The 72,089-nt window shown below is 39.7% G+C and overlaps 3 protein-coding genes and 1 long non-coding RNA gene across 5 annotated transcripts; 1 reads left to right on the forward strand and 3 right to left on the reverse strand.

Annotated features, from left to right (window-relative positions):
• The first annotated feature begins 5,992 nt into the window (after positions 1 to 5,992).
• On the forward strand, positions 5,993 to 7,151 carry LOC141630327 (uncharacterized). Its single transcript, XM_074443164.1, has 3 exons — positions 5,993 to 6,188; positions 6,487 to 6,729; positions 6,802 to 7,151. The coding sequence occupies exons 1-3, from the start codon at positions 5,993 to 5,995 to the stop codon at positions 7,149 to 7,151; spliced, it is 789 nt and encodes a 262-aa protein (XP_074299265.1).
• A 3,466-nt stretch (positions 7,152 to 10,617) lies between these two features.
• LOC141634196 (uncharacterized) lies at positions 10,618 to 15,099 on the reverse strand. 2 transcript variants are annotated; one of them, XR_012538956.1, is made up of 5 exons: positions 14,857 to 15,099; positions 14,400 to 14,450; positions 12,006 to 12,276; positions 11,774 to 11,872; positions 10,618 to 10,902 (listed from the first exon to the last, which is right to left on the reverse strand). It is a non-coding gene; the product is annotated as an uncharacterized LOC141634196 (long non-coding RNA). The 2 variants fall into 2 exon arrangements; XR_012538955.1 differs by having other exon boundaries at positions 14,388 to 14,450.
• An 8,680-nt stretch (positions 15,100 to 23,779) lies between these two features.
• On the reverse strand, positions 23,780 to 24,567 carry LOC141630328 (uncharacterized). Its single transcript, XM_074443165.1, has 2 exons — positions 24,427 to 24,567; positions 23,780 to 24,193 (listed from the first exon to the last, which is right to left on the reverse strand). The coding sequence occupies exons 1-2, from the start codon at positions 24,565 to 24,567 to the stop codon at positions 23,780 to 23,782; spliced, it is 555 nt and encodes a 184-aa protein (XP_074299266.1).
• Positions 24,568 to 67,714: 43,147 nt separating this feature from the next.
• LOC141630329 (uncharacterized) lies at positions 67,715 to 68,554 on the reverse strand. The gene is made up of 2 exons (XM_074443166.1): positions 68,309 to 68,554; positions 67,715 to 68,044 (listed from the first exon to the last, which is right to left on the reverse strand). The coding sequence occupies exons 1-2, from the start codon at positions 68,552 to 68,554 to the stop codon at positions 67,715 to 67,717; spliced, it is 576 nt and encodes a 191-aa protein (XP_074299267.1).
• Between the last annotated feature and the right edge of the window lie 3,535 nt (positions 68,555 to 72,089).

Below are 72,089 nucleotides of genomic sequence, written 5' to 3' on the forward strand. Positions count from 1 at the left end.
TGCTTTGACCTCCTATGTCCATGGTCGGTTTGGGGAGGTCCCTCTTCATGACGTTTTGTAAGTTTTCCGACTCCACTTATCCTTTTCTCCTTAATTTTCATTTCTTTCCCGATTTTTGGTACAATGAGGGCATTGTACGGTTTGGTTAGGGGAGGTATGCTTCCATATCTATGTTTGCATGTTTTCTTGCATTTCTGTTTACACGTTTATTTATTTCCGCATGCATTGTCGTTCTTAAATTCCAAAATTCACAAAAATTTCAAAAAATTTCACGTTTAATTTGAGTCGGAATGTTTGAACTTTGACGCTACATTGAATCCTTACCTCTGCCTTACATATTCTTGACATTTAGTTGGCATGATAATGTGCATGATCTACGAGTTTTTGTTTCTCTCTTATCTGAACGAATAGACTTGACGCATATATTGGCAAGCAACATTACATTCTGAGGTTAGAGCTCTACAAACTGGTGACATTAATGACCGGTTTCATTTAGGATGTGAGTAGTACTCTCTGTAAAGCATGTAAAATTAATTTGCCTAAGCATGAGTCTAGTCTTCTTAATACCTGTATGCATTCGGTCTGTGGATGGTGACACATGTTAGGAGAGGCAGTTACCTTTATTTCATTCTACCCATGAGCCTCACATAGCAAAATTGCCCTTTTTGTCCTACTAGCTACAAACTATAATCTAACCTACCCTAGCCAAGCTAGTGATGAGTAGCTGTTTGGAATGCTTCACTACAATCTGCTTATATATCTGATTTGAGAAGTTGGTGGAAGAATCGACGGGAAGGAAAAGAAGGAAATGCTGAAAGAAAATGAATGAAAAATGAAAAGAAAAAAAAAGAATGAAAAGCAAAAAAAATTGGAAATATGAAAAAAGAGTTAAAAGAAAGAAAAATCATATGCGAAAGGCGAAAAAATTGTATGGATGATTTTCACTCCCATGGACTATTTATATTTAATGGGGAGTTGACATGTTTATGGTGTATTGTGAGTTGGGTGCATTGAATTTGTACCGTTCTGTATTATTATATTGAGTACGAAGTTGGGATGTAGTTTCATAATTTGGATCCGTGCTGCTAGTTTGGCTACTAACTCCACATATCCAAATTCATATTAGCCCCTTCTTACCCATTACCTCACTTACCCAAATGTAAGTCCTCGGCATGTGTCTTGGTCATTAGTATGGTTGGAATGCGTATGTACGGTTGTAGAGACTTTATTCATGCTAACTGCATGCATGTTCTTATTGGTCGATAGGTGAGTGTCTTTACTTCTTTCTATCTTTCACGTATATACTCACCTGGTGCCTGAATTTGAGTGATGAGCGACCCGTGAGAGTCCGATATCTTTGAGTCTTGCAAGGTCGACGGTTCAGTAAGTTTGAAACATTGATTTAACTCGTTTTCACTTATCATTTGCCACTTAGTTAGTTGCTGCATTAAACAGGTTTTGGTGGATGATTTGTAGCTGATGTGTTGGTCCCGTTCCACTGTTTTTTCTTAGATGTATTCATAGTTTGCTTGGGGACAAGCAAAGGTTCGGTTTGGGGAAATTTGACGCGTGTATTTTATATAAGGTTTTTACCTCCTTTTTACACACATTTCTATACTATTTTACATGGCATCTAGCTACAAATACCCCCGAATAGTCTACTTTGGTTCATTTTGTATAAACTGCAGGAATAGACCGAAGAGAAGATAAATCGAGCCTAAACTCGTTCCATTTGCATGCATTTATGGAGAACAAGGAATCGGAGCTTGGAGTCTATTACTTTGAGGACGCGTGAGCTGGTTTCGGAAGGTGTCTTATTGCCTAAACGTGCTAAAATAGCTCGATCGACTACTTTTCCAGTCGATCGAATGCTTTATATCATGAAGATTACACGATCGAGTAACATATCTACTCGATCGAGAAGGCATTTCAAGGAGTTACTCGATCGAGTGGTTTATAACCACTCGATCGAATGGATTGCTGCTTAATTACTCGAACGAGCGGTTTAGTTCCACTCGATCGAGTGGTTTGCTTTATATTTGTATTTTTCCGCCTATTTTCGTATGGGCTTTTCTAATTAAGCTATGGATTAGGTTTAAGGAGGAGAATTTCGTGTGCTACTAAAAGGAGTAGACTGCGTAACTCTTCCTCATTCACTTCTACTTCATCTTTTTCCACTGCTTCTTTCACTTTACTCTTCTACTACTCTTTTCTACTCGGATTCGGAATTGTAATCGGTATTATTACTCCCTTTATTTCTTAATCGTAATTGATTCTTGAATTCTCCTTTTCTCTTATTGCTTTTATTATTGCCTTATTCGATCCCCCTGTTTTCATTATTAACATGTTTAATTTTCATTATCTATATATTATTGTTGTTGATTGGATAGTAATGTGTAGCTAATTCCCTTTTGCTAAGGCTAGGGAATCCATGATTATGAAGGAATAGTGATTGAATTATTAGGTTAATGCTTGTGTAGTTTTTGATGGTAATCGCTTCTATAATTGTATCTGTCTAATTGAGAGTCGACGCAATTAGGCATTTATTCATAGTAAACCTTGACCTGGACCGAAAGGTTGGAAGGGGTGATACTCGTAGCGAACATTAGGTCACCGTAGTGAGGGCGGAAGCTAATCTATTTGTGCTTTAGGGCAAATCGAGACCGGAAGGAGACATTCACTGCCCCCTAGACTATATTTGCATTGACCTGAGACCTAGATTGCTTGACTGAAGGATCTTGGTGAACCGACTGTCTTAGCTGCTTTTCCTTTATCTGCTTACTCTTTATTCTCTCCCTTTTTCTCTTTCTCTTTCTCATTAGTTTAGAACAACCCAATTAAAACCCCCTAAATTGGTTACCGTGACGAACTTTGACAAAGTTGACATTTTCCCGTCTCCCTGTGGAGATCGACGCGACTTCCCTAGCTATATTAGTTAGAGCCAGTTGGTTATTTTTGATAGGTAGACGGCTGCCTTGTTAATCTGCGGTTGCATCATAGGTTTTCATAAATGAAATCACAAATTTTTTGGGAAGATCCACTCTAGCTATCTTGTCTATAAAAGCCGAGTCGGGGTAGCTATCAGGGGCGACCTCTTCCATGCTCGTTGGTACTCCAGGTATATTTTTTCAATTTTCTCATGTAATCTCTTAATTTCCTGGACTACTGCCATCATGATAGCCACTCAAGTTTCATCAGACTTGTCTTTGTCATCATTGGGGATATCATCCTCATCTAGATTGATTACTCCTACTTTGTTTTTTGTGAAACTTGGGCTTTCAAAATTGGAATTTTAAACGTGTTTGATGATTGATGAAAATGGGGTTCCTAGCTGGAATTTTGAGCCTGGTCCCCGGACTTTGTCTAGTTTCTGCTTCAAGGCTGACTTAAACCTCACCCACCGTAGGACTTCAGCCTCGATCAGAGCCATTTTCTCTTTCAGACTTTCCATTTCTGGTAGTCCATGCTTAGTAGTGTTCAATTGTGCTTCCAAACTGGTTCCAACATTTTTTGTTAGTTTTAATATTTTTGTGAAAAAGGAAAAAAATAATTTAAAGAGCTAGATGCCCCACGGTGGGTGCCAATTGTTTCTGGTGGATTTTGCGCAGGGCTGAATCTGACTAGGGTTAAGTATTCGTCGGGTTCATTAGTTCTACTTTATTTAATTTGTATGCAGGGCAGGGTAGAATGAACATAAAGAAAGCAAACAAAATAAATAACAAGACAACAAGATTTATACGTGGAAAACCATTGAATGGGAAAAATCCACGGGCACCAAGTTAGAAGAGGATTTCACAATGATTTGAGAGAGTATGAGTATGATGATCATAATATATTATTTTGCTCTAACTATCGTAATTGAATAGCTGTTGTTGAGCCAAGGTTTATCCTGCCTGATCAGACAAATGTCAGGCGACAACCATCAGGTAAGTCCGGATTGGGGCAACACAGAACCAAGTACCTATCACAGATATTGACAATAACCAGGAGGGAAGAGCAGGTCAGGGATCTATATCCTTCCTGCCTAGAAGAAATACATGTCTAGCATGATCAGATACGGTTGACACACATCAAGCAATGGTCAGTGTATAGGAAGACGGTTCCTACTTTCATGGAAGAATCATTTTACCAACCCAGAAAAAGAGAAGAAGCAGTCAACCAAGCAAGACAAGTGGATAGGCAGTTGCAAGGTCAATACCCACTTCCGGATTAATAGGGCACAAGGCCTATTAATCCGGAATGGTCATATTGAACGTTGGAGAACATGAAAGCTTCCTATAAATAGCTAAAGGAAAGAAGAAACAAGGAGATCAATCACTTACTTATTCACTCTCACTCTATTGTATACATTCTACTCAATTCAGCATTAGTTCTCTCATATTATCAGTAGCTTGACGAACTTATATCCTGTCAACATATATCAATTATAGTAAAATCCCTCTTGGCTTGGTGCTCGTGGTTTTTTCCCTTATTCCCAGAGCTTTTCACGTACAAATCTTTGAGTCTTTTTCTATTTGTTTATTCTTTATGTACTCATTACACTAGTCAGGCATTATTCATTGAGTTAGATCACCCTGCAAAACACTACCCTGGCAAGATAATACATCTGTGTAAAATCTTGCTAAAATAATTGGCGCCCACCATGGGGCATCTAGCTCAAAAATAACTAAAATCCAATCTCAACAAAACAAATACTTTTCCAAAAATGACTAGTGACAATGTTGAACAACAGTTAGCTGCTGCCAAGCAACAACTACTGGAAATGGAACAGCTAAAACAGAAAATGGCTACTGAAGCTGAAGTCCAGAAGCTGAAGGACTCAGAGTCCAATCTGAAACAAAAGCTGGAGAATAAATCCTCACGATCAAAATTAAAGATTCAGCCTGGAACTCCATTTTCCTCAATCATATGGAATATCAATTCCTCCAACATTGGGACCCCAACCCCATCAAAAACCAAGGCAGGAAATCTTGATTCTGACTCAGATGAGATCCCAAATGAAGAAAGTGGTCCAGATCAAACCAATGTAGCCATAATGATGGCAATGGTCCAAGAGATCTAGAAACTTCATGAGAAATTCGAAAAGATACCTGGAGTACCTACCAGCATCGAGGAGGCCAACTCTGAAAGTTATGCTGACTCTCCCTTTGTGGACAAGATAGACAAGGTAGACCTGCCAAAGAAATTTGTGGTACCATCAATGAGGACCTATGATGGAACTGCAGATCCAAAAAACCATGTAGCCTACTACAAGCAGAGGATGTTGGCAGCCTCTATACCCAGTGAACTATGACAAGTATGCATGTGCAAACGCTTTGGAACAACCCTGATCGGGCCTGCCCTATAATGGTACATAAACCTGCCAAATGCAAGCATCAAATCCTTTGCAGACCTGATAAATTCATTCAACCATCAGTTTGGCAACAATAGGGAACTCGAGAAAAGATCCAGTGACTTGTATGGAATCAAGCAAAAGCACGACGAAACAATCAGAGCATTCTTGACCAGATTCAATAAGGAGAAAGTTTCAATCCCTAGATGTGACGTTGGAAGAGCTGTGGAAGCATTCAGGCAAGGGCTACCACTGTATAATGATTTCCATGATGAGCTGACCGTGAACCTTTGCCACACTTTTGAAGACGTTCAGACAAAGGCACTTGGCTATATCAGGCTAGAAGAAGATAAAAGCTTCAAAGCAGAAACCACAAATAGTGTTTCAGGCTACGAAAGGTCTATCAGGAAAAGCTCCAACCATAGAGGAAGTAGCTCTAGGCCATCTCCCGATACTAGACCTGACAGATCAGAAGTCAACTATGCTCATGAGCAACGAGGTAACTCATATACTTATCCATCTATTCAGGAATATAACTTCTCCGTTGATACTATAAGACTCGTCAAGAGGCTTGATAACATGGGAGACATCGTCAAATGGCCTAAAAAGACGGACAACGCCAACTCCAGGAAAGATACAACCAGATGATGTGAATTCCACATGGACATAGAGCACGCCACAGAGGAATGCCTGGGCCTACGCACACAAGTGGCTTACCTCCTAAACAAAGGATACTTGAAAGATTTAATGCCATCAAAGGTCAAGGACGACAATGGATCAAGAAAGAATTTGGAAAGACCAAAACGTGATCTGCCTCCAGCACCACCAATCTATGAAGTTAAATTCATCAATGGAGGTTCATAAATGTGTGGCCTGACTAGCTCAACTGCAAAGAAAATAGCCAGGGAGTCCAAAATGAAATCTCCTTTTAAACCCAGAAATTTACATCAAATTACTTTTGACGACACTAATATGCAGGGAATTTTAGACTTACATCATGATGGCTTGGTCATCACCATGCAAACTGGTACTGCTCGTGTCCTGAGGATTCCAGTAGATGGTGGCAGCTCAGTTAACCTGATCATGCTTGATGTCCTGAAAGCCATAAAGATTGATAAGGATCAGATAATAAAAAAAGTCAAATGTCTTGGTAGGATTCAGTGGTGAAACCAAGAACACTCTAGGGGAAATCTACCTGCCAACCTACGATGAAGGATTCTCATCAAATGAAAGATATGGAGTCCTAGAGTGCCTCTTATCCTACAACGCAATCCTGGGCAGGCCTTGGATCCAAAACTTCGGAGCTATTCCAACAGAATGGGGAATAGCAACAATCAAAGGTGAACAAAAATCCACCAAGGAATGTTACACAGAGTCATTAAAACTTTCCAAGCCAGGTAAGTCACTCGCCTAACAATTACAATACCCTGTCAGGAGCACTTATGTGGCACAGACTCAAATGGAAATAGATCAGGTAATCCTAGACCCTGAGTATCCTGACAGGTATGTAGTAGTAGGATCTGATGTTCCTAATAATGTTAGGCCAGAACTGGTAAGCTTTCTTAAAAGTAAATCTACTTGTTTTTCCTGGTCACATTTTGATATGACTGGCATAGATGCTAATGTGATTATCCATAAGCTCAATATTGACACTTCATGCAAGCCTGTACAGCAGAAGAGGAGGAAATTTGCCCCTAAACGCAATGCAATCATTAATGAAGAGGTGGGCAAACTCCTGGACATGGGAATGATCAGGGAAGTAATGTACATTGAATGGCTCGCTAATGTGGTTGCGGTACGAAAGAAAAATGGCAAATAGGGAGAGTTTGTGTAGACCACACAGACCTAAACAAAGCCTGCCCAAAAGATCCATTTCCGCTCCCTCACATTGATCCAATGGTGGATACTACAGCTGAACATGAACTGCTGACATTCATGGATGCCTCAAGTGGATTCAACCAAATCAAAATGCATCCAGCTGATCAAGAGAACACTGCATTCATCACAGAAAGAGGCATATATTGCTATACTGCAATGCCCTTTGGCCTGAAGAATGCAGGGGCAACCTATCAACGCCTGGTAAATATGATGTTTAAAGATCAAATTGGTGACATAATGGAAGTCTACATAGATGACATGGTGCTCAAATCAAAAAAGGATAAAGATCATCTGAAGGACCTGGAGGTAGCATTCAAAATTCTGGAGGAATTCAACATGAAACTCAACCCCTCCAAATGCCACTTTGGAGTCTCGTCAGGCAAGTTCCTATGATACATGGTGACAAAGAGAGGAATCGAATCCAGCCCAGAACAAATAAAAGCCATCCTAGAACTAGAGTCACCTAAATCAGTCAAGGATATCCAAAGGTTTACGGGAAGAGTTGCAGCCCTGAACAGATTGATATCGAAGTCATCTGAAAGATGTTAGTCATTCTAAAATCTGCTCAGGAAGAAAAAATCATTCTAGTGGATGCCTGAACACAAAACAGGCCTTCTAGGAATTAAAAACCTACCTGGCCACTCCACCATTACTGGCTAAACCAAACAAAGGAGAACCCCTGACAGTTTACCTATCAGTCACTGAAACAGCAGTAAGTGTAGTCCTGGTCAAGGAAGTTGAAGGCCAACAGCACTCCATCTATTATGTAAGTAAAAGCCTCCTGGATGCAGAAACAAGCTATGGATTACTTGAAAAATATGTACTTGCATTAATTGTATCCTGCACAAAACTCAGACCTTACTTTGAGAGTCACCCAATAATTGTCAGGACCAATTTACAAATCAAATCCGTCATAAGAAAACCTGAACTATAAGGCGGAAAGGCAAAATGGTCAGTCCAACTTAGTACCTATGATGTCACCTTTAAACCTAGGACAGCAATAAAATCCCAAGCCTTAGCAGACTTTGTGGCTGATTTCAGTCCTAACCTAGACAAGACCTGATAAAAGAGGTCAATTGACTAGACACCCAAAAATCAGACCAGGACTGGATCCTACACGTTGATGGAGCAACCAATATGAGAGGAACTGGTTTAGGGTTAGTACTAAAATCACACAGGGGGATATAATAGCCCAAGCTGTTAGTTGTGAATTTAAAGCAACAAACAATGAGGCTGAATATGAAGCCCTGATAGTTGGACTCAAGGTATCTATAGATCTTGGCGTACAAAATCTCAAGGTAAAAACTAACTAACTTTTAATTTCAAATAAAGTCAAAGGAACCTATACCGCAAAGGGTTCAAAAATGATTTTATACTTGGAATATGTTAAAAATCTTTGCACAAAGTTCCGTTCATTTGACATTGATCAAATACCGAGAGACTTAAACACCCAGGCTGATGCCCTAGCCAGCCTGGGATCAAATTTTAACCCTATTGTATTTCGACAAAATACCCATTGTTCACCTGCTTGAACCGACCATTACCAAGCATGATCAAACTTTTCCCTTCATTGAGGACAAAAACTCCTGGACTAAACCATACTATGATTGGTTTTTGCAGGGGATATTACCTCATTACAGGCATGAAGCAAGAGCCCTTAAAATTAAAGTTTCCACTTACACCATCATCAATAACACATTGTTTAAAAAGTCTCAAGCTGGACCATACCTGCGATGCTTAGAACCACACGAGGCCAAACAAGTCATTGAGGACATACATGACGGATACTGTGGAAATCTCGAAGGAGGCAGAAGCTTGGCAAGAAAAATTCTGAGGACAGGCTACTTCTAGCCAACCTTAAGGGCTGATTCCCTGGCTTATAGCTCGAAATGTGAAGCATGTCAGCTTCACTCCCAGTTCATTCATCAACCCCCTGGCCATTCATGAAGTGGAGGATGGACACTGTAGGCAAGTTGCCACAAGCTCCTGGGCAAAAAGCCTACATGTTAGCTATGACCGATTACTTTTCAAATTGGATAGAAGCTGACTCATACAGGCAAATCAAAGAGAAGGACGTCATATCATTTATCAAGACAAGTTGATTAACATTACTGTCGTTTGACGGTGGTGATCAATTGATCCCTTAAGGTCACACCTATAGGACAATTCCCTTAATAGACAAGTTGATTAATTGTATATCGATACAAGTTGATTAATTCCTTAAATTGAACAATTCGTTTTGTGAGTGAGAATATTTATATCTTATTGTAATTTGATTAAATAAGATTTATTTTAGTAATTAAAAGATTTTATTACTAAAATTCGTTATTGTTTGTGAAACAATTAAATTAAGAATGATTGATTGATTATAATTGCAAAATGTTGTGAATTATAATTATATGACCTATTTTATTTATGTGATCAAGAATTACTAGATAATTTGTCATATGTAATTTAATTAATGTATATAATGATATTTATTTGATAAATATGCATTAAATTAATTAATAACATGTTACATGCTACATGTGACATATTGTGTGACAAATGACAAATTGACAAAATAAAATGGAAGTCCATTTTATCTATAATGACCGAAATATTGGAGGGATTATAGGTTAGTGGGTGTTTTATTTAATTGATTTATAAAACACAATCATAACCTATTTTGGAGTACCCTTACATCTACAATTATTGTGAAGAACAAAAGAAAAAGTAAGAAGGCCATGCATTGGCCTTCCTTCCCCCGCACCACCGGCTCCCCCTTTTCTCATATAGAGAAATTGTTCTCTATATTCTTCCTTCCATATAATTTCATATCATTCTTATTATTTTACTCCCACTTCTCTCTAAAAATAAGTTTTTAGAATATATTAAATTTGTTCATCCATATTCTAATATTACTACATATTATTACTAGTGTAGTAATACAAATTTATTAGAATTACACTACTACAAAAAAGATCAAAGAGAACGGTCTCTAAGCGTTCTTAAAGGTATTTTGAACCGGCCTGTGGCCAGGCGTTCTCTTTTATCTAAGAGAACGGTTAATATATAGTCAACCCGGTCTCGTTGTTACAACATTTAGAACGGTTGTGCTTAAGAACGTTTCTTTGATATAACAAAGTAACGGTTGTGCTTTATAACCGATCTCGTTGATAAACCGCGCTCGTTGATAATTTTCCGGGTTATTTGGCGCCTTTGTTTTAAATTTTCAACGAGAACGGTAAATGTTACAACCGTCCTGTTTGTTAATTTCAAATAGAACAGTTTTTACAACGAACCGTTCTCTTTGATCCTCGCATTTTTTTTTAAAAAAATATTTTTGTTTTTATCAGTAACCCCTACACGATTGAATCGTATAACTCAAAAGAATTAAACCGCACTACAATTGAAATTCCAGCATGTTTTACGCAACAAAGTTCTTCAAATTTAATATTAATTCATAAGGAAAAATCCATGAAAAATATACAAACAAGCTAGGATATAAATATCAAAATACGTAAAACATAGATAATCGTCATCACTTAGTCGCATCTAAGTACAAAAATAATGAAAACATCAAGAAACTCTAATAATCGTCTTCATTCACCATTACTTCTAGGCTTAAAATTGAGTGTGAATTCGGCCCAAATATTCCGCACCTCGTCAATTTGCTCAACCGTATATGTCTTTGGGGCGTTAAGCATGAACTACATAAATAAGACATCCAAGTAGTTAATACACTATATATGACGTGTAAAGTAAAACAAGTAGTAAGATAGAAATGAGAAAAAACAAAAGAAATGAAAATGAGTAAGAATTTATTATCATTTTAAGTCGAGTAAGAATTTGAGTTGAGCCAATTTTATAATAAGTAAGATTTAAGTTGAATTATTATTGAATTGGACATGAATAATTCGGATCAATCTTCATAAAAATATGGTGTTAGAACCGTGAATCCATTATGCAAAATAAGCATTGGGAAGGACATTATGATAAAATTAAAATATTTAAACGTGAAACAAACCAATTCAGATTGATGTTAACTCCAAAGGGATTAGCATTAACTTCTATTGAAACAAAGAAGATAATTTAGCTAACATCATCGAGATGGACACAACACACAATGAATTCTACTCACTAATTTTGTTTAAAACAATTTAGCTACCGATTTTTGTTCCGCCATTATTTTTCGAAAAAAGTCGAGTTGTAAACGATTGAACTCGTTTAAGTGACAAGTTCTCTGTTCTCACTACTTAGTACTTGACTTGGGAATACAAGCAAATGCAATAGACACAAAAAGATGGAGTGCAATATTTGGTTTTTGAGGTCAAAAATACTGAAATTCTGATGAAAGTTCCTGAAAAGGCGGGGCGTTGGATATGTAATGGCAGTCTAAAATCTGTATTTTTCTTATACACAAGTTCTGTAAGTACGTAGTCTGGGAATATATGCTTCTCTCTAAATATTCGAAAACATGGTTCCGACTGTAGTCACTGGTTATAGACACAAAAAGATGTAGTCACTGTACACAAGGCTGGGCGTTTGAACTGAAGAATGAAGAATAAAAAAAAAACTTACATTTGGGGTAATATTAATATATCTTCCTTTAATAAGCTCCAACATATATCGGCAAACATAATATCCGCATAACACACTCCCAAGAGGCTGCATAGGACACTAAATAAAAATCCATAATGAGATAGGGGATCTGAGTCCATAGTAATATTTTTTTTTTCGGTTTTCAGAATTCGAGAAAACAAAGTTAGAACAACAAGAATGATTGTTTCTATTTCACTATGGATATACGTACCTTAATTAATTTCCATGTAAGTGGTTTTGCGTCAAAGCCGGCTAGTGGATCGATGGAGTTTATACCTTGGATTAAAATTATTCTTTTCTAAATGGATTTTAACTTCCGAGAAACTCATATATTTAATATTCAGGCACATATCACAAGGGCATGGCATATGAGACGCGTCTTTCACATTATTTCTAACGAATTCATAAAACTCAGCTAAACCGGCATCATATTTAGGATCACCTCTTTTCCCATCTATCATCCACGTACGATCCATATTGATCTATATAATAGAAAAAATCAACAAATATTACAAGGAGAAAAATAAGCAACAAGAATGTTTTGTACCGGAAACAAAATAAATAAATCCATATACACCAACTCAATAAAAAAATCAAAATCCCATGATTCAAAGGACATATTAAAACGACACTCCTATAACAAATTTGCAGCCATGTAAAACTTTGAGTTAACCAAATTTGAGTCATGTAAAAATTTTCTTTCGGGACTGAATTCATCAGCATGATTCACCAGTCAAGCAGAAATCACCCAAGCAAGCACAAGATTCAATCAGTTAAACAAGTTACATAAGTCACTGTTTTCATTAAGGTTTCAAAAATATCAAGAACTTGAAATTGATGGAAATAAAAAAAAAAAACTCGAAAATGACAGAAAAGGCTGCAGGCTTAGTCTGCTAGTCAGCTATGATAAAACCTAAAGCGACCAAAGTGTCAAATTGACAGCTATAATAGAACACAATTAATTACTAGACAGCTGTGGAAAATTGATTGCAACAAATAGTTTGCTTCATCTTCATTTATGGTCGTATGGAAATCACAGTATAAGTAAGGTCACGCTATTTCCTACTTGGCAACTTGACCTGACCCCGAGTCGATTAATTTACAAGGTCTTACATGGGAACTTGTATCAAACCTGGAAGGTTCTATTGTTGTTCCACAATTGATACAAGAGCTCGTAAATGTCACTGTTACTTGGAGTAGTCTCTCTTTCTAAGTGTTGGCTGTGCACCCATAAGGAGCACTTGGTATACTTATCAACGTACGATCGAGATCGGCTGCTTGTTTGCGATACTAGAGTAAAACTCTTAAGGTTTTGACACAACTACAGATGCCTGCTTATAAGAAGTATTTCAATTCGTCCTACTGTAATCTGACAAAGGTATTGGTTTTGGTAATGACATTCTTTTTCCTATGTACCAAAGGAAAATCAGACCGTGAAAACAGTAATCAATATTGAGAATAATTAGCAAATATATTGACACACTCGGACTCGTTTCATTCTAGTGAATGTTAGCAGCACAAGAACCCAGAAGACCACAAGAAGTTTATCTAAAAACCAAAGTCCCAATTCTAGTGAATGTTAGCTACGATTAGCATTACAGATAACCAAGGTTTGCGATGCACAGTTGACCTCCCATCATACCCACCTTTCCTAAGCAGATAAACCTCTAAACGAAAAGACGTAGGCAAACAACAAGTACATAACCCATGTTAGGTATAAAATGTAGTGGAACAAATCACAGCATCATGGATCCAAAATAAATGTTCATTTATTTGACATTCCATTCCCAAGGAAAACTGGGAAAGCCACCAAAAAAAGATCATTCTACGACACATTTAAGGCTGTTTATGTGAAGTTATCGAGTTTACTGTGCTTAAGATGGTTGCCTTATTAGCAGCAAACTGTACAGAAGTTGGAACAAATGACTTAAGTAGGCAGCCTAGCCAATTCCTTTAAGGCTGTTTTCAGTATACAGACCAACACGCTTATTGGTTTTTTTCTAAGCCTAGCTACTGTGTATGAATATAAGTTATAACACCCTGAATTAGAATTAACACTTTTGCTATAATGCAGTAGATATACAGCACACTGATAGACCATGGTTCATGCAACATCAGCATAGTAGTTGTTTAAACCTAGAAACGTACTCCGTGGGTCTCATCTGGTTTTTTTACGTTTTTATTCATTTGTATGGAGTAGTTTAATCAACGTAAAGAACCAGTTGAGAAGAGGACGTATGAATGACTCTGGTAGGCAAGATGAAAGCTCCACAGTATCCAATTCACAGTACCAAACAAGACAGCAATACGGCAAAATGTCATAGTTTCTCGGAAATTCTTTAATATATAAAAAATCCGTGTTTTTCGAATTAAGCTACAAATAATCACATCTAATAACCAAAATCAAGGCAATTTTCAACCTAAAACCATACTGTCTCTTAGAGAAGCTAAGCCGAAAGCCCTCTCTGCCATGAAAAACTAACAGCTACTGAAACATTATAGACAGAACTATGCAATATACTTGTCAACAACACAGAAGATCAACACTGAATCGAAAAAATCAGCCGACAATGAATAGAACAAATCAGCTTACAGTTGTGAACACCTGAAGCTTGAGAAATCAGCCGACAATGAATCTATCGTCTAATCGAATGAACTGCACAAATCAAAAAAACAGTTTCCTGATGATCACTCCATGGATTAATTGTGATAAAATAAGAAAGCATAAACATCATTTTTGGATGAATGGAAGAAATAATAAAAGGAGAGGTGTGATAATGAACGATTGTAATTGAAGAGTTGCAACATTTGAAAAAAAATCCAGTAAACCCTTTCTCACCATCAACCTAACCGTATCCCTACCCCAAACCGTGAATTAAGTGAACCATTAAATTGTTATCGCTACCCTAACATCACCAAATATTAACCCTAACATGACCACAAATTGAATTCATTATACATGACCACAAATTGAATTCATTAAAGTAGCAATTTAATGAATTAAGTGAAAAATATCATGACTACTTAAACTAATAATAAAAAGTAGTGAAAAGTGGTCTTACCAGCACCAAGAACGATCAGCAACGAGAAAGCGAGCGACGAGGGACAACTACGTGGTGGCCGGAGTACGAGCGAGACGGACAATAGTGGCGAGACCGTGCTAGATAGGGAAAACAGATGGTCAGTGTTTGAAAGAAGCAATGGAACTGTTTATTTGAGAAAGCAATGGTGTTTGAAAGAAGTAAGGAACAGTTTTGGAATTTGGAACGGGATTAACAATAAGAACGGTGATTAGGTTCCACCGTCTTCTTTGTTTTTACAATTAGAACGGTTGTAGCTAGTAACCGGTCTCTAAACTCTTTTAAGACGGTTGGTCAACTTTAACCGGTCTCTTTGTTAATTTAAGAGAACGGTTAAAAAAGCAACCGTTCTCTTTTGGAGTCATATATGCGCGCCATATCTAAAAAAAACTAACACACCGGTTCCGCTATCAACCGTTCTCTAAGGGGCGTTCTCGTAGCCTTAAATTGTAGTAGTGTTATTAAGGGATTCTCATTTACTAATCTAGTTAATTAGTATATAAGATTTAAGGGTTTTGTTTTGGGTGCAACAAGAGGAGGATCTCAATACTTGGGATTTTGGAGGATCGTCCATAATACTTAAGCTGAAGAACAAATAAGGAAGGTGTCCTTATTTGTGCCCTTATTTTCGAACCAAAAATAATGTAAGAACCATGGTTTTCTTGTTTTATTTCTTATTTACTTATGCATGCACTAGATATTTTGAACTCATATTAAAATTTTAATTAGTTCACCATTAGAAAAGTTCAATAATAGGTATATGAACCTAACAGTGAGGCAGTAATCCCAGCAGAAATCCATGTACCCATCACCAGATGCAGCTTGAATACTATTGAGGAAAACCAGCCATTGATGCAAGACAGCCTGACCTCGGCTGAAGAGCTCAGAGATGCAACCAAGATCAGGATAACATCCTACCAACAGACGGTGGCCAGAAGCTTCAATAAAAAGGTAAACATCAGAGTATTAAGAGAAAGGGACCTAGTCCTACGAAAGGTCTTTCCAAATACAAAGGAGAAGAATATAGGCAAGCTTGCCCCTCCATGAGAAGGTCCCTACCTGATCGATTCAATAGTAGGTAAGGGAGCTTACAGACTTTAAACCCTGGACGGAGAAATGATCTGCAGATCTTGGAATGTCTCTCACTTAAATATATTTCATGTATAAGCCCTTTGTTTTATTTTTTGCCTAAACCAGGTAAGGCTATCAAACCTATCTATCTCTTACCTGACATGCTTTTATGTGTAAATGTCCTGAATAAAATAATCCATGTTTTTTACTATGTGATTTCTTGCTACTTAAAATTTCCTGACAACCTGAACTTCCCAATTATTTATTCAATATACATCTCAGTCATTATAATGAATCCTGAAAACTTGTTTACACTTTTTCTGCAACTATTTAGCATAATATACTTGCCTGCTTAAACATATATTCAGGATTGAGGGCCACTCCACCCAATCTGAATAACATCTCAGAAATGCCTCACAAACTATGACAAATAGAGATCACTAAAATCTCAACATTTTGTCACATCCAAAAATACATAAAAAACTTAGCTCAGTATAAAAGACAGGTAAGATGGTGAAATAAATCCGGACTACTTGTCTTAAGCCCTCCTGATAGGTTGAGGGCCATAAGCCCTCATGACAGGCAACTTCCCCTCCTTCTCAAAAAGCCCTCCAGACAGGCTAAGGGCCTTTAGCCCCTAAACAGGCTGAGGGCCATAAGCCCTCCTGACAGGCGTCATCTTCACAGGTACAAAACATCAAACCAGGTACATAGAGGAAATCAAAAAAGGTGCTTTAAATTGCATACTTATTCATAGCACGTGAAGATCAAAATCAAAGTTTTTTCCAGGGAACATCCCCCTCTAGATAAGCCAAAAACTTATCCTATACAAAATCATTAACCTGCCTTGGAGGCAGTGGCAGAACCAATTCCTTCATCAGCAATCTCTTCCTCATTATCATCCTCATCAGCCTCACCTCCGCCATAATCACTCATGTCCTTAGTAGGAGGAGAGTCAACCTCATCATCAGCATGCAGTTTGTGGAGATCAGGGTAGGCGGCATTAAGATTAGCCATCTCTTGCTCAGGGTTCCAGTATGGCCTGACCTAAACAGGCTCTTTCATAGCATCAACCCGACCTTTGGCGAAGAAGTATAGGGCAACATCCTTATAACTGCTCTGCATCGTGTCCCTCTCAATAGCCAAAACCTCATTTGCCTTCAGAAGATACTGCATAGCCTGCTTTTCAGCTTTGAACTCATCCTGGATAACAGCAAGTTTGTCTTGGGCGGATTTCACTGCATTCTGAGCAGACCCCAGCTTGGACGTTTCAACAACCAATTTTACTTTACCTGCTTTGTTATCCTTCTTCAAAGCTTCATTTTCCTCTATCTGTGCCTCCAAGTCAGTATTTAAAGGTTTAGCATCCTTCTTCAAACACTGCACCTCCCAGTCCAGGACATTATTCTTGGCATTAAAGGATTTTAATTCACAAGCACCCCTCAACATGTTATTCACATTATGCAATGAAATCACGAGCAGGTAAGAAAGAGCATGACTAAAAATTGAAAAATAAGACTAAGGACCAAGAAAAAGGAGATATACCTCCTGCAGCATGGACACCAAGTTGGCAGCACAATCTATTGAATGATACATGGCAGCCACAGCCTGGGCGGACGATTCCTCAGCCTGGTTCATGGAGTAACGATCATCAACTAAGAAGGAATGAGCTTGGATCTGCTCCTTTGCAAACTGTACATCACCAAGCCTGGCCCTAACTTCCCTAACCTCGGTTATACCTTCACCAACAGCCCCAACCCCTTCAGAAACCTTTTCCTACCTTTTCCTTTTGCTAGCCTCCCTGGATTCGTCAGGATCACCCACAACCTACGAAGGGGACACAAGTTGAGCCTAATGAGTTGGAACCTGAATTTGAAGAGTACTATCGCTCCCTATAACCTCAGTTCTCCGAGACTTCTTCCCAGTAATCAGGCAAATCCTCGTCTTCACTATAGACAAGCCAAAACCAGTAATCCTTGCAGAAGCCCTGGTAGCTACACGACGAAATCCTATATCGGCAATACTAACGTATGGTCAAGCATAAATATCAACACAAGAGAATGAATCTTACTTCCATATGTTGAGGCCCCTGAAGCCTTAGCACCCTTATATATCTTGTAAATACTTAGTTTAGCTTTCTTAAAATAAGGCAGAGGCTTTTGGCCAAGGTAAGCAGGCCAAGCCATCACCTCCTCTGACAGGGCCATAAAGTCTACAATACGATCGGCCGACCCTTCAGCATCAGAATCACAAGCCCAATCAACTACTAAGGCACAATACAAGTAAGTTTGTATTAAATTTTTTATATAAATCATTATGCTGTAAATTGTATTCAGGGAAATACTTACCACCCTCCACGGCTGGATAACTGAGATAGTCCATGTTTTAGCAAGATTTTACATGAATATATTGTCTTACTAGGGGAATATTTTGCAGGGTGATCTAACTCAATAAAAAATGCCTGACTAGTTTAATAAGTAAGTAATGAGTAAGCAATAGAAAAGGAGACAAAGATTTATACGTGGAAAACCCCGAGAATAAGGGAAGAAACCACGGGCACCAAGCAAGAATGGATTTTACTATGATTGATATATGTTGACAAGAGATGAATCTGTCAGGCTACTTATAATGTAAGAGAACATACGCTGAATTGAGTAGAGTGTATATAATAGAGTAAGAGTAAGTGAGTAAATAATTGATTCCCTTGTTTCTTCTTTCTCTTAGCTATTTATTGGAAGCTTTCATGTTCTCCAACATTCAATATGACCGTTTCTGGTTAATAGGCCTTGCGCCTTATTAATACATAAGTGGGTATTGACCTTGAAAGTGCCTATCCACAAGTCTTGCTTGGTTGACCGCTTCTTCTCTTTTTGTGGGTTGGTAAAATGATTCTTCCATGAAATTAGAAATCGTCTTCCTATAACCTGACCATTGCTTGATGTGTTTCAACCATATCTGATCATGTTAGACATGTACTTCTTCTGGGGAGGCAGGATATAGATCCCTGACCTGCTCTTCCCTCTTGGCTGGTGTCAATATCTATGATGGGTACTTGGTTCTGGGTTGCCCTTGTCTGGACTGGCCTGATAGTTGTCGCCAGACATTTATCTGATCAGGCATGATAAATCTTGGCACAACAATTGCCCCTTATCTCCTTACTTCCACTGGTTCTGGCCAGGAATGAGGAGATAAAATATCGGGCCAGGCAAAAATGAGAGACTTACCGGAAAAGAATTTAGAGTTTGAGTTCTATTCAACTTCCTAACGACTATTATCCATTAAATGAGGTAGGTTCATCAAACCCTAGGAGAGTCATGATTGAACTCATCCACTTGTGTTATCCATTAGTCGGATTGCTGCCTATAAATTGATTTGAGCTGTCATTATTCTTTTTTTACTTTCATTTCTCCAATTTTCCATACTTTTCTTCCTATTTCTTTGATTTCTTTGCAAGATAAACTCCGTTTTTCAAAAAACTTCGTATTAATCCCAAAAAATGGCTGGTGGGAGAAAGAGAACTCCTGCACCAAAAATTGTTGAAGTTGAGCAACCTCCGGTGGTGGTTGATGTTCCTGATGTCATTCCTGAGGATGAGGTCATTGAAGTTTCTACTCCTGCGGAAATTCTGGCTATTATGCATAAAGGTGTCAGCTTTGCCCATGTAAAGCCGTTGTCTGCTTCATTTCCTGAGGTCAATAAACTCAAACCTTCTTTTAAACATTATTTGAAGGGTAGAGCTCTCCTTCCTAGTGAGGCCGAGGTTTGGGTTCCGGAAAGTGGTCCAGTCAGCGCCAATTGGTGCAGTCCTGGTTGGTCTTCCATTTTTGAATGGGCGTTTTAGGGAGGTTGTAAGCTTCCTTTTACTCCATTTATGATTGATATTATGAGGGCTATCAAGGTTTCTCCTTTCTAACACATGCCTATGGTTTGGAAAATTGTTCAATTCGTTGAACATTTGTGTGCCAAGCATAACTTGGTGATTACTGTTGAAGATTTCAAAAATGTCTATCAACTGAAGAGTAATACTACTGGGCATTTCAATTTTCACGTCAAGGCGAAGATGGCTCACTTGATAACTAATGTTGATTCAGGCGATGACAAGGGTTGGGCCACGACTTATATATTTGTTAGGGCAGACTCTATTTCCCTTGACCTACACTATCTCAGTTATCCAGCCGTGGAGGGTGGTAAGTATTTCCATGTATTCATTTTAGAACTTAATGATCTATACAAAATTTTTAATTCAAACTTACTTGCATTGTGCCTTAGTTGTTGATTGGGATTGTGATCCTGATGTTGAAGGGTCGGCTGATCGTATTGCAGCCTTCATGGCCATGTCAGAGGAGGAGAGGACTTGGCCTGCTTGCCTTGGCTAAGAGCCTCTTCCTCATTTTAAGAAGGTTAAACTGAGTACTTACAAGACTGCTAATGGTGATAAGGCTTCAGGAGCCTCAACATCTGGAAGTAAGTTTCATTCTCATTTGTTGATATTTATGCTTGAGCATATGTTGGTATTGCTGATATAGGATTTCGCCGTGTAGCTACCAGGGCTTCTACAAGGATTGCTGGTTTTGGCATGTCTGTATTAAAGGCAGGGATTTTCCCAAATTACTGCGGAGAAGTGTCAGAGCAGTGAGGCTAAAAGGAGTGATAGTACTCTTCAAATTCAGGTTCCTACTCATCAGGCTCAACTGGTGTCCCCTCCGTAGGCTGTGGGTGATCTGGACGAATTCAGGCAGACTAGCAAAAAGAAAACGCAGGAAGAGGTTTCTGAAGGGGTTGGGGCTGTTGGTGAAGGTGTAAGCGAGGTTAGGGAAGTTAGGGCCAGGCTTGGTGATGTACAGTTTTCCAAGGAGCAGATCCAAGCTCATTCCTTCTTTGTTGATGATCCTTACTCCATGTACCAGGCTAAGGAATCGTCCGCCCAGGCTGTAGCTGCTATGTATCATTCCAAGGATTGTGCTGCCAAGTTGGTTGCCATGGTGCAAGGGGTATAGCTCCTTTTTCCTGGTCTTTATTCTTCTTTTTTAATTTTTAGTCCTGCTCGTGATTTCGTTGTAGAATGTGAATGATATGTTGAGGGGTGCTTGTGAATTAAAGTCCTCTAATGACAAGAATAATGTCCTGGAGTGGGAGGTGCAATGTTTGAGGAAGGATGCTGAAGCTTTGAAGATTGACTTGGAGGTGCAGAAAGAGGAAAATGAAGCTTTGAAGAAGGAGAACGAGGCAGGCAAAGCAAAATTGATTGTTGAAACTTCCAAGTTGGGGCCTGCTCAGAATACAGTGAAATCCGCCCAGGCCAAACTTGTTGTTATCTTGGTTGAGCTCAAAGCTGAAAAGCAGGCTATGTGGGATCTTCTGAAGGAAAATGAGGAGCTGGCTGTTGAGAGGGGCACGGTGCAGAGCAGGTAGAAAGATGTTGCCCTGTACTTTTTTGGCAAGGGTCGGGTTGATGCTATGAAGGAGCCTGTTGAGGTCAGGCCATACTGGAACTCTGAGCAACAGACGGCTGATCTTAATGTTGCCTACTCTGATCTTCACAAACTGCACGCTGATGATAAGGTTGACTCTCCTTCTACTATGGACAGGAGTGATTCTGGCGGAGATGAAGCTGATGAGGATGATGATGAGGAAGAGATTGCTGATGAAGGAATTGATTCTGCCTCTGCCACTGCCTTTAAGGCAGGTTAATGATTTTGCTTGGGATAAGTTTTTGGCCCATTCAGGTGGGAATGTTCCCTGGACAAAACTTTGACTATTTTAGATGGCTTTTGATCTTCATGTGCTGTTAATGATTATGCAATTTGAAGCGGCTTTTTTATTTTCTCTATGTGCCTGGCTTGATGTTTTTGTACCTGTCAAGATAACGCCTATCAGGAGGGCTTATGACCCTCAGCCTGTTCATGGGCTTATAACCCTCAGCCTGTCTAGAGGGCTTTTTGAGAAGGAGGGGAAGTTGCCTGTTATGAGGGCTTATGGCGCTCAACTTGTCAGGAGGGCTTAGGACAAGTAGTCCAGATTTATTTCACCATCTTACCTGTCTTTTGTACTGAGATCATTTTTTTATGTATATTTGGATGTGACAAAATGTTGAGATTTTTAGTGATCTCTATTTGTCATAGCTTGTGAGGCATTTCTGGAATGTTATTCAGGTTGGGTGGAGTGGCCCTCAGTCCTCAATATTTGTTTAAGCATGCAAATATAGTATGTTAAATAGTTGCAGAAAAAGCATAAAACAAGTTTTCAGGATTCAATGTAATGGTTTGAGATGTATAATAAATAATTGGGAAGTTCAAGCTGTCAGGCAATTTCAAGTAGCAAGAAATCACATGGGAAAAAACATAGAACATTTTATTCAGGATAATAGCACATAGAAGCATGCCAGGTAAGAGATAGGATTGATAGCCATACCTGGTTCAGGCAAAAATAAAAGGACTTATACATGAAATATTTTTAAGTGAGAGATATTCCAGGATCTAGGGATCATTTCTCCGTCAAGGGTCTGAAGTCTGTAGGCTCCCTGTCCTACTATTGAATCAATCAGGTAAGGGCCTTCCCATGCGGGGACAAGTTTTCCTGCATTCTTATCTTTTATATTTGGAAAGCCTTTTCGTAGGACTAGGTCGAGGCCCTAAATACTCTGATGTTAACGTTTTTGTTGTAGCTTCTGGTTATCGTCTGTTGGTAGGATGCTATTATGATCTTGGCTGCATCTCTAAGCTCTTTAGCCAAGGTCAGGCTGTTTTGCATCAATGGCTTGTTTTCCTCAACAGTATTCAGGTTGCATCTGGTGGTGGGTACGTGGATTTCTACTGGGATTACTTCCTCACAGCCATAGACAAGAAAGTAAGGTGTCTGGCCAGTTGATGTCTTAAGTGTAGTTCTGTCAGCCTAGAGGACTAGAGGGAGTTCTTCAACCCATCTGTCGTTTCTTTGCTTTAGTTTCTTTTTCAGGCAGTGAATCACTACCTTGTTACTGGATTCGCCCTGGCCATTGGCTTTTGGATAGCCTGGTGCAGAGGTCACCAGGTTAATGTTCTATTGTGCACAAAACGCCATTGTTCCCTTTCCCACAAATTGTGTACCATTGTCATAAACTATTTCTGAGGGGATGTCAAAATGGCATATGACATTTTTCTTGATAAATGATTGACGTCCTTCTCTTTGATTTGCCTGTATGAGTCATCTTCTATCCATTTTGAAAAGTAATCGGTCATAACTAACATGTAGGCTTTTTGCCTAGGGGGTTATGGTAACTTGCCTACAATGTCCATCCCCCATTTCATGAATGGCCAGGGGGTGAGATGGAATGTAGTAGCTCAGATGGTTGATGAATGAATGGGGAGTGAAGCTGACATGCTTCACACTTCAAGATATAAGCCAAGCAATCAGCCCTTAAGCTTGTCCAGAAGTAGCATGTCCTTAGAACATTGCTTTCCAGGCTCCTACCTCCTTTGTGATTTCCACAGTATCCATCATGTATGTCCTCAATGACTTGTTTGCCTCGTGTGGTACCAGGCATCGCACGTAAGGTCCAGCCTGAGACTTTTTAAATAATTTGTTATTGATGATGGTGTAGGTGGAAGCTTTGATTCGAAGGGCTCTTGCTTCATGCCTATCTTGGGGTAATATCCCCTGCAAGAACCAATCGTAGTATGGTTCGGTTAAGGAGTTTGTGTCCTAAATAATGGGACAAGTTTGATCAGGCTTGGTAATGGCCAGTTCAAGTAGGTGAACAAAGGGTATCTTGTCGAATACAGCAGGGCTGTAGTTTGATCCCAGGCTGGCTAGGGCATCAGCCTAGGTGTTTAAGTCTCTTGGTATCTGATCAATGTCAAATGAAAAGGTTTTTAGCATATTCTAAATATAGAATCATTTTTGAATCCTTTGCAGCGTAGGTTCCTTTGACTTGATTAGAAATTAAAAGTGAGTCAATTTTTATCTTGAGATTTTGCACGACAAGATCTATACATAGCTTGAGTCTAGCTATCAAGGCTTCATAATCAGCTTCATTGATTGTTGCTTTAAATTCAGAACTAACAGCCTGAGCTATTATATCCCCTTGTGGTGATTTTAGTACTAATCTTAAGCCAGTTTCTCTCCTATTGGTTGCTCCATCCACGTGTAGGATCCATTCCTGCTCTGATTTTTGGGTGTCTAGTCGATTGACCTCTTTGATCAGGTCTAGTTCTCGGTTGGGACTGAAGTCAACCATAAGCCTGCTAAGGCCTGGGATTTTATTGTCGTTCTAGGTTCAAAAGTGTCATCATAAGTACTAAGTTGGACTGACCATTTTGCCAATCTGCCTGATAGTTCAGGTTTTCTCAGGACTATTATTGGGTGAATCTCAAAGTAAGGTCTGAGTTTTGTGCAGGATACAATTAATGCAACTACATCTTTTTCAAGTAATCCATACCTTATTTCTAAATCCATGAGGCTTTTATTTACATAATAGACGGGATATTATTGGCCTTCGATTACCTTGACCAAGACTCCACTAACTGCTGTTTCACTGACTGATAGGTAGACTGTCATGGGTTCTTCTTTGTTTGGTTTGGCCAGTAATGGTGGAGTGGCCATGTAAGTTTTTAATTCATGGAAGGCTGTTTCATGTTCAGGCATCTATTGGAATGACTTGTTCTTCCTGAGCAGGTTGTATAATGACTTGTATCTTTCAGATGACCTGGATATAAATCTGTTCAGGGCTGCAACTCTTCCTGTCAATCTCTGGATATCTTTGACTGACTTAGGTGACCCTAGTTCCAGGATGGCTTTTATTTTTTTATGGGCTAGCCTCAATTCCTCTCTTTGTCACCATGTATCCTAGGAATTTGTCTGACGATACTTCAAAGTGGCATTTGGAGGGGTTGAGTTTTATGCTGAATTCCTCAAGGATTTTGAATGCTACTTCCAGGTCTTTCACATGATCTTCAGCCTTTTTTTGATTTGACCGCCATATCATCTATGTAGAATTCCATTAGGTCAGCAATTTGATCTTTGAACATCATATTCACCAGGCGTTGATAGGTTGCCCCTGCATTCTTCAGGCCAAAGGGCATTCTTGTGTAGCAATATATGCCTCTTTCCGTGATGAATGTAGTGTTCTCTTGATCAGCTGGATGTATTTTGATGTTTTTAATCCACTTGAGGGATCCATAAATGTCAGTAGTTCATGTCCAGCAGTAGCATCCACCATTACATCAATGTGAGGGAGTGGGCATAGATCTTTTGGGCAGGCTTTGTTTAGGTATGTGTAGTCTACACAGACTCTCCATTTTCCATTTTTCTTTTGTACCACAACCACATTGGCGAGCTATTCAGGGTACATTACTTACCTGATCATTCCCATGTCCAGGAGTTTGTCCACCTCTTCATTAATGATTGCGTTGCGTTCAGGGACAAATTTCCTCCTCTTCTGCTGTACAGGCATGAAAGAAGTGTCAATATTGAGCTAATGGGTAATCACATTAGCATCTATACTAGTCATATCAAAATGTGACCAGGCAAAACATGTAGATTTAATTTTAAGAAAGCTTACCAATTCTGGTTTAACATTATTAGGAATATCAGATCCTACCAGTACATACCTGTCAGGGTGCTAAGGGTCTAGGATTACCTGATCTGTTTTCATTTGAGTTTGTGCCACATAAGTGCTCCTTACAGGGTACGGTAATTGCTAGGCAAGTGACTTACCTACCTTGGAAGGTTTTAGTGACTCTATGTAACATTCCTGGGCAGATTTTTGTTCACCTTTGATTGTTGCTATTCCCCATTCTGTTGGAATATTGACACACTGGTGGTAGGTTAAGGGAATGGCTCTGACGTTATGGATCCAAGGCTTGCCCAGGATTGCGTTGTAGGATGAGAGGCAGTCTAGGACACCAAATCTTACATATGATGAGATTCCTTCAACGTAGGTTGGCAGGTAGATTTCCCCTAGAGTGTTCTTGGTTTCACCATTGAATCCTACCAGGACATTTGACTTTTTTATGATTTGATCCTCGTCAATCTTCATGGCTTTCAAGACATCAAGCATGATCAGATTGACTAAGGTGCCACTATCTACTAGAATCGTCAGGAGACGAGCAGTACCAATTTGATAGTGATGACCAGGCCATCATGATGTAAGTCCGAAATTCCCTGCATGTCAGTGTCGTTAAAAGTAATTTGAGGTAAATTTCTAGGTTTAAAAGGAGATTTCATTTTGGACTCCCTGGCTATTTTCTTTGCAGCTGAGCTACTCAGGCCACAAATGTCTGAACCTCCATTGATGAATTTGTCTTCATAGATTGGTCATGCTGGAGGCAGATCACGTTTTGGTCTTGCCTGATCCTTTCTTGATCCACTGTCATCCATGTTCTTTGATGGCATTAAATATTTGAAGTACCCTTTCTTTAGGAGGTAAACCACTTGTCTGCGAAGGCCCAGGCATTCCTCTATGGTGTGTCCTATGTCCATGTGGAATTCACACCATCTGGTTGTATCTTTCATGGAGTTGGGGATGTTTGTCTTTTTGAGCCATTTGACGACGTCTCCCATTTTGTCAAGCCTCTTGATAAGTCCTGTATTATCAACGGAGAAGTTATATTCCTGAATAGGTGGATGAGTATAGGAGCTACCTCGTTGTTCATGAGCATAGTTGACTTCTGATCTATCAGGTCTAGTATAGGAAGATAGCCTGGAGCTGCTTCCTCTATGGTTGGAGCTTATCTTGCTAGACCTTTCATAGCCTGCAAAACTGTTTATGGTTTCTGCTTTGAAGCTTTTATTCTCTTCTAGCCTGATATAGCCAAGTGCCTTTGCCTGAACGTCTTCAAAAGTGTGGTAAGGGTTCATGGTCACATCATCGTCGAAATCACTATCCAGTGCTAGCCCTTGCCTAAATGCTTCTACAGCTGTTCCAATGTCACATCTAGGGATTGAAACTTTCTTCTTATATAATATGGTCAAGAATCCTCTTATTGTTTCGTCAGGCTTTTGGTTGATTTGATATACGTCACTGGATCTTTTCTCGAGCTCCCTGCTGCTGGCAAACTTATGTTTGAATGAATTTATCAGGTGTGCAAAAGATCTGATGCTTCCATTTGGCAGGTTTATGTACCACTCTAGGGCAGTCCCGATCAGGGTTGTTCCAAAGCCTTTGCACATGCATACTTGTCGTAGTTCACCAGGTATAGAGGCTGCCAACATCCTCTGCTTGTAGTAGGCTAAATGGTTTTGATGATCTGCAGTTCCATCGTAGGTCCTCATTGATGGTACTACAAACTTCATTGGCAGGTCTACCTTGGCTATCTCGTCCACGAAGGGAGAGTCAGCATATCTTTCAGGGTTAGCTTCCTCGATGATTGTAGGTACTCCAGGGATCTTCTCGAATTTCTCATGGAGTTTCTGGATTTCCGGGACCATTGCCATCATTATGGCTACATTGGTTTGATCTGGACCAGTTTCTTCATTTGCGATTTCTTCTGAGTCAGAATCATGATCTCCTGCCTTGGTTTTTGATGGGGTTGGAGTACCAAAGTTGAAGAAATCGATATTCCTGATGATTGAAGAAAATGGAGTTCCAGGCTGGATCTTTAATTTTGAGCCTGAGGCTTTATTCTCCAGCTTTTGTTTCAGATTGGACTCTGACTCCTTCAACTTCTGGACTTCGGCTTCAGCCTAAGCCATTTTTTGTTTCAGTTGTTCCATTTCCAGTAGTTGTTGCTTGGCAGCAGCCAACTGTTGTTCAACACTGTCACTAGTCATTTTTGGAAAAGTATTTGTTTTGTTTGAGATTGGATTTTAGTTATTTTTGAGCTAGATGCCCCACGGTGGGCGCCAATTGTTTTAGCAAGATTTTACATGGATGTATTGTCTTGCCAGGGAAATATTTTGCAGGGTAATCTAACTCAATAAAAAATGCCTTACTAGTATAATAAATAAGTAAAGAGTAAGTAATAGAAAAAGACACAAAGATTTATATGTGGAAAACCCTGGGAATAAGGGAAAAAACCACGGGCACCAACCTAGGAGGGATTTTACTATGATTGATATATGTTGGCAGGAGATAAATCTGCCATGTTACTTATAATGTGACAGAATGTATGCTGAATTGAGTGGAGTGTATACAATAGAGTAAGGGTAAGTGAGTAAGTAATTGATTCCCTTGTTTCTTCTTTCCTTTAGCTATTTATAGGAAGCTTTCATGTTCTCCAACGTTCAATATGACCGTACCTGGTTAATAGGCCTTGTTCCCTATTAATCCGAAACTGAGTATTGACCTTGCAACTGCCTATCCGCACGCCTTGCTTGGTTGGCAGCTTCTTTTCTTTTTGTGGGTTGGTAAAATGATTCTTCCATGAAAGTAGGAACTGTCTTCCTATACCCTGACTATTGCTTGATGTGTGTCAACCGTATCTGATCATGCTAGACACGTACATCTTCTGGGCAGGCAGGATATAGATCCCTGACCTGATCTTCCCTCCTGGCTGGTGTCAATATCTTTGATGGGTACTTAGTTATGGGTTTCCCCTATGCGGACTGGCCTGATGGTTGTCACCTGACATTTGTCTGATCAGGCAGGATAAATCTTAGCTCAACAGTCCAGGTTAGGGGCAAAAGAGTCTGCCTTGACAAAGATATAAGTCGTGGCCCAACCCTTGTAATCGCCTGAATCAAAATTGGTTATCAAGTGAGCCATCTTCGCCCTGACGCGAAAATTGAAACGCCCTGTAGTATTACTCTTAAGGTGATAGACATTTTTGAAATCTTCAACAGTAATCACGAAGTTATGCTTGGCACACAAATGTTCAATGGATTGAATAATTTTCCAAACCATAGGCATGAGTTGGAAAGGAGTAACCTTGATACCCCTCATAATATCAATTATAAATGGAGTAAAAGGAAGCTTACAACCGCCCAAGAACGCCCATTCAAAAATACAAAACCAGTCAGGACTGCACCAATTTGCCTTGACCGGACCACTTTTCGGAACCCAAACCTCAGCCTCACTAGGAAGGAGACCCCACCCTGCAAATAATGTTCAAAAGAAGGTTAGAGTTGATTGGCCTCAAGAAATGAAGTAGACAACGGCTTTACAGGGGCAAAGCTAACACCTTTATGCATAATAGCCAGAATTTCCGCAGGAGCATAAACTTCAATGACCTCATCCTTGGGAATGACATAAGAAACATCAACCACCACCGGAGGTTGATCAGGCTCAACAGTTTTTAGTGCAACAGTTCTCTTTCTCCCACCAGCCATTTTTTGGGATTAATATGAAGTTTTTTGAGAAATGGAATTTATCTTGCTAAGAAATCAAAGAAAGTGGAAGAAAAGTTTGGAAATTTGGAGAAATGAAAGTAAGGAAAGAGTAATTGACGGCTCAAATCAATTTATAGGCAACAATCAGACTAAATGATAACATAAGTGGTTGAGTTCAATCATGACTCTCCTCGGGTTTGATGAACCTATCTCATTTAATGGATAATTGCTGTTAGGAAGTTGAATATAACTCGCACTCTAAATTCTTTTCCGGTAAGTCTCACATTTTTGCCTTGCCCGATTTTTTATCTCCTCAGTCTTGACCAGAACCAGTGGAAGTAAGGAGATAAAGGGCAATTTTTAAGCCAAGGTTTTTTCTGCCTGATCAGACAAATTTCAGGCGACAATTATCAGGCCAGTCCAGAAAGGGGCAACCCAGAACTAAGTACCCATCACAGATATTGACACCAGTAAAGAGGGAAGTGCAGGTCATGGATCTATATCCTGCCTGCCTAGAAGAAGTACATGTCTAGCATGATAATATATGGTTGACACACATCAAGCAATGGCCAGGGTATAGGAAGACGGTTCCTACTTTCTTGAAAGAATCATTTTACCCACCCAGAATAAGAGAAGAAGCAGTCAACCAAGAAAGACATGCGTATAGGCAGTTGTAAGGTCAATACCCACTTCTGGATTAATAGAGCACAAAGGCTATTAATGAGGAACGGTCATATTGAACGTTGGAGAACATGAAAGCTTCTTATATAGCTAAAGGAAAGAAGAAACAAGGAGATTAATCACTTACTTATTCACTTTCACTCTATTGTATACATTCTACTCAATTTACCATTAGTTCTCTCATATTATCAATAGCCTGACTAACTTATATCCTGTCAACATATATCAATTATAGTAATATCTCTCCTAGCTTGGTACCCGTTGTTTTTTCCCTTATTCCCAGGGTTTTCCGCGTACAAATCTCTGTGTCTTTTTCTATTTGTTTATTCTTTACTTACTTATTACACTAGTCATGCATTATTCATTGAGTTAGATCGCCCTGCAAAACACTCCCCTGGCAAGATAATACATCCGTCTAAAATCTTGCTAAAACAACTGTTAAAGTATTGGATTGTGTTTTCCAACGACCCCTGCTACATACTCCTTATATAGTTCTCCTTAACGGTTGTATAATCTTTATCATTTAGAGCAAATATTCTGCATTAATGGCGTCATTTATTGCCCTCTTGAATGTACTTTATTACCCAATAAATGATCTATCATTATAGCCAAATCTTCACCATAATTCCTCTTTTAATCACCAAATTAATGTTGTAATAAACTTATATAATTACTCTTGACTTAAATCTCAGGCATTAGCAGACTTCATGGCTAAATTCAGTCCTACCCTAGAACCAGACCTTATAAAAGAGGTCAATCACCATGACACCCATAAGACAGACCAGGAATGGACTCTACACGTGGATGGAGTAACAAATATGAAAGGCACTGGCCCAGTACTAGTCCTGAAATCACCACAGGGAGACCTAATTGCACAGGCTATTAGTTGTGAATTCAAAGCCACAAATAATGAAGTTGAATATGAAGCCCTGATTGTTGGACTGAAGGTATGTATAGAACTCGGTGTAGCAAATCTCAAGGTAAAAACTGACTCTCTCTTAATTTCCAACCAAGTCAAAGGAATATATGCAACAAAGGATTCAAAAATGATGCTCTATTTAGAATATGTCAAAAACCTTTGCAAAAAATTCAAAACCTTTGACATTGACCAAATACCAAGGGACTTAAATACCCAGGCGGATGCCCTAGCGACCTAGGATCAAACTTGACCTCTTTGTGTTTGATAAAATACCCATCATCCACCTGTTGGAACCAACCATAGAAAGGCCTGACCAAATTTGTCCTATCCAGGAAGACACAACCTCTTGGACTAAACCCTACTATGATTGGTTCTTACAGGGGATACTCCCTAAAGATAAAAACGAAGCAAGGGCCCTGAAAATCAAAGCCTCCACTTATACCATTATAAATAACACGTTGTTTAAAAATTCTCAGGCTGGACCTTACCTACGTTGCCTGGAACCAAATTGAAGCCAGACAGGTCATAGAAGATATACAGGATGGATACTGTGGAAATCATAAAGGTGGCAGAAGCCTGGCACGCAAAGTCTTCAGGACAGGCTATTTTTGGCCAACCCCGAGAGCTGACTGCATAACATATAGCTCCAAATGTGAAGCCTGCCAAATCCACTCCCCTTATATCCATCAACCATCAGAGCTACTACATTCCATCTCAGCCCCCTGGCCATTTTTGAAATGGGGCATGAACATAGTAGGCAAATTACCTCAAGCGCCTGGACAAAAAGTTTTCATGCTAGCAATGACTGACTACTTTTCCAAATGGATAGAGGTAGACTCTTACAGGCAAGTCAAAGAAAAGGATGTCATATCATTCATCAAAAGGAATATCATATGCAGATATGGAATACCTTCAGAAGTAGTTTGTGACAATGGTACACAATTTGTGGGAAAGAGAACAGCAAACTTCTTTGCACAATGGAATATCAATCTAGTCACATCCACACCAGGCTATCCAAAAGCCAACGGACAGGCAGAGTCAAGCAACAAAGTAGTAATTAGCTGCCTGAAGAAAAAGCTAAAAAGAAGAAAAGGAAGATGGGCAGAAGAACTACCCTTAAAACTATGGGCTGACGGAACTACACCCAAAACTGCCACAGGCCAGACACCATATTCGTTGGTCTATGGCTGTGAAGCAGTAATACCAGCAGAAATTCACGTGCCAACCACCAGAAGTAGCTTGAACACCATAAAACAGAACTGGCACCTATTCCAAGATAACCTGCTCCTAACAGAAAAACTAAGAGATGCAGCCAAAGTCAGGATAGCCTCCTACCAACAGGCAGTAGCCAGAAGTTACAACAAAAATGTCAACATCAGAGTATTCAAAGAAGGAGACCTAGTCCTAAGAAAAGTCTTCCCCAACACCAGAGAAAAAAACACAGGCAAACTAGCCCTTACATAGGAAGGACCGTACCTAATTGATTCAATAGTAGGACAAGAAGCTTACAGGCTACAAACTTTGGAAGGAGAAATGATCCCCAGATCATGGAACATTTCCCACTTAAAACTATTTCATATTTGAGAAGCAGGTAAAACTACCTACTCTATATACGTGTCAATAGAACTTCCTACTATGTGCTAAACTGCATGCCTGTTATTCTTAGCTTTGTCTAAAACTTTATTCCAATCCTGAAAACTTGTTTTACGCCTTCTTTTCACTCGTTATATGCTACATTTTAGGCTTAAACAAATGTTCAGGATTGAGGGCCACTCCACCTAACCTGAATAGCATTTCCAAAATGCTCTACAATTTGGCACCTGCCTGCCTAACCTAAAAACTAAACCGAACTCAGTACATAAAAGATAAGTACAATGGTGGAATAGACCAGAGTACTTGTCAAAACAAGCCCTCCTGACTGGCTGAGGGCCATAAGCCCTCCTGACCGGCAACCACCCTCATTTTAAAAGCCCTCCTGACAGGCAAACAGAGCCGCCATTTCCCAAAAACACAGGAATGAGGGCCATAAGCCCTCCTGACAGGCATTACTCTAATAGAAAAACGCCAAATGAATGTACAGGTACAAATCTAGTCAAGCACAACAAGAAAATCAAGAGAAGAAAAGATATATTAATACCTACCCAGGAATATACCCTTCCCAGGCAGGAAGAATAACTGTTTACTCCGGAAATACCCAAAACCAACAAAAACAAATTCCAAACTATTTGTCCAGAGAACATCCCCCCCTGGATAGGCTTAAACTACACAAAATTCCACAAAATAACAAAATAAAAAAACAAACTAGCCCGCCTTGGAAGCCGTAGCAGAACCATTTCCCTCATCACCAGCCTCCTCTTCTTTATCTTCATCTCCCTCCCCTTCAGCACCACTACTCTTTCCCTTGGATGGTGGAGAGTCCACTTCTTCGTCAGAATGTTGTTTACAGAGCTCAGGATAAGTGGTATTGAGATCAGCCAACTCCTGATAAGGATTCCAAAAAGGCCTGACCTCAATAGGCTCCTTCATGGCATCCACACGACCTTTGCCAAAGAAATAAAGTGCAGCATCTTTGTACCTGGCCTGAACCACATCCCTCTCTACAGCCAATTCTTCTTTCACCTTCAACTGCTCTTGCATAGCCTGTTTTTCAGCCTTCAATTCTTCCTGGGCAATATCAAACTTGGCCTGAAGAGCTTTCAGAGCATCCTGAGCAGATTTCAGCATAGAAGACTCCACCACCAACCGAGCCTTCCCGGCCTCATTATCCTCCTTTAAAGAGTGATTCTCAGCCTTATACACCTCCAACTCAGCCTTAAACTTTTCAGCATCTTTTTTCAAAATCTGTACCTCCCAATCCAGGGTATTTTTTAGGCTGTGGACTGATTCCAATTGACAGGCGCCCCTCAGCATATCATTGACATTCTAACAAAGAAGAAAATACCTATCCAAGCCACAAAAAATAAAACACACACAAATACCCACAAGAAACAAGCCAAAAAAAAAAAACATACCTCCTGAAGCATGGTAATCAGGTTAGCAGCATAGTCCCTGGTACGGTACATAGCAGCCAAAGCACGGGCAAAAGTATCCTCCGCTTGATACTTGAAGTAGGGATCATCAACCATAAAAGCCTGAGCCTGAATTTGTTCCTTGGCAAACTGGACCTCATCCAAACGAGCCCTAACCCCCTGACCTCGTGAACCCCTCCTGAAGACTCATCCACTCTCTTCCACTTCTCAGGTCGGTCACTCCCATCCACAACCTTCTCAGACGAAGCCAACTGAACCCCCTACACAGGCTCCTGAACCTGAACAGCACTATCACTTCCCGTAGCCTCACTACTCTTAGACTTCACCCCTGTAATTTGAGAAACCCCTGCCTTCACCAGAGACAAACCAAAGCTAGCAATCCTGGCAGAAGCCCTGGTAGCTGCACGACGAGGTTCTAAATCAGCAATATAAACACATGTCTAATACAAGAAACACAATGACAAAAGAAGGCCAAAAACTTACTCCCTGATGAAGACACCCCTGGAACCTTCGTGCTCTTCACTGGCTTATATGTACTAAACTTGGCCTTCTTAAAACAAGGCATGGAAGCTTGCCCTAGACAGGCAGACCACGCCCTCTCCTCTTCAGGTAAAGCCATGAACGCTACTATCCGGTCAGTCGACCCCTCGACATCAGGATCATTCACCCAATCATTTACTACAAGGAAGCATGCGCAAAGTAAGTAAATTCTCCAAAGTATGTTATTGACAAACAAAAATAATACAAGAAACAAAGTTACTGTTGGGCCCAAAATTATCCTGCCTGACCTGACATAGCCCAGGCAACAACCAAAACCAAGTTCCAAGCAAAAGACATCTGAAACAAGGCATTGATCAATTATGGACAGACACCAAACACGAGTTGATGAAAGACAGGCGAAAGATAACCAGTAGCCTGAAAGAGAAATACGTCAGGCAAACGTCAAATAAGCATTGCAGGCGACAAGCAGGCAGTTTATATCTACTCCCTACAAAAAAGGAAGACCAATTCAAGAAGGAAAAGATATAGGCAATATTCAAAAGCAACGGCTAAGTTAGATGGCAACTACCTCCGGGTAAATAGGGCACATGACCTATTTACCAGGAAACCCTAAACGGCAGAGAAGGAAACGGTGAAAACAAGTATAAATGCAAGAGAAGACAGAATCAGAAAGGATATTCGACACTCTATCATTCTTACTTACATTTGTGTATTCTTAAGCATTATAATTTCGCCTGTCACACCTGATATACCAATACTCTGTTAGGCTATCTAAAATCATAGTAACAATCACTCCTGGTTTGGTGCCCGTGGTTTTTTCCCTTATTCCCATGGTTTTTCCACGTATAAAATATTTGTGTTATTATTTGTTACCTGTTATTTCACTTAATAATACTAGTCAGGCGAATTGTTTGAGTTATATTACCCTACATATAAACCTCTTGCTGGGTATTCCTATTCAGTGAAATCCCTGTCAAAATAATTGGCGCCCACCGTGGGGCATCTAGCTCAAAAACAATCAAAATCCATAACCTTACACCACAAAAACTTGAGAGATGGCAGGAGATAGCATTGAGCAACACTTGGCTGCCGCCCAACAGCAATTGTTGGAAATAGAAGAGTTGAAACAACAAATGGCCCAGGCTGAAGCAGAAGTTGCAAAATTGAAAGAGTCAGAATGCAGCCTAAAACTAAAGCTGGGAGAGAAAGCTTCAGGATCAATGTTAAAAGTTCAGCCGGGCACACCATTCTCCTCAATCATCAAGAATATTGATTTCTCCAATATTGGCACTCCTACTCCACCAATTCCAAGACAGGAGAAGAAACAGACTCAGAAGAACTCCAAAATGAAGAAACCTCACCAGATCAAACTAATACAGCCATTATGATGGCTATGCTCCATAAAATCCAAAAACTCCATGAAATATTTGAGAAGATCCCAGTAGTTCCTACCCCAATTGAAGAAGCAAATCAAGAGAGCTATGCTGATTCACCCTTTGTGGATGAAATAGCAAAAATAGACCTGCCAAAGAAATTTGTGGTTCCCTCAATGAGAATCTATGATGGAACCACAGATCCACAAAACCATGTTGCCTACTACAAGCAAAGGATGCTGGCATCATCAATTCCCAGTGAACTACGTCAAGTCAGCATGTGTAAGGGATTTAGAACAACTCTGAACGGACCTGCCCTGCAATGGTACATAAACCTGCCAAATGGAAGGATCAAGTCCTTTGCTGACCTGGTCAACTCTTTCAATCATCAGTTTGCCAGCAGCAGGGAGCTAGACAAGAGATCCAGTGACCTATATAGGATCAAACAAAAGCCTGGAGAATTAATCAGATCCTACATGACAAGATTCAACAAATAAAAGGTTTCAATCCCCAGATGTGATGTTGGAACAGCCGTTGAAGCTTTTAGGCAAGGGTTACCCCTGGACAGAGACTTCTATGATGCAATGACCATGAAGCCCTGTCATACCTTTGAAGATGTCCAATCATTAGCCAGAGGCTATATCAGGCTGGAGGAGGATAAAGGCTACAAGGCAGACAATACTGATAGCAATTCAGGATATGACAAAGTCAACAGAAAAAGTTCTAACCACAGAGGAAGCAGTTCCAGGCCATCTTCCTACACAAGACCTGACAGATCCGAAGTCAACTATACACATGAACAACGAGGTAACTCCTATACTTATCCTCCTATCTATGAATATAACTTCTCTGTTGACATTGCAGGACTGATCAAGAGACTTGATCATATAGGAGACATTGTCAAGTGGCCAAAGAAGTCAAATAACCCCAACCCAGGGAAGGACACCACCAGGTGGTGCGAATTTCATATGGACATAGGGCACACAACAGAAGAATGCCTGGGATTGCGCAGACAAGTGGCTTACCTACTAAAGAAAGGATACCTGAAAGACTTGATGCCAACAAAGAACAGGGAAGATGATGGAACAAGAAAGAACACAAAAAGGCAACAACGTGACTTACCCCCTGCACCACCCATCTATGAAGTCAAGTTCATCAATAGAGGATCAGAGATTTGTGGCCGACCGATTCATTGCACCGCAAAGAAAATTGCCAGGGAGTCAAAAATGAAATCTCCTTTTAAACCTAGCAATTTACCTCAAATTACTTTTGACGACAACGATATGCGGGGCATTCCAGCATGACCACCACACGACAAACCTGGTTATCACCATGCAAATAGGAACTGCACGTGTCATGAGAATCCAGGTAGATGGAGGCAGTTCAGTGAACCTGATCATGCTTGATGTCCTTAAAGCAATGAAGATTGATGAAAGCCAAATCATAAAGAAATCTAATGTCCTGGTAGGATTCAGTGGAGAAACAAGGAACACGTTGGGGGAGATACACCTGCCCACATACGCGTAAGGAGTATCCTCATATGAAAGATTTGGAGTCCTGGACTGCCTGTCATCCTACAACGCCATAATAGGAAGACCATGGATCCCCAATGTAAAGGCCATACCCTCCACTTACCACCAGTGCATCAAGATACCAACAGAATGGGGAGTAGAAACCATAAAAGGTGAACAAAAATCTGCCCAGGAATGCTATACTGAGTCACTAAAGCTTTCCAAGGCAGGTAAGTCTCTCGCCTAGCAATTACAGTACCCTGTTAGGACAACTCATGTGGCAGAAACCAAAATGGAAATTGATCAAGTAATCTTAGACCCTGAGTATCCTGACAGGCATGTACTGGTAGGATCTGATGTCCCTGACAACATCAGGCCACAATTAGTAAGTTTTCTCAAAATTAAGCTTCATGTTTTGCCTGGTCACATTTTGATATGACCGGTATAGATGCTAATATTATTACACATAAACTAAATAAAGATAAGTCCCATAAGCCTGTCCAGCAGAAAAGAAGAAAGTTTGCCGCTGAAAGAAATGATATCATTAATAAAGAAGTGGACAAACTATTGGACATGGGGATGATAAGAGAAGTCATGTACCCTGACTGGCTAGCCAATGTAGTGGTGGTACAAAAGAAGAATGGCAAGTGGAGAGTTTGTGTAGATTACATAGACCTCAATAAAGCCTGCCCAAAAGATCCATTTCCACTCCCACACATAGACACAATGGTGGATGCTACAACAGGGCATGAACTCCTGACATTCATGGATGCCTCAAGTGGATTCAACCAAATCAAGATGCACCCATCTGATCAGGAACATACTGCATTCATCACAGAAAGAGGCATATCTTCGCACACAAAGAATGCCCTTTGGCCTGAAAAATGCAGGGGCAACATACCAACGCCTGGTCAATACAATGTTCAGACCAAATATGAGACACAATGGAAATCTATATTGATGACATGGTGGTCAAATCAAAGAAGGATGAAGATCACGTCAGGGACTTGGAAACAACATTCAAGATCCTGGAAGAATTCAACATGAAGCTTAATCCATCCAAATGCCATTTTGGACTCTCTTTAGGCAAATTCCTAGGTTACATGGTGACCAAAAGAGGAATAGAAGCCAGCCCAGAACAAATAAAAGCCATACTAGAACTGGAATCTCCCAAGTAAGTCAAAGACATTGAAAAACCGGACAGACGAGTTCGTACTGAATAGATTCATTTCCGGATCATCGGAAGGTGCAAGGCATTCTATGACCTACTCAGGAAAAACAAGGCATTCAAATGGTTGCCTAAACATGAGACAGCCTTCCAAGAGCTTAAAACATACCTAACTTCACCTCCACTACTCGCCAAACCAGACAAAGGAGAACCCTTGACGGTCTACCTATCTGTCACAGAGACAACAGTAAGTGGAGTCCTGACCAAAGAAATTGACGGCCAACAGCATCCAGTCTACTATGTAAGTAAGAGTCTCCTAGACGCAGAAACCAGGTATGGCTTACTTGAAAAATATGTACTTGCTTTAGTAATGTCCTGTACCAAACTTCGACCTTATTTTGAGAGTCCCCCAATTATTGTAAGAACCAACCTGCCTATCAAATCTGTCCTGAGAAAGCCTGAGTTGTCAGGCATAATGGCAAAATGGTCAGTACCAATTAGCACCTATGATATAACCTTTGAACCCAGGACGGCAATTAAATCTCAGGCATTAGCAGACTTCGTGGCTGAATTCAGTCCTACCTTAGAACCAGACCTCATAAAAGAGGTCAATCACCTTGACACCCATAAGACAGACCAGGAATGGACTCTACACGTGGATGGCGCAACAAATATGAAAGGCACTGGCCTAGGACTAGTCCTGAAATCACCATAGGGAGACCTAATTGCACAGACTATTAGTTGTGAATTCAAAGCCATAAATAATGAAGCTGAATATGAAGCCCTAATTGCTGGACTGAAGGTATGTATAGAACTCGGTGTAGCAAACCTCAAGGTAAAAACTGACTCTCTCTTAATTTCCAACCAAGTCAAAGGAATATATGCAGCAAAGGATTCAAAAATGATGCTCTATTTAGAATATGTCAAAAACCTTTGCAAAAAATTTAAAACCATTGACATTGACCAAATACCAAGGGACTTAAATACCCAGGCGGATGCCCTAGCCAGCCTAGGATCAAACTTCAGCCCTGATGTGTTATATAAAATACCCATCATCCACCTGTTGGAACCAACCATAGAAAGGCCTGACCAAATTTGTCCCATCCAGGAAGACACAACCTCTTGGACTAAACCCTACTATGATTGGTTCTTACAGGGGGTACTCCCTAAAGATAAAAACGAAGCAAGGGCCCTGAAAATCAAAGCCTCCACTTATACCATTATAAATAACACGTTGTTTAAAAAGTCTCAGGCTGGACCTTACCTACGTTGCCTGGAACCAAATGAAGCCAGACAGGTCATAGAAGATATACATGATGGATACTGTGGAAATCATAAAGGTGGCAGAAGCCTGGCAAGCAAAGTCCTCAGGACAGGCTATTTTTGGCCAACCCCGAGAGCTGACTGCATAGCATATAGCTCCAAATGTGAAGCCTGCCAAATCCACTCCCCTTATATCCATCAACCATCAGAGCTACTACATTCCATCTCAGCACCCTGGCCATTCATGAAATGGGGCATAGACATAGTAGGCAAATTACCTCAAGCGCCTGGACAAAAAGTTTTCATGCTAGCAATGACTGACTACTTTTCCAAATGGATAGAGGTAGACTCTTACAGACAAGTCATAGAAAAGGATGTCATATCATTCATCAAAAGGAATATCATATGCAGATATGGAATACCTTCAGCAATAGCTTGTGACAATGGTACACAATTTGTGGGAAAGAGAACATCAAACTTCTGTGCACAATGGAATATCAACCTAGTCACATCCACACCAGGCTATCCAAAAGCCAACGGACAGGCAGAGTCAAGCAACAAAGTAGTAATTAGCTGCCTGAAGAAAAAGCTAAAAAGAAGAAAAGGAAGATGGGGGAAGAACTACCCCTAGTGCGATCGGGGTGACAGACTACACCCAAAATCGCACCGCCGACACCATATTCCATGGTCTATGGTCAGAAGCGAAGATTACCCGTGAGAAATTCATGTGCCAACCACCAGAAGCAGCTTGAACACCATAGAAGAGAACAGGCCTCTATTGCAAGATAACCTGCTCCTAACAGAAGAACTAAGGGATGCAGCCAAATTCCGGATAGTCTCCTACCAACAGGCAGTAGCCAGAAGTTACAACAAAAATTTCAACATCAGAGTATTCAAATAAGGAGACCGAGTCCTAAGAAAAGTCTTCCCCAACACCAGAGAAAAAAATGCAGGCAAACTAGCCCCTACATGGGAAGGACCGTACCTAATTGATTCAATAGTAGGACAAGGAGCTTACAGGCTACAAACTTTGGAAGGAGAAATGATCCCCAGATCCTGGAACATTTCCCACTTAAAATTATTTCATATTTGAGAAGCAAGTAAAACTACCTACTCTATATACGTGTCAATAGAACTTCCTACTATGTGATAAACTGCCTGCCTGTTATTGTTAGGTTTGTCTAAAACTTTATTCCAATCCTGAAAACTTGTTTTACGCCTTCTTTTTACTCGTTATATGCTACATTTTACGCTTAAACAAATGTTCAGGATTGAGAGCCACTCCACCTAACCTGAATAGCATTTCTAAAATGCTCTACAATTTGGCACCTGCCTGCCTTACCTAAAAACTAAACTGAGCTCAGTACATAAAAGATAAGTACAATGGTGGAATAGACTAGAGTACTTGTCAAAATAAGCCCTCCTTACAGGCTGAGGGTCGTAAGCCCTCCTAACTAGCAACCACCCTCATTTTAAAAGCCCTCCTGACAGGCAAACAAAGCCACCATTTTCCAAAAACACAGGAATGAGGGCCATAAGCCCTCCTGACAGGTATTACTCTAACAGAAAAACGCCAAATGAATGTACAGGTACAAATCTAGTCAAGCACAGCAAGAAAATCAAGAGAAGAAAAGATATATTAATACCTACCCAGGAATATACCCTTCCCAGGCAGGAAGAATAACTGTTTACTGACGAAATACCCAAAACCAACAAAAACAAATTCCAAACTGTTTGTCCAAGGAACATCCCCACCCTGGATAGGTTAAAACTACACAAAATTCAACAAAATAACAAATTAAAAAAACAAACTAGCCCACCTTGGAGGCTGAAGGAGAACCAATTCCCTCATCAGCAGCCTCATCTTCTTCATCTTCATCTCCCTCCCCTTCAGCATCACTACTCTTTCTCTTGGATGGTGGAGAGTCCACTTCTTGGTCAGCATGTAGTTTACAGAGCTCAGGATAAGTGGTATTGAGATCAGCCAACTCCTGATCAGGATTCCAAAAAGGCCTGACCTCAACAGGCTCCTTCATGGCATCCACACGACCTTTGCCAAAGAAATAAAGTGCAACATCTTTGTACCTGGCCTGAACCACATCCCTATCTACAGCCAATTATTCATTCACCTTCAACTGCTCTTGCATAGCCTGCTTTTCAGCCTTCAATTCTTCCTGGGCAATATCAAACTTAGCCTGAAGAGCTTTTAGAGCCTCCTGAGCAGATTTCAGCTTAGAAGACTCCACCACCAACCGAGCCTTCCCTACCTCATTATCCTCCTTTAAAGAGTGATTCTTAGCCTTAGACACCTCCAACTTAGCTTTAAACTTTTCAGCGTCTTTTTTCAAAATCTGTACCTCCCAATCCAGGGTATTTTTTAGGATGTAGACTGATTCCAGTTGACAGGCGCCCCTCAGCATATCATTGACATTCTAACAAAGAAGAAAATACCTATCTAAGCCACAAAAAAGAAAACATACACAAATACCCATAAGAAACAAGCCAAAAAAAACATACCTCCTGAAGCATGGTAATCAGGTTAGCCGCATAGTCCCTAGTACGGTACATAGCAGCCAAAGCACGGGCAGAAGTATCCTCCGCTTGATACTTGAATTAGGGATCATCAAACTTAAAAGCTTGAGCCTTAATTTGTTCCTTGGCAAACAGGACCTAATCCAAACGAGCCCTAACCCCCCTGACCTCGTGAACCCCTCTTGAAGACTCATCCACTCTCTTCCTCTTCTCAGGACGGTCACTCCCATCCACAACCTTCTCAGGCGATGCCAACTGAACCCCCTGCACAGGTTCCTGAACCTGAACAACACTATCACTTCCCGTAGCCTCACTACTCTTAAACTTCTCCCCTGTAATTTGAGAAAACCCTGCCTTCACCAGAGACAAACCAAAGCTAGCAATCCTGGCAGAAGCCCTGGTAGCTGCACGACGAGGTTCTTAATCAGCAATATAAACACATGTCCAATACAAGAAACAGAATGACAAAAGAAAGTGGATGTTCTTGTCTGATCAACAAGAGTATCACCGTGGATGTTCTTGTCTGATCAACAAGAGTATCACCGTTTCATTGAAAAGATATCTATATTTTTCTTATGATTATATTATTAAGATGTTGTTTACTATAATTTCTCCTTCTAAGTTTCGAGGATGAAACTTTTTAAAAGGAGGGGTGATTGTAACACCCCGTAATTTCGGACTGTTATTATATTGCGAAAGTAATTTATTAATCAAGTAAAATTTAATATTAATGTATTTGAAGTAATAATAATTCAATGAAATATAATTCTATTATATTTTGAAGTAAAGTATTTATTTTGATAGTTTCGAAATGTTTAAAAATAGTTTAAACCACGTAAAAACCTTTTATTTCGAAATAAGGGTATATCGGGGAAAATGGCAATTCTTGTGAAAATTGGGCAAACGATTTTAGAAATGGGTCATATGAGTAATCAATCTTCTTGTAAGCTCGTGTTTAAGCACTTTGGCATTGTCGGAATTTGCATTTGACAAACGGTTCTAATTATCGTCAAAACGAGCCAAAACCGACTAATGAAATTCCGCCAAATACCCGTCTCCTCTTCTTCTTGGGTGGCACACCTTCTTCCCCCTCCTTCCCATTTCTTCCAAGGGTTTCCTTTGTTCTTTTTTTGTACCTCTTGACCACCGAAAATCCACAAAAAAATCAAATAAACTTACAATCGTAATTTCATCATAACTTCTTCGTTTCTAGTCCGATTTTCGCAAAATTTATATTTTCGGAATCCTATCTTCAAGATCTACATCCTAGTATGTTTTAATTTCAGTTTTCATTATGTCGATTTAAGATGATTTTGGGCATAATTTCGGTTTTAATAGTTATTATTGTGTTTTTGTTGTTTTTAATAGGTGAAGATTATGAGGATGATATAGGGGACTCCTATATAGTAGAGGATGATGGGTAGCTACTGTTTTTAGGGTTTTCTCAAGGGTTATTTTGCCTTTTTCTAGCTTAAGGTAACATATTTCGAGTTACTCGACGAATAAATGTCACATTCTTTGCTTTTTGTATGATTTTGTGAATGCTATTTGAGTGGTTTATTTCACATGAATATATGGGTTAAATTCATGTCTTTTGTGAGTATAAGTTCACATATTAGTATGGAAATGAATTGGGAATGATTAATTGATGCTTAAAACGATGTTAAAATGAACAAAAATGGAGAAACGGAGGATTTGGGGTGGCGGCCCAATTGGCTTCTAAGCAGTCCGTGCAGCCCACGAGCCACAGGTTGGCCGGGTCGGCCCGTTGCTTGTTTCCGCGATTTTTCATGCGTTGTTCGTCGTTTCGGGTTATTTAATGTTATATTTAGTATGAGTAACATATAGGTAATCTTAAGAAATGAATAATGTTAGTAGTACATATAATGTTGATGGTAAAATTATGCTTATATTGGTAGTTTTCACATGTTAGGATAGGTAATGATATGAAATTGTAACGAATATGCTTGAAATGAATTTTATAGCGATAATTGCAATGTTTGGATGATTATGCCGAAAACTGAGCCCTTAGTCCCTTTGACTGAATCGATGTTAGTCAATTGTGTGATTGGTCAGCCGCGATTGAACCCGTACCTGTCGCAGGGCTGGGGTTGCGGGTAAAAATTCGGTTGGATGAATTATTGTGAGAAATGGATAATTGGCCTTATTCTTGTTTTAGGCCATTTATTATGTCTTTTATTTCACATGTGTTGTTGGTTGATTTAAATGGTTTCTTATATTGTAGAAACGGCCCTAGATTCCCTGAAACCTTTAATATTGTTAATATTGCTTGAAACGGAATTGGTATTGAATATTTCTTGCAGGTTGTTGTGTTGTCATAGATAGGCCTTTATAGTCTTTGACGAGTGTATGTTCACTGCTTAATAGCCTTTGTGTTCCTGACTTGGTGGGTTTATATCCAAGTTGGGGCATGACCTCGTTACTTATTTTGAGAGTAAGTGGTCAGCTTAAGTACTAGCCAACCCTTTGGTGGACTCCTTAGGGTACTCACATGGTTTTATAAAATTGTGGGTCTTGGGTGCGGTGGTGTGTATCCTCATGTCTAGGTCTGCGCAGATTTAGGACTAGGGTTGTGTTGTGTCTTGGCCATGTTTTTATAAAACCTCTAAGCCAGGATACCGGTTCGATTACCTTCCCTACCTCGTGGTATAGACTCGAGTTACAAAGTGACTATTGACCGTGCTAAGAACTTATGCCTGTCTTTGATATATTGTCCTTTCTTGTTTGATGATTCTATGAATCATAGAAGGTGAGATGCAAGCCGGCTATGGTTGATAGAGTTCGGATTCCTAGATGTTATGTGATTCACATGATAGTGTAGTATGAGTCGGTCTAGTATTCACATGCTAGGACTATGTGTTGTTATATTGCTGTTCACATGATAAGCACGATTGTCTAGCATCTATATGCTAAGGCTATGTGTGAGTCGTATTCATATTCTTATGTTTACATGTTATATTAATTATGACATTTCGTGGCTGGGAGAACTCGGAGTTACTCCCCCCGATTGTGGCTTTCGTATTTGTATAAAATGCGATTGGAGTAGGTGATGCATATATGTGGTACATGGACGAGCTAGCGAGCAAAGTAACCTTGGAACCTAGATTGGCTTTATTTTATTGTGACCCTTAAACACATTTTATGTCACATACATTTTAGGGACATATGTCTCCCTCTTTACATTTGGTTGTATAATTTGCTATTCGCGACTTTAGCGATGGTTATGTTGTGAAACTTCTAGTTAGACCTTGTATGTTTGACACCTTCCAATTTGGATATCTTTATAACAGGTTCAGGTTTTAAAAATTACAGGTTTTTACCCAAATAAACTTATTACAAACATATCCATGCAGTTTTATTCTAGAATTACGTGTTTATTTTTCCGCAACAAATGAGGGTGTCACAGTTGGTATCAGAGCATATTTGCTCCCGACGCACGTTTGTGCACCCCAATATAAATAACTTGACCTTAAAATAACAAACTTGAGAGATGGGTAGGATGGGTAGACTTAGGACCTTATGTTGTAGTCTCTTTGTGATTGCTCTTTGTTAGGTACTAACATGTTTGTTGATTGTCATTTTATAATTGTTGTGCCCTTGGATCAATAACTGTGAACTTATCAACGTGAAGATCAGGACATGGTGCCTATTGCCAGAAATTGAAGATTTGTTCAACTTTGAAGAATGCTTCTACTTCCTCGAAGATGTTTCTCATTCTTTGTGTACCTTGCCCTGTTCTTTACTTCTTAATGCTTATCCCTTCTTCTAAATCCTTTTTTCTTTCTCCTTGTGAGTCACTCTTGTATTTTCTAACTTGTCCTTTGTTCCTTGCTTATCCTTACTTAACGCCTTTTGATAGCACTATTTCTTTTGAGAAATGTTGACCTTGGTTGGAAATTATGACCTTTGAGGAGATAGTTTGTGTTTGACCCTTAATCCTGGTTTTGAGAGGATGTGATGTTAGAAAGACTTAGGTAAGGTGATGAGACATACTTAGTGATTCTTATACCTAGTTCCTTGACAAAGTGAGTATAATTGATTGGTGGATTCTTTGTGTTAGGAATGAGTTGCCTATGTGATTAAAGTTATAGAACTTGGCTTTGTTGTTTATGTTTGGGATTTGAAAGCTTAGTAGGTTGAGCGTCGTGACCTTAGGAGTAAACATGAGATAAGTTTAGGATATGAATTTGGAAGAAAACCCATTTTTAGATGTTAACAATCCCGTATAGATTGGTGATGTGATTTGATGTTAGTTGTTCCTTGAGAACTTTGTTGAGAAATCTTTGTCAATTCATTCTTTGGTGTTTAAAACATTGAGGTTGTGTCGAGTGCTTGAGATAAAGAGATGCTTTTATACTTGAGTGGTAGATTTGCTTTAGGGAAATCCTAATATGTGATAAGATAGGTGGAAGAAGTATCTAACCGATTTATCACCCCTTAAGTGAGCGTTTATTTTACCTTGACCCTTGTTTTGGGATTTTGTCGCTTTGTTATGAAGGTACAATACCCTAATAGACGTGACCTTGTTAGAGAGAACCTTAAGTTTTAGGAAGCGTATGGATTAAGCCTTAAAATCCTCTTTCATACCATTAATCGTTTTCCTCCCTTTCGTTCATACCTTGGTTGGATTTGATTCTAAGTATAAAAGTTTACTCGTTATTTCCTTGTCTTGAATACCTCCCTAATTCTAATATCTCTTACTGGTTGTTCACTAATTATCTTTATTATTCGACTCTCTTAGTCTCACACCCTGACATGTTGCTTAAGTTTCCTTGTTGTCTAATTTCCCTTTATCCTTGACCATAAGCGTTACCGTTCATACCTCATTTTCTCGCTTCATCATGCTCCTCCTTTAAGTTTGACACTCGTATCTTGTGAAACTCTATCTTTGACATCCTTGTAATTTTTACTTCAATTCTTACCCTATGAAATTCATCGTGGCTCTTTTGATTAGTTAAGTTTGAATCCTCTTAGCATACTTGTATCTATGATGTCTAACTTACTTTTCATTTCGCACAATTTCTAAATATTTCAAGCTACCATTTTTGGTTCGTTGTTAAAAATTTATGTTCCGATTACAAAATTTTCCCTACTTATAAAAATTTGGAAACTGAAAATTTGATTTAATTCCATAATTGTTCCTTTAGTATAAACTCATTTAGCATGATTTTAATTGCTAAACCCGATATTTCTTTAAATTTTATCCAATTTCTATTAACCTTGAACTATTTATGATTTTTTGTCAAAGGTTAAGAATACATTTTCAGAAATTTGATTCCCTTTCGAGTTTAAAAGTGAAACCTTTATTTCTATTTTGACTTTTTGCAAAAGAAAAATTTGAGTAGATTACCTTTCTCTTATTTTGATTTTAACGTTGATCGGATGTTAGAACTAGTTATTAGAGACGTTTGATAACTTGTTCTACGCTTGTCGGCGAATATTTTTTGTTTTAAATTTGTCTCTGACTTGGAAAGTTAGCATTCTTGTGTGGACGACAAGAGCAATTCCGTTCCATGAATGAGACATCTATTTCCATGGATTTTGGGATGGCTTTACCCAGAACTTCCACTGGGAAGAATGCTGTTTGGGTGGTTGTGGACCGATTGACTAAGTGTGCTCGGTTTATTCCCATCAAAGAGACCTGGAGATTAGAAGTTCTGGCTCGTGTCTATGTGGATGAGGTAGTGCGCTATCATGGGGTTCCTAAAGATATAGTTTCAGATCGGGACCCTCGATTTTGTTCTCGTTTCTGGACTGCATTACAGGAGGCCTTGGGTAGTAAACTATTGATGAGCACTGCTTTTCACGCCGCCACTGATGGTCAAACCGAGAGAACAATTCAAACTTCAGAGGATCTTCTTCGTGCCTGTGCCTTAGATTTCAAAACTTCCTGGGAGAAATGTTTACCTCTGGTTGAGTTCTCTTACAACAACAGCTATCAAGCCTCCATTTAAATGGCACCATATGAAGCTCTGTACGGTAGAAAATGCCGTACTCCAGTATGTTGGGATCAAACCCAAAATGTTCCAATGTTAGGACCTGATTTGGTGACCGAGTCCATTGAACAAGTTAAAATCATTCGGGAGCGGATGAAAGCCACTCAGGACCGTTAAAAATCATATGCTGATGTCCGTCGTCGACCACTTTCTTTTGAGGTTGATGATTAAGTATTCCTTAAAGTGTCACCTATGAAAGGGGTGAAACGGTTTGGCGTAAAAGGGAAGCTGAGCCCTAAATATATTAGACCTTTCCGGGTGATTGAAAAGATTGGTCCTGCTGCTTACCGTTTAGAATTGCTCTCAAATCTGAGCAAGGTTCACAATGTCTTCCATGTTTCTCAGTTAAGGAAGTACATTAGTGACCCTAGCCATATCATCCAAGAAGAGATTCCTAAATTGGAGCCTAACTTGGCGGTTGAAGAAAGGCCAATCCGGATTCTCGAAAAAGCCAACAAGCAACTTAGGAACAAAGTTGTACCTCTAGTTCGTGCTCTTTGGCGTTGTGGAAATGTCGAAAAAGAGACTTGGGAGACTGAAGCTTCTATGTTAGCTAAATATCCTGAATTATTCTCGTAAGGTATTCCTTTTTCTTACTCTTTTTCCGCGTTACTAAGCCGTATTTAATCATAATTAGTAAAGATATTATTCTTATTATAGAACTTTAAACTAAAATTTTGAAAATGCTTTTATGATTTTTTAATGGTTTTAACATTAATGAGTGTTAAATCTCGTTATTGGAAACGTCCCAATAATGGGTTTTCTCATTTATTGGTGTAGAAATATTTTTATATTTTGATATGAAATGTGGATGTTCTTGTCTGATCAACAAGAGTATCACCGTTTCATTGAAAAGATATCTATATTTTTCTTATGATTATATTATTAAGATGTTGTTTACTATAATTTCTCCTTCTAAGTTTCGAGGACGAAACTTTTTAAAAGGAGGGGTGATTGTAACACCGTAATTTTTAATCGCTATTATTATATTGCGAAAGTAATTTATTAATCAAGTAAAATTTAATATTAATGTATTTGAAGTAATAATAATTCAATGAAATATAATTCTATTATATTTTGAAGTAAAGTATTTATTTTGATAGTTTCGAAATGTTTAAAAATAGTTTAAACCACGTAAAAACCTTTTATTTCGAAATAAGGGTATATCGGGGACAATGGCAATTCTTGTGAAAATTGGGCAAACGATTTTAGAAATGGGTCATATGAGTACTCAATCTTCTTGTAAGCTCGTGTTTAAGCACTTTGGCATTGTCGGAATTTGCATTTGACAAACGGTTTAATTATCGACTTAAACGAGCCAAAAACCGACTAATGAAATTCCGCCAAATACCCGTCTCCTCTTCTTCTTGGGTGGCACACCTTCTTCCCCCTCCTTCCCATTTCTTCCAAGGGTTTCCTTTGTTCTTGTTTTGTTCCTCTTGACCACCGAAAATCCACAAAAAAATCAAATAAACTTACAATCGTAATTTCATCATAACTTCTTCGTTTCTAGTCCGATTTTCGCAAAATTTATATTTTCGGAATCCTCTCTTCAAGATCTACATCCTAGTATGTTTTAATTTCAGTTTTCATTATGTCGATTTAAGATGATTTTGGGCATAATTTCGGTTTTAATAGTTATTATTGTGTTTTTGTTGTTTTTAATAGGTGAAGATTATGAGGATGATATAGGGGACTCCTATATAGTAGAGGATGATGGGTAGCTACTGTTTTTAGGGTTTTCTCAAGGGTTATTTTGCCTTTTTCTAGCTTAAGGTAACATATTTCGAGTTACTCGACGAATAAATGTCACATTCTTTGCTTTTTGTATGATTTTGTGAATGCTATTTGAGTGGTTTATTTCACATGAATATATGGGTTAAATTCATGTCTTTTGTGAGTATAAGTTCACATATTAGTATGGAAATGAATTTGGAATGATTAATTGATGCTTAAAACGATGTTAAAATGAACAAAAATGGAGAAACAGAGGATTTGGGGTGGCGGCCCAATTGGCCCGGCAGGCCCGTGCAGGCCCCAGCGCCACAGGTTGGCGGGTCGGCCCGTTGCTTGTTTCCGCGATTTTTCATGCGTTGTTCGTCGTTTCGGGTTATTTAATGTTATATTTAGTATGAGTAACATATACGTAATCTTAAGAAATGAATAATGTTAGTAGTACATATAATGTTGATGGTAAAATTATGCTTATATTGGTAGTTTGCACATGTTAGGATAGGTTATGATATGAAATTGTAACGAATATGCTTGAAATGAATTTTATAGCGATAATTGCAATGTTTGGATGATTATGCCGAAAACTGAGCCCTTATTCCCTTTGACTGAATCGATGTCAGTCAATTGTGTGATTGGTCAGCCGCGATTGAACCCGTACCTGTCGCGGGGCTGGGGTTGCGGGTAAAAATTCGGTTGGATGAATTATTGTGAGAAATGGATAATTGGCCTTATTCTTGTTTTAGGCCATTTATTATGTCTTTTATTTCACATGTGTTGTTGGTTGATTTAAATGGTTTCTTATATTGTAGAAACGGCCCTAGATTCTCTGAAACCTTTAATATTGTTAATATTGCTTGAAACGGAATTGGTATTGAATATTTCTTGCAGGTTGTTGTGTTGTCATAGATAGGCCTTTATAGTCTTTGACGAGTGTATGTTCACTGCTTAATAGCCTTTGTGTTCCTGACTTGGTGGGTTTATATCCAAGTTGGGGCATGACCTCGTTACTTATTTTGAGAGTAAGTTGTCAGCTTAAGTACTAGCCAACCCTTTGGTGGACTCCTTAGGGTACTCACATGGTTTTATAAAATTGTGGGTCTTGGGTGCGGTGGTGTGTATCCGCATGTCTAGGTCTCATGATTTAGGACTAGGGTTGTGTTGTGTCTTGGCCATGTTTTTATAGAACCTCTGAGCCAGGATACCGGTTCGATTACCTTCCCTACCTCGTGGTATAGACTCGAGTTACAAAGTGACTATTGACCGTGCTAAGAACTTATGCCTGTCTTTGATATATTGTCCTTTCTTGTTTGATGATTCTATGAATCATAGAAGGTGAGATGCAAGCCGGCTATGGTTGATAGAGTTCGGATTCCTAGATGTTATGTGATTCACATGATAGTGTAGTATGAGTCGGTCTAGTATTCACATGCTAGGACTATGTGTTGTTATATTGCTGTTCACATGATAAGCACGATTGTCTAGCATCTATATGCTAAGGCTATGTGTGAGTCGTATTCATATTCTTATGTTTACATGTTATATTAATTATGACATTTCGTGGCTGGGAGAACTCGGAGTTACTCCCCACTGACTGTGGCTTTCGTATTTGTATAAAATGCGATTGACAGGTAGGTGATGCATATATGGGGTACATGGACGAGCTAGCGAGCAAAGTAACCTTGGAACCTAGATTGGCTTTATTTTATTGTGACCCTTAAACACTTTTTATGTCACATACATTTTAGGGACATATGCCTCCCTCTTTACATTTGGTTGTATAATTTGCTATTCGCGACTTTAGCGATGGTTATGTTGTGAAACTTCTAGTTAGACCTTGTATGTTTGACACCTTCCAATTTGGATATCTTTATAACAGGTTCAGGTTTTAAAAATTACAGGTTTTTACCCAAATGAACCTATTACAAACATATCCATGCAGTTTTATTCTAGAATTACGTGTTTATTTTTCCGCAACAAATGAGGGTGTCACATTTACTACAAGGAAGCATGGGCAAAGTAAGTAAATTCTCCAAAGTATGTTATTGCCAAACAAAAATAATACAGGAAAGAAAGTTACCTCCTTCAATAGTTGGATAATTGAGATAATCAAAATCAAGGGCAATTGAATCAGCCTTGATAAACATATAGGTTTGAGCCCATCCTTTAACATCCCCTGAATAAAAGTTGGTAATCAGATGAGCCATCTTCGACCTGATCGAAAATTAAACCTTCCAGTAGAATGACTGTTCAAGTGATATATATTCTTAAAGTCATCCAGGGTAATAACCAACTTGTGCTTAGAACACAAGTGCTCAACTGAATAGACAATTTTCCAGACCATTGGCATGAGTTGAAACGGGGGAACCCTGATAGTCCTGATCACCTCAGTCATGAAAGGAGAAAGGGGAAGCCGACAGCCTCCCCTAAATGCCCATTCAAAGATACAGAACCAGCCTGGACTACCCCAATTAGCTCTGACCGGACCGCTCTCAGGGATCCAAACCTCAGCCCCACTAGGAATAAGGCCCCTGCCCTTTATATAATGCTCAAAAGTTGGTTTTAGCTGATTGGCTTCATGAAAAAAAGCCGCCAAAGCCTTAATAGGAGTATATTCAACCCCGTTATAAGACATGGACAGAATCTCTGGGGTAGCAACAACCTCCACCACATCATCCTCAGGGATGATATCAGGAACCTTCTCAACCTCGGCAGAAGCCAATTCGACTTCAACAGGAACTTTTTCAGTCTCAGTAGGAGCTTTGGAAGCTGCTGTCTTTCTTCTACCACCAGCTATATCTTATTTTTTCTGGAAAATGAATTTTTGCAAAGAGGGAATTTTTAGAAAGAGAGAAGAAAATTGGAGATTGGAATGTGAAGACAAACACGACAAAGGCAGGATATTTATAGCTGCAAATCTAAAACGGCTAGGAAAGCAAGTGGTTGAGATTAAACATGACTCTCCTTGGGTTATTTGAACCTACCCTATTTATGGCAAATAGCCGTTATAAGAAGTTGAATCAAACAATAATTCTAATCCGATAAAAAATCCATGCACAATCCTTTGTCTGGCCCAAATTTTTATCTCCTTATTCCTGGCCAGACCCAATAATGGAATAAGCAGATAAGGGGCAATTGTTGGGCCCAAAATTATCCTGCCTGACCTGACATAGGCCAGGCAACAACCAAAGCCGAGTTCCAAGCAAAAGACATCTGAAACCAGGCATTGATCAAGTATGGACAGGCACCAAACATGAGTTGATGAAAGACAGGCGAAATATAACCAGTAGCCTGAAAGAGAAATACGTAAGGCAAACGTCGAATAAGCATTGCAGGCGACAAGCAGGCAGTTTATATATACTCCCTACAAAAAAGGAAGACCAATTCAAGAAGGAAAAGATATAAGCAATAGTCAAAAGCAACGGCTAAGTTAGATGGCAACTACCTCCGGGTAAATAGGGCACATGCCCTATTTACCAGGAAACCCTAAACGGCAGAGAAGGAAACGGTGAAAACAAGTATAAACGCAAGAGAAGACAGAATCAGAAAGGATATTCGACACTCTCTCATTCTTACTTACATTTGTGTATTCTTAAGCATTATAATTTCGCATGTCACGCCTGATATACCAATACTCTTTTAGGCTATCTAAAATCATAGTAACAATCACTCCTGGCTTGGTGCCCGTGGTTTTTTCCCTTATTCCCTGGGTTTTTCCACTTATAAAATCTTTGTGTTATTATTTGTTACCCATTATTTCACTTAATAATACTAGTCAGGCGAATTATTTGAGTTAGATTATCCTACATATAAACCTATGGCAGGGTATTCCTGTTCAGTGAAATCCCTGTCAAAACAGTTACCTCCTTCAACAGCTGGATAATTGAGATAATCCAAATCAGGGGCAATTGAATTAGCCTTGATAAACATATAGGTTTGAGCCCATCCTTTATCATCCCCTGAATCAAAGTTGGTAATCAGGTGAGCCATCTCGACCTGACCCGAAAATTAAACCTTCCAGTAGAATGACTCTTCAGGTGATAGACATTCTTGAAGTCATCCAGGGTAATAACCAACTTGTGCATAGAACACAAGTGCTCAACTGAATGGACAATTTTCCAGACCAATGGCATGAGTTGAAACGGGGGGACCCTGATAGCCCTGATCACCTCAGTCATGAAAGGAGAAAGTGGAAGCCGACAGGCACCCCTGAATGCCCATTCAAAGATACAGAACCAGCCTGAACTACCCCAATTAGCCCTGACCGGACCGCTCTCAGGGATCCAAACCTCAGCCTCACTAGGAATAAGGCCCCTGCCCTTTATATAATGCTCAAAAGTTGGTTTTAGCTGATTGGCTTCATGAAAAGAAGCCGCCAAAGCCTTAATAGGAGTATATTCAACCCCCTTATAAGACATGGACAGAATATCTGGGGCAGCAACAACCTCCACCACATCATCCTCAGGGATGATATCAGGAACCTTCTCAACCTCAGCAGAAGCCATTTCGACTTCAACAAGAACTTTTTCAGTCTCAGCAGGAGCTTTGGAAGCTGTTATCTTTCTTCTACCACCAGCCATATCTTATTTTTTCTGGAAAATGAATTTTTGTAAAGAGGGAATTTTTAGAAAGAGAAAGAAGAAAATTGGACATTGGAATGTGAAGACAAATAATGCAAAGGCAGGATATATATAGCCGCAAATCTAAAATGGCTAGGAAAGCAAGTGGTTGAGATTAATCATGACTCTCCTTGGGTTTTGTGAACCTACCCTATTTATGGCAAATAGCCAGTACAAGAAGTTGAATCAAACACTAATTCTAATCCGATAAAAAATACCTGCACAATCCTTTGTCTGGCCCAAATTTTTATCTCCGTATTCCTGGCCAGACCCAATAATGGAATAAGCAGATAAGGGGCAATTGTTGGGCGCAAAATTATCCTGCCTGACCTGACATAGGCCAGGCAACAACCAAAGCCGAGTTCCAAGCAAAAGACATCTGAAACAAGGCATTTATCAAGTATGGACAGGCACCAAACATGAGTTGATGAAAGACAGGCGAAAGATAACCAGTAGCCTGAAAGAGAAATACGTCAGGCAAACGTCGAATAATCATTGCAGGCGACAAGCAGGTAGTTTATATATACTCCCTACAAAAAAGGAAGACCAATTCAAGAAGGAAAAGATATAGGTAATAGTCAAAAGCAACGGCTAAGTTAGATGGAAACTACCTCCAGGTAAATAGGGCACATGCCCTATTTACCAGGAAACCCTAAACGGCAGACAAGGAAATGGTGAAAACAAGTATAAATGCAAGAGAAGACAGAATCAGAAAGGATATTCGACACTCTCTCATTCTTACTTACATTTGAGTATTCTTAAGCATTATAATTTCGCTTGTCACGCCTAATATACCAATACTCTGTTAGGCTATCTAAAATCATAGTAACAATCACTCCTGGCTTGGTGCCCATGGTTTTTTCCCTTATTCCCAGGGTTTTCCACGTATAAAATCTTTGTGTTATTATTTGTTAACTGTTATTTCACTTAAGAATACTAGTCAGGCAAATTGTTTGAGTTAGATTACCCTACCTATAAACCTCTAGCAGGGTATTCCTGTTCAGTGAAATCCCTGTCAAAACATTTACCATTGTCCTCTCTTGCGTGGTGCCAAGCTTGGACTACCTTGATAGTTCTATCCTGATTATCTTGTCAGGGTATGATTCAATCCTATCTGTATTGAAAAATATAAGGCCCAAAAACGTCTATTCATCTTGCGCTGACCAGGAATCCAATAAAATTTTCGGATCGTACCCTAAAGGTGCATTTCTTGGGATTCAACCTCATTTTGTACTTTCAAAGCACCAGAATGTTTCTTCGATGTCATTTAGTTGTTCCTCTTCGCGTTTTTTTTAATGATAACGTCGTCGATGTATACCTCTACGTTCCTTCCTTTCTGGCCAGAGAAAGTTTGCTCCACGAGTCTCTAGTATGAGGCTCCTATGTTCTTTATGTCGAAAGGCATCATTTTGTACATGAAGGTTCCATGGCCTATGATGAACACATTTGAATTTTTCGGGCTCCCAGGTGTACCTAGTGGTACTCTGAGAAGGCGTCTAGGAAACTCATCAAGGAATGGCCGCTCGTGGAGTCGACCTATTGGTCGATTATCGGCGGCGGGTAACAATCCTTAGGGCAAGCCTTATTGAGGTTGGTAAAGTCTATGCACTTTCTCCATGCTCTGGAAGCTTTAATTACCATTACAACGTTAATTAGCATGCCACTGTGGATAGTCACACTTGTCGATGAATCCTGCGGACAGTAATTTCCCACCTCCTCTTTTATCGCAGCATCCTTTTCGGACGACATGTTCCTTTTCTTCTATTTGACCGGTTTGCATGTGGGGTCCACGTTCAGCTTGCGATTAATGACTTCATTGTCTACCCCTGACATTTTGTCGGCGGAGTATGCAAAGACGTCTTTGTTTCTTTCCAATACTCCGATCATTTGGTCTTTGAATGCAGGGGTCATATCTTCTCCTCCGATCACTGAGCATCCAGGGCCAAACTCGATTGTAGTAGTCTCTACCCCTACTGGTCGTTTCTGATCAGTGTGCTTTCCTTGACTCGTGATCGCCTCTGCCTCTGGAGTAGGGCGCGCGGAACTCCTTTGCACCTCTCGGCAAGAGTTGCTCACACCCATATCAGGGTTCGGCTCGCTTCTTTTCTTGGCTGAGGAATTCTTTTTGAAAGTAACTATATTGCATGACCTTGAACAGAACTGGCTCCTATGAAGTGTTTTCGCTCTTCTGGGGTCTAACACGTATACAAGTGTTAGTGCCCGGAGGGACATTATCATATTGATCTCGCCTAGAGTCTTTCTTCCAATCAGAACGTTGTATTCTGACTCGACGTCGATCACCTTTGATACCGTCGTAAAGTACCAAAAATAAAATTTATAATCCAAACTACTACTATAGATAGTGGCAGTCAGGGTCGAACCACAAGGAGGCAAGCAATATAAAGTTGTCTAATTTAAGTCTAAAGTAACAGTTTTAGAGGGTTTTATTTGAATGATTCTGTAACTAAAGGTAATAAAATCAAAACTAAACTAAAGAAAATAAATGAGCAGTAGATGAAAATAGATGAAATCAAATATTAAAAGGATGCTAAGATAGTCGGTTCATTGTGGTTTCGACGGCAGTAACTCTAAGTAAACTGATTTAAGCATGTTAGATGGGAAAATAAAAAGTCCTCTCGGTCCAGTTTAACAGGTAGCAACCTTACGGCCTAAGCTACGGATCCCTAAGTCTCACTAATACTAACTTTCGTTCTTGATTAATGATACTAAAATCCTAAATTAACTTATCTCTCGATCTTATTAATTTAGTCGTCTTAATTAAGTAGTCCATTTCCCTCCCCAACCTTTCGATCTATCGAGTCGGTCAATTCCTATGCATTCAACTAGTCGCGTGCACTCGATTCGTCAAATATAGCAATTAAATTAATTAAGTCGAAGCTAATCTAACATGTGGCAGTCGATCAACCATACAGGGCGGCCGATCGACCTACAGACCCAGTCGATCGACCAACGAAGTCAGTCGATCGACCTACGCCCGATAACATGTTACCTATTGTCGAAACCGTCTAACCTACAGATCCCCTACATCTTAGCACTTAGGATTTAGCTACTCATGATGGTGATAATAACAACAATAAAATTAACAAATAAAGCAATTGAATTCATAATTGAATTAACTAAGTAAATAACTAACATGAAACGAGAATTTGGCTTTGGGAAATCTAAACTAGCAATTCTAAACTACGGAAGAATTAAAGCAACGAAATTGAACAAAGGAACAGAGGAATACCGTAAAGAAGAATTGAAGAGAAAAGACCAAAGCCTAATGCGAAAAGAAAACTTTATTGATGAAAACTAATCTAGGCTAATGAAATAATCCCGAATTTAACTTTTGTGTATTGAACCCTAATTAATTCGATTCCTAAAATAACCTCATGACCCTTCTGAAACATAGGGTTCACCTTATATAGGAATATAGCGTGATTCTTATTCCTAAAACCTAATTAAAAGTGGGCTTCTAACTCTCGTCTTTTAATTTGTGCATCAGGCTCGTGGTGCGGTCGATCGACCACTGGGACCAGTCGATCGACTGGCTGCTCTTCCTACAGTCAACTGTTCAGCATTCTGACAGTCTATAGACCATGTAGGTCAGTCTATAGACCAAGTTAGCTCGTAATCCGCTTCTAAAACTCTCGCAAATATATCTTACAGGCCTTGCTATGCGCACGAAGTTCATTTACCGAGTCAAATCTTCATGTCAAATCCTATGCTAAGCACTTAGGGATGGATTCGGCTCGATTTTCGCTGGTTTCTTCACATTTCTGCAATATTACACAAAAACACAAAAGTAGACGGAAATAGGGAAAAGAGTAGCATAAACTACATAATTGAGCTCTGAAATGAGTGTGAAATAGGGTGTAAGACATCATATTTAGGACACGCATCAACCATGAACATGGCCTGTAGTTTTCTCATTTGTGCCCCTCTTCCGAACAGAATGGGAAGCAAAATGGTTCCCATCGAGGCTCATGGCTCTTCCGATAAGCTATATAGCGACCCTTTGGTCGGTTTTAGATGTTGAGGTCTGAAACCGAGTTGCTCAAAGGCGGGTCAGTATAGCAAATTAGTGTAGGCCCCGGTGTCGATCAGGCATCTTCTAACCGTGTGGGTGCTGATCTTGAGGTCAAGGATGAGTATATCATGGTGGGGACTCACTATGCGCCTGTATTCGGACGCGTTGATTGTCATGTCGGGCTTTCAAGCGACCGACGCGTTCTTCGGCATGTTGCTGACTTGGGCGATCAGGTTTCGGAAGTCTTCCTTAAGCTTGTTGTGCGTGGAACCTCCGTTGTCCTCCCCGATGACCATGTCGATGATGGAGGTGTAGTTGCCTCGGTCATCCACGTGGTTTTATTCTGGCCTATAGGGGTTTTTAACTTTCCCAAGTACCCACGGCGCATGCGGTCTTTTATTGCTTCCTTCAGGTGTGGTCACTCGTCCATGATGTTGCTGTTTCCTTCGTGGTAGTCGCAGTACTAACTCTTGTCGCCCTCCTTTTTTATTTTTTGGGGTTTTCTCCACATCTCATTGCCTTTTTCTGAGGCTTATACTTTCGACATCCTCCTGTTTAATAGGGTGTTGTGTTGGAACCGTGGGAAAGGATCTTTGCCTTTCTTCTTTGACCCCAATATTTCTTTGGCGCTCTTCCCGCCACTCTTTGGAGGAGGGGATGAGTCTTTCTTTGAGTGTCGGGTAGGTGACGCTTTGGCCGAGCTCATTCCTCGCACTAGGGAAGTGTCAAGCGACGCGAACCTTTTCTGCTAATCCTACTCTCTCATATATCCGCCAGGCATCTCCCAAGTCGTTACGAGGCTTTTCGGTGGCAAACGAAGCATCTTTGTTTTTGGGGCTCCGTCTTGTAACTCGTGGGTTAGTAAGAAGACGGCCATTTCGTTGGCGAGGCCTTTTATCTGCTGACTTTCTAGATCAAAACGATGAATGTTGTTCTTATTTCGTTCTCCCGTTTACTGTTTGATTGTAAGCAGTTCGACTATTGTCCTTTCGTGCCTACTCTTGCCGGCATATTGGTCTGTGAAGTGTTGGCGTAGGTCTTCGTATGACTTGATCGATCTACCCTTGCACCTATTTTGAATATCAGTCTTTACTTGTTGAATTATGAATCCAGGAGTATACCGTTTAGCTTTAATCCTGCATATGTTCCGAGCTTGCCACAAGTGATACCATAAAGCAACAATTGCTACCAGCACAACCTTTTTCTTCTTCAAGGATTTGCAACGCCATTTACCACTCCAATGCACTAGATCATTCATAAATACTGTCAAACCCAGCCACGCAGTTAAGCCCTCCCATCATTTATAACTATACACACAGTGAAATATAAGATGAACATGGTCCTCTTACTTGTCTAAACAAAATTCACATAAACCATTAGTAGGGATACCAATAGCTTGTATTCTATCTTTTGCAAACAGCCTACTTTGGACAGCCAGCCACCCAACAAAGGAATGCTTAGGTATGTTAGTGTTATTCCATATGACTCTTGTATGCTGCTAGGTGGTCGTCTGGATCTGTCATTCTGTTGAACTGAACCATTATCATCTCCATCTTGGGGACTTTCGTCCCTCGGATCTTTCCATCTAGTGAGTTTGGCGTGGAGGATGGCTCACTTTCGGTGACCGCTCATGGGGTTGCCATATGGCCATTTTCTCTTGCCCTTCTCAGCCAAGCGACAGAATACAGATTTTGTTTTCTCGATAGATCTGCTTCTCTTGGAAGCATTCCTTGGGGGAGTGTGATCACTGTATGATAATGTGATTGACTCCTGCACTGTGTGATTATGGGTTGTCTGGCAATAATTTCTACTCTCCACCTGTATTGGACTCCAATCACTGAACAACTGTCTGGGTGGTGCGGGTTGAACAATTCTCAACGTTTTCTCTCTGTGGAGGGGTTGAGTAAACAACATGGGCTTGTTGTAAAGCCTTGATCACCGTATTTAACTCGGTGAGACTTAGAGTTATGTGTTCATCAACCGTGATCTTGGGTGGTCCTGGTGCATCATCGTGTATCGTTACCCCCTTAAGTTTGATGTTTGCGTCACGAAGGATGGTGGCACCAGGCATCACCGTTTAGACCGGTAGCTGAGTGGCAGATCGCGTTAATGGAGATCTTGACGGTGCCAAGTTGTGAGAGCACTTGGCACGCTGAGAATGTCCTTATCCAATACGTTTATATAAAGTTTTTCACAGACGGCGCCAAATTGTTTCCGGTTAAAACAATCAAGTCAGCATTGTCAAAGATTAAGCCGGGTCAACGCGCTCCTTTCGGATGTTGCGTATGATGATTACACGCTGCTTCGAGCTTTGTCTGCACATGCAACACACAGGGCCTCGAGGGTGTCTCAAAAGGGCCTTCTCTGATGCCTAAGTTAGTATGGTATCCTCATATGTATAGCCGAGACCTTTGGCGTGAGGCTCGGTCCCGGTCGTTTTCTTAGATGCTTTTGGCAGTCTTACTTCTAGAGAGAGAATGAAGTTGTTGTTGTTGTGATTGATTGACTGATTTTTGGTTGTCTTTCTTTATATGGATCTTTTGTCTCTAGGTAAGGGTCTTTCCTTGGAAGAAATCCAAGGGAATATATTTTATGTACAGGAGGATGTGTACCTTAAGTGCGACCTGGCTAACATTTGGACCCGTGTAACCCGTCGACTGGCATGCCGGTTGGGTCAACTCGGTGTGCCCCATCACTTACTTTGAAGGACGGCTCTTTATATAGAGCTTAAAAGTGTACCAAATAAAACCCAAAGAGACTTAAAAAAAATATGACCATTGATTTCTAACTACTCAAATCTAAGGGTTGATTTTACATAAAGAAAGAGGACAAATACCAAAAGATATGACTTTCTACTAGTAAGGACAAGGACGTGTTGTTGTATTGGCTTATTATATGACCCAAAGCTGCTCCTGGCAGCAGAGAACAGAAAAGAGGAGACAAAGTCGGGATAAGGACAAAATGTCACTTTCATTGCCTCTCCTTAAAAGCAAACTGCCATTTCTTATCTTAAAAAGGTCTCCCCTTACTGCCATATGATGCTCACATACTTAGGACCGTCTAAGGACAAGATTAAGTCCTTGTGCGTTCCATTTAAGGCATGTAAAATAGACATAAATGCCCTTGTTGCTTGTAGATGCAAGATAAATTGTTTGTCATAGCATTCTGAATTCAGGCATGTCTTGTAGCATTCATATCTCCATTCTCAGGATGAAGATTAATGCTCTTGATGATTCATCTTGAAGCTATAAATGTTAAATTTCATCTCCAAAATGAATCACAGAAATTAATGGCCTAGAACTTGAGATATAAGACTTTGAGTAAGTTCATGTCAGATTTGGATGTTTAGTGTTTTTCTTGTGCAACAACATGAACTTTGAAAATTCATATCTCTTGGCTTAAGTCGAGTAAAAAAGACAAAGATACATCAAATGAAAGTTAATGATGTTAGCTTTCATATCCAAAAATAATTACCGAAAAATCATGTGTAAATCTTGAGTTATTCAAGTTTGAATACTGACACGTCATTTGTCAAGAAATAAATTGTATTTATGTGTGTCAGCCTTTGAAACTTGATTGTGACAAATCTTCTCATTCTTGTTGATTCCAAGTCCATATGAAAAAAAGACTTCTTCACGATTTGAAACATATAAAGAACATAAATTGTGACCATGTAAAACTCCAGATATGAGCATCTTAATTTGGACATGAAATGCTGAAAGTATTGCATCAGATTTTGGAACTTAGTTCATTTTCCAATTGAATTTGCACCTAAATAAGATGAATGCTTGGACTCTCATCTGAGAGGTTTACGTGGTAATAAAGTGGGGACCTGATAGCCTTATCTCCTGCATCACTCTCTCACTACGCCAATTAACATCTATAACAACGGTTAAATACGTTCCAATACCGTTGTAAAAAAACACGGAACCGTTATAAAACCTACCGTTGTTAATTAGTTACACGGAACCGTTGTTAATATGTAACAACGGTTTAACAAACTATAGTCAATATGTAACACAACGGTTAAAATCAGTTGACAAAGCTAATAAAGGTAACAGTTTTAATGTACGAAAACCGTTGTTAAAAATTAAAAACGGGTCCAGAACCGTTGTCAAACCTGATAATGGAAACGGTTTTTACTGTAGCAAAACCGTTGTTAATTTTAACAGTTTGACAATTGTTTTTTTCTTTATTTTTTTCTCTTTGAGAGGAAAACTGACAACAGTTTTGCCTTATAAAAATCGTTGTTAATTTATACATATGACAACGGTTATTTTCTGTTATCATTCTCCATTGGATGGAAAAAACCTAAAACGATTTTGTATAACAAAACCGTTGTAAATTCTATACATCTGACAATAGGTTTGTTCGTTGTCTTTTTTTTTTGGCGGCAAATATTAATTAGCATTGGAAGGAAAAAATGTCAACGGTTTGGTATTTAAAAAAATTTGTTGTCAGTATTTATGAACAACTATTTGTTATGAACCATTATCGTTTTGTTATATAATGTTTTTTTCAATATTGATTTTAGCAGCTTCCAGCAGCTGCTAAATATGCTATTTTTCAGTAACATTTCAGCAACTACACACCAAAAATTCAATTCAACATCAAAATAATAAACAGAATGATCAATTCAATACAACATCAAAAAAATTACCCACAATGATAAAAAGTCAATACACAAGGCTCTATATATACACATACATACATAATGAGCGAATTAGGGACGATCCTGCATAAGTGAAAGAAAATATTTGGCCCACCGATCTCTAACATCGTTGATTTCATCTTTCGTGTAGTTTGGCGTTACGTTGTGCAGTTTTATTGGAAACTACAAATCAAAATATACAGAATAAATGGAAATATACGGAATTAAACCCAAGCAAATTACGTAATGCTGTAATATTTATTAAAACACACTAACCCGAGAACTAATGTTGTAATATTTAAAGCTGATAATCTCCCACATGGACCGACAAACGTAAAAGGCGCATTATTTATTGTCTCGCTGTAAAGGACCTATTATTTCTTCGAAATTCTTTGTGAGAAGATCTAGCTTGGCATTTGTTTCGCCATTAGAATTTGAGAAGTTCTTTTGAGGGTACCGGCTACTTCTCCTCAAAACATTCCCTCTTGACCCATAATTAGCTTTCGAGTCAACCATCATCTTGATGAGGGCCGACGAACCCTCTTCATCTCCTCGATGATTGAACCTTCCCCTCACGGAGGCATTCACCATCTCTTTTGTTCTAGGTAGAAATGTTTGAAAGAACGTTTTGGTGATCTACCAAACCGGAATCCCGTGATGTGGACGGAAAGGAGGTCTTGAAATCTATCCCAAGCTTCCCCTAGAGACTCTCCGTCTTCTTGTTAAAAAGTGGTTATCTCGTTCCGGAGCATAGTGGTCTTGGAGGATGGGTAGTATTTGGCTAGGAAAGCTTTGGCTAAGGCGTCGCACGTGGTGACTGTGTTTGGTGGATGAAAGTTTAGCCAACGATCCGCTTTGTCCCTTAGAGAGAACGGAAACAACATTAATCTCAAAGTACCTTCGGACACTCCATTGCGCTTCATCATTGCAACCTTGCTCTTAAACTTTCTAAGGTGGGCATGTGCATCCTCCTCAATGTGCCCACCAAAAATTTCCTTCTCAATTAGACCGACTTGAGCGGGATGGATTTCAAAGATGTTAGGGACTAAGGTGCCGAAGTTAATTGGAGCGGAAGTGTCATCGTGATTCGGTCGGTTATGGTCTCGTAAAGCCGCCATTCTAGGATTTACAAGAGGTGTATTAGGTGGTGTTTGAGGTGGTGTGTTTGGGGTTTGGAGATTGTGGAAAGGATTTTCTACTAATGGATCAATGGTGACGGTTGGTACCTCTTGAATAGTGGTTTCAAGGTGCATTTGGGTGGTTGTGGTTGCTCAGTTTGTGGTTGTGTGGGGGGGTCATAATCCAAACCTTGCTAAAGTCCTACTCCATAAAGCCAAGACTCTTAACTAACTAAGTACTTACAATCTAATGCCATTTCAGGCAACGGCGCCATTTTGATGAATGAACTTTGTTGCCAATGCTCACACCAAACAAAATTATAAATACCCAATTAAAAACAAGTATTAATCGGGTCGAACACAAAAATGGCGGGGATTTGTACTTGGTTGGTTGAAAATCTTATACTAGTCTAATAAATGAGATGTGGATGTGATTAGCTTAACAATAACTAAAACCAAAAGAGAGCAAGATTAGTTAAAGTATAAAATGTAAACAATTGATGGAAAACTAGGGTATTCGGGTTCACCCAAACAAGGTAGACTAGAAACGGTGTTAACAAGTTATGGGTAATTAATGGTATAGGATTAAGGGACTAATTTCTTAGCCTCTCCTAAAACTAAACACAAAATTGTCACTTTGATTATCAACTCATCAAAAATACACTATCAAGCATCCGTAAGAACTCTCATTCAAGGAGACACAAAGCATATATTGATAAAAGATGTAAACTTTCACTCACATATTTCGTCAAACACCTTTTATGCATGTTTATCAAAACGAATAAATCACCCAAAACATAAATATTAACAAACCATTCGCAACATCTAACCCTTACTTGAAAACCCCCTAAACCCTAGGGAGGACTACTCACTCATGTTAACAAGAGACATGTAAACAATTGAAGAGAGAAACATCATCATTGCAATAAACATTAAATGGATTTAAACAACAATTAAAGATGAAATAAAAAGGTAAACAATTGAAAACTAAAGTGATGGAAAGGAAATATACCAACTACACTTAAGAAAGATGGAACCTTTGGATTAATAAATGGAAGAATTTCTTCAAAATCTTCACTTACAAACCCAAGTAACTAAGGTAAACAATTCAACTAAACTAGAACTACTCTAAATTGCTAAGTAATTAAAGTTTGATTAAGAAAAGATTAGTGCTTGATTATACAAAGCTTAACATAAATTGGGAAATAAATAGTAGTCTAGGGTTCTGTGTACAAATGACTGAGGGGTATATATAGTCTTACATGAAATTAGGTCACAAATGAAGGATAGGTACTGAAATGCGTATTCCTGCTCTGTGCCGACAGACCGGCTGCCGGTGTGGCTGCCGGCGGCGAGCCCTTTTCAATTTTGACATATTTTGCCTTCAAAATTTGGATAAGTATTGGATTGGTGTCTCTGTCAGCTGGCCGGCTGCTGGCCTACCGGCAGAAGACACTCCCTCTTCTCCTATTCTTCTTCTTATTAGACTCTCTGCCATGCCACCGGCTGCCGGTACATCAGCCAGTAGCGCCCCAATTTTTCTTATGGCCCAAAATATCCATTTTTCTTCTAACGCATGAGCGGAGGGTGCCCTACCGGCTATCCGGCTGCCGGCCTACCGGCAGAGAAATCTCTCAGCTCTTCTTCACTTTCTCTCTTTCTTGGAGGTAGGGAGGGGGTTCCCTACTGGCCGACCGGCAGAGAACTCTTCTCTGCATTTCCTCCACTTCTTCTCCCATGGAAGCTCTTTGGGACCCCTTTCTTTCTTCCATTTTCTAATACCGACTTATTCCCTACAAAATGAGATGGACATAAGTAATATGGGAGTAACGGCACAATATGCAAATAAAAGGGATAGAAACCGTCCCAAAATACGTCAAAACGTGCGTGAAAAGGGAGGAAATGCTAACCAAATAAACACGCTTCAATCATTAACGTGCACGTCCTCCTTAAAGTGGGAAACTTCAAGGAGAAACCGGGGCGTGAGATGGTTTCCCAAACCGCCTCACTCTCTACACCACCAAAACACTACAACAACTCCACCAACATCCATATATAACACAATATGCAACACAAAATGCAACACCATATGCCCAATATGCCACATTCACATTTATATGACCCTCAAGTATGGCATAACCCTTTGTACCAATAATTACCATAATTGTTGAGACACAATTACCAATTCTCGATGAAATGATGTATTACCAACAATTACTATGAAACTAACAACCATAACACATATGCAGATATTCATATTATCAAGAACCTAGTAGGGAAACTCTACCTCTTTGCAAATCTTCACAAGCACAAGCAAGTACTATAAATCCTCCTCTATGAAGTCTCCTCCTACAATTAATCAAGTAACTACTATCACAACAAGGTTCTACAACATCCTAATTAATAGATTACACTAATTGAGTCACCCAATTATCCAAATCCCCAATTACAACATTCAATTAACAATTTCCCAATTTCCCCCAAATTCGAGGGTTACAAAAACAATATTTGAATTAAAAGCATGAATAATTACTTACAAAGAAAAATTGACAATAAAAGATTAATATTGGTGTCCAAATCCCCAAATCATAGCTTAGTCTTCTTAATTAGGTTTTTAGGAAAGTTCTAGAGAATGTTTGAGAGGCTTAGGGTTCATAAAGAGAGAGAAAACACTATTCACGAGTTTATATAGCACTCTCCCAAAACACGAAACCGAATCCCACATTTCTGGGCCTGAATCGGAGTAATCGGTCAAGTACTCGTGAACACTCGCTCGAGTGCACTGTACTCGGTCGAGTACACCAACTAATTGGCCGAGTGCCACCTAGTTAATAGCTAGGTTAAACCCAGAACACACTTGGTCAACTTTGCTTGGTTGAGTAAGTGCTACTCCGTCGAGTACTCTACTTTACTCGGCCGAGTGCGCTACTTAAAAATAAGGGGTATTACAGTCTTTTCCCCTTAAAACGAATTTCGTACCCGAATTTCGTACCCGAAGTTCACACCCAACCAGTACAAAAAACCTCTAACACCACTCTGTATGTCACAATAACATCCCAACAGAAGGGTCTCTACCACACATGAAACTTACATGACCAAACACACCAAGATAACTCAAAGAAAGTGAGTTTACAAAAGACAACTAATGACCAACGTGACCGATATGATGACTACAAAGGTGAAGTAGACTCATCTACACAAAGAAACTTTCACTTCGCGTGCAGGCTCTACTCCTCTAAAAACAAGGTTACGACCTCGTAACCGAACTCATACCTAATCAAAGAGATGAGGATAGAACTCATTTATGGCTTGCTCGGCTTCCCACGTTGCCTCTTCCACTTTATGGTTGGACCAAAGCACCTTCACTAACATCGTTTCTCAATGTCTTGTTTCCCTCACTTTACGACCCAAGATCTCCTTAGGAGTTTCTGCATAGGTCAAAGCATCATCCAACTCAATATTATCCACTTCGAGTACATGAGTCTGGTCACTCACATATTTCCTTAGTTGTGACACATGGAACACATTATAGACACATTCAACTACCGGTGGAAGTGCAAAATGGTAAGCTACTTCCCTGACTCTATCCAAGATTTCATAAGGTACAATAAACTTTTTACTCAACTTGCCCCACTTGCCAAATATCATCACTCCCCACATAGGTGATACCTTTAGCAAAACCTTATCACCCACTTCAAACCCCACATCCTGACGATGTAAACTCGCAAAAGTCTTTTACCGATCTTGTGCCGCTTTCATTCTTTGCTGAATAACATGCACTTGGTTTATCAGATCTTCGATCATTTTCATTCCTAACACTACCGCCTCGGTACTATCATACCAACATAATGGATTCCTACACCGTCTTCCATACAAAGCCTCGAATGGTGTTATCCTAATACTTGCATGGCAGCTATGATTCTAAGAAAACTCAATCAAGTCCAATCGGTCCTCTCAAGTACCTCCAAATACCATGACACAATCTCTCAACATATCTTCCAAAGTTTGAATGGTCCTCTTAGTTTTCCTATCTGTTGCCAGATGAAACGCGATATTCCTCTTTAATGTAGTCCCCAACGAGCTTTGCAATTCTTGCCAAAACCTTGATATGAATCTTGTATCTCTATCGAACACAATGTCCTTAGGCACTCCATGTAGCTTCACCACATGCTTCCTATAACCATTAGCCAATTCCACTTTGCTCCAAGTGTCCTTCATCGGTATGAAATGAGCCGATTTAGCAAGTCGGTCCACAATCATCCATATCATATTGTTACCCTATTGGGTCCTTGGTAGTCTGATCCCACAATAAAGTCCATGGATATCGATTCCCATTTCCATTCTGGTACTTCCAACGATTGCACCTTGCCTTGTGGTCTCCTATATTTCCCTTTAACTGTTTGACACGCCAAACACCTTTCCATAAATTCCGCTACCTATTTCTTCATACCCGGCCACCAAAACATCTTATTTAGATCTTTATACAACTTGTCAACACCCGGATGCACCGAGTAAGGTGTATTATAGACCTCATCCATAATATTCTTCTTAAGCTACTCATTGTTAGGAACACACCACCTACCCTAAAATCTAACGCTACCATCCGAATGTAACCCAAATATTAATGCCTCATTCCTTCCTAAGGCTTCCATTCACTCTTGGATCGAAGGATCGTCCATTTTCTTCTCCCTAAATTCCATCATACAATCCGGGCTCTAGGTTTAAGTCACTAATAGCATCTCCCTTCCGGATCACAAGAATGCTTGTCTTCCCCACTTCCTATTTCAACTTCATCGTTCACAACGCGGTACACAAGGAATGCACCGATTTTCTACTCAAAGCATCGGCTATAATATTTGCGTTCCCGTCATGATACATGATCTCGATGTCATAATCCTCTATTTGCTTAATCCACCGTATTTGCCTCATATTCAACTCCTTTTGGGTATAGATATACTTCAAACTTTTATAGTCGGAAAACACCTTAAAAGTTTCTCTATAAAGATAATGCCTCCAAATCTTCAAGGCGAACACCACGGCACCCAACTCCAAGTTGTGACTTGGATAGTTCTTCTAATAAAGTTTCAATTGTCAGGAAGCATACACGATGACCTTGCTATTTTGCATTAGCACATACCCTAACCCGTTCTTAGATGCATCGGTGAATACATCAAAGTTTTCACTTCCTTATGGTAAAGTCAAGAAAGGGGTCGTGGTCAGGCTCTCTTTCAACGTTAGGAATGTCGTCTCACAGCTCCCGTCGCACTTAAATCAATTCTCCTTTCTCATAAATGAAGATAAAGGCCTAGCTATCTTAGAGAAGTCTTTGACCAATCTTCTAAAATAGTCGGCCAAGCCAAGAAACTTCTTATTTCCCCAACATTCTTTGGTGGCTCTCACTTAGACACCGCTTCAATCTTACTTGCATTAATGTACACACTCTCCTTAGACACCACGTGCCCTAAGAATGCAACCTTAATCAATCAAAACTCGCACTTGCTTAGCTTAGCATAAAGTTGGTTATCTCTCAATGTTCGCAAAACAATCCTCAAATGCTTTCATGCTCTTCTTTGGTTTAGAGTAGATTAAAATGTCTCTATGAACACGACCACAAACTTAACCAAGTATGGATTAAAGACACGATTCATTAGGTCCATAAACACGGCCGGTGCATTAGTCAAACCGAACGATATTACGATGAACTTATAGTGCCCATACCTTGATCGGAATGCGGTCATAGGAACATCCACATCCGTAATCCTCAATTAATGGTAACCTGACCTCAAGTCGATCTTGGAGGACACTCCGGTTCTACTCAATTAATCGAACAAATCATCAATCTTTGGCAACAGGTACCTGTTCTTAATGGCGACGTTATTCGATTCCCGATAATCAGTGCATAACCTAATGCTACCATTCTTCTTCTTCTTCACAAATAAAACCCCAGCTCCCCACGACGAAACACTGGTCTAATGTAGCCCTTGTCCAACAACTCACTCAATTGTTTCTTTAACTCTTCCAATTCTTTTGGACCCATCCGATAAGGGGCCTTAGAAATCGGTCCCGATCCCGGCTTCTATTTAACATTAAAGTCAACCACACTTTTAGGAGGCAATCCGAAAACACATCAACAAACTCATCAACCACAGGTACATCCATAACTTGGGGCTCCTCTACCCTAGTGTCCCTCACATGACAAAAAATCATAAGACAACCTTTCCTCAAACATGACTTTAGTGTTATTAGCGTAATAATTTTAATCTTTTGTTTGACCATAAAACCCTTGTAAGACACTCTAATCCCCTTTAGACCCCTTAAAGATACTTTCTTTTTGTAGAAATCTATGTTAGCCTTATACTTCCGTAACCGATCCATCCCCAACCCAAGATCACCTTAAGTCTCTCTAAAGGAAACTTAAGTCCACCTCAAAGTTCACCTCTCCCACGATTTCCAACACCTCTCCAACTAACTTAGAACACACAATGGACTCTCCCGATGGTAAACACTACTACATCCCTTACCAACTCACCCTCCTCCAATTCTAAAGTCGATACATGTCTCTTAGACACAAAAGAATTGGTGGTTCCCGAATCAAACAAAATAAATGTAGGCTTAATGTTAACTATAAATGTACCCGAAACAACATGAGCATCCTCTTTCACGGCTTGCTTCTCCATACATTACAAACAACTTCCAACTATTATTTGGTCCTCCTTGCACAGTACTAGTGGAAGTAGTTGGCCTCATTTCTGTAGCTTGTTTCCCTCCATTGCATTGTGTTTGGAACGATGCGCAACCGCGATTAAAGCCTCCATTTGTAGCCACCATTTTTAAGGCTTGGATTTCTAGGAGTAATCTATGAGTCGGTGTTTCGATTGGTAGCCGTACTTTGAGATGGGGCTTGGTAAGAGCTTCCTTGACTAAATCTTCGGTTCGAACCCTCTTTGGTACTCATGCACTCATACCTCTTGTGACCCACTCCACCACAATTATATCATCGTGGTCCTCCACCGTCACTAGCGGCTCTACCAACACTCCCACCATGCCTTGTACTTCCACCAAAACAAGAACCTCTCGAGTATGACCTAGTTTGAGTAAATTTAGGTCTCCTTTGGTGTGATCCACCATTCTCTCCTTACGCTCTTCTCTTATCTCCTACTTTTTCTCTTGCTTCCTTGGCCATATTCACAAGTCTTTCTACATGATCGGCCCTTGCATAGACCTCCTTCAAATCACTCAACACCTCCACCGATAACTTTTCTAGAATCTTCAAGGCCAAGCCCTTCTCAAACCGGACGGCCAAGATTTGTTGGCTTAGTTGCAAATCCTCCAGATAGGTGAGCAACTCATTGTAGTTTACGTAGTATTCTTGCACCGTCATGTCATCCTTCATGACGAAGCTATCAAACTCCGCCCATAGCTTACTCCTTATGTGCTCCGGTATGAAGTCATCACACATTTCACCTTTGAAAATTGCCCAAGGAATGGCGACTTCTCATACGCACTTGTAGTATTCTTTCATTGCTCCTCTTTCTCGGGTACCATCACAACCCCGCTTGGCCACCTAAGTAAAAGGCGTCATGATCCACTTTCATTTCCTCCGGGCAATGTACCACCTCAAAGATATTCTCCATTTCTCTTATCCAATTATCAAGTAGATTGAGCGATCTGGTTCCTTCGTACTTGGTGGGTCGGTGTCGAGCCATAGTCGTGCTCACAGTGGATACATCGACCACTACTTCCCTCCCCTTAG

This window comes from Silene latifolia, chromosome Y, assembly GCF_048544455.1.
Source record: "Silene latifolia isolate original U9 population chromosome Y, ASM4854445v1, whole genome shotgun sequence".
In the NCBI taxonomy this organism is placed as follows: domain Eukaryota; kingdom Viridiplantae; phylum Streptophyta; class Magnoliopsida; order Caryophyllales; family Caryophyllaceae; genus Silene; species Silene latifolia.

What these genes read in the sequence shown, in the direction of transcription:
- LOC141630327 (XM_074443164.1), top strand. Translation starts at nt 5,993, where the DNA reads ATGGACATAGAGCACGCCACAGAGGAATGCCTGGGCCTACGCACACAA. An exon ending in AGTTAAATTCATCAATGGAG is followed by an intron (nt 6,189 to 6,486) that starts GTTCATAAATGT and finishes ATGTCTTGGTAG; the next exon opens with GATTCAGTGGTGAAACCAAG. An exon ending in ATTAAAACTTTCCAAGCCAG is followed by an intron (nt 6,730 to 6,801) that starts GTAAGTCACTCG and finishes AAATGGAAATAG; the next exon opens with ATCAGGTAATCCTAGACCCT.
- LOC141630329 (XM_074443166.1), bottom strand. Translation starts at nt 68,554, where the DNA reads ATGAAGGACACTTGGAGCAAAGTGGAATTGGCTAATGGTTATAGGAAG. An exon ending in TGTTGAGAGATTGTGTCATG is followed by an intron (nt 68,045 to 68,308) that starts GTATTTGGAGGT and finishes TTACATCGTCAG; the next exon opens with GATGTGGGGTTTGAAGTGGG.
- LOC141630328 (XM_074443165.1), bottom strand. Translation starts at nt 24,567, where the DNA reads ATGCCTGAACATGAAACAGCCTTCCATGAATTAAAAACTTACATGGCC. An exon ending in TTAGTGGAGTCTTGGTCAAG is followed by an intron (nt 24,194 to 24,426) that starts GTAATCGAAGGC and finishes TTTTGAACCTAG; the next exon opens with AACGACAATAAAATCCCAGG.